The following is a 72089-nucleotide window of genomic DNA, read 5'->3' on the forward strand; positions in this document are numbered from 1 at the left end:
TTAGGTATTCATTTAGTGGTCTAAAAAAATGATATGATAGACGAACTTGAAAAAAATCGAACTTTACAATTATAAAATTCTCCTTACTATATTGTAAATTACAAAATTTTAAAACGACAAATTTGTCACCCTTGCGCATGATTTCCGAGATATTTGTAGAACATTTGGTGACAATTGTTGCCATGTCTCCCTATTGGCCTTAACCCTAGCAATTCGAAATAATATGTATGGATTATTTCGAGTGTTCTTAACTCTTTCACGCAAATAGGACAGCCGTGTTCCTTTTATGTATACTTTTTCTGACTCTCTAAATGCAAACAAAAATATATTTTGGTATTATTAATTATAAAATGCAGTTTCAACTGAAAAATCTATTAGATTATCGGAATTATATTTGTGCTAAAATATAAAATCCGGAAAAAGTAATTTGAATTTTTTATTTATTTATTCATAACCAAAAACTTATCAGTAATTGATTTTGTAAATTAAAAAAAAATTGAATGATGAGCAACTGTTTCTTTTAGATCTAAATAATTGCAAACACGTGCAAATTTGAAAAATTATTACATGGAAGTGAGTCATGTTTGAAAGTTTTTACCTTCGACGCAGAAAAAGATGTTTCATGCTGAATTTCATAACCATAAATTATTAAAATGCTAAATATAATATTTTTCACTTATTTGGACCTAAATGAAAAATGTGTTTAAAAACTCTGAGTCAAAAGGTTAACAAGTGTATATACATATATATACGCAGTCCAGTCACATTAATGTGACCACCACCTATCTTCGACGTCAACGTGAAATAACCAATCACAGAAGGCAGGTGGCAGCATATTATAGTAGAGTGCATGTAAATGATGTCCTAGGGCATCGGAAAGCATTTCAAGCGTTGGTGTAATGCAAAAACGTAGCGATTTATCCGACGTCCAAAAGAGTATGATTATTGGCTTTCGGACCAAGTGTGGAAGCATTTCGGAAACGGCCAATTTTGTGAACTGCTTTCACACCACCGTGTTGAAACTATACCGTGCATGGTAAAATGGCACTATCCAAAATCAGCGGCGTGCCACATGCGGTGCACCACGGGCTATAGATGGCAGAGGCGAAGGAAAGCTGCGGAGATGCGTTCGGGTGAATAGACGTGCAACTGTTCAGCAACTGACCGCCCAGATGAACCAAGGGGCTACCAAGTGTGTATCCTCAACAACGGTTCAGCGAATGTTGCTGCGTATGGGCCTCCGTAGCAGAAGCCTGGTTAATGCATCTATGCTGACTGCTGTTCATCGGCGACGAAGGCTGGAATTTGCATACCAGTACCGCAACTGGACGTCCACAGAGTGGCGACAGGTGGCTTTATTCGATGAATCACTTTTTATGCTCCATCGGACGGATGAACGCTGGCGTATACAGCATGAAACGTCAGAAAGCAAACACCCTGCAACAATTGCCGAAAGGTTCCAGGCTGGAGAAGGGAGCATTATGGTTTGGGGAATGTTTTACTGGCATTCACTGGGTGCACTCATCATTGTGGAAGGAGCGATGGATCAGCACAAGTGCGCATCTGCCCTTGCGGACCATGTCCACCCCTACATGCGAATGATTTTTCCTTAGAATGATGGCGTCTACCAGCGGGATAATGCGAGGTGTCATACAGCTCACAGTGTATGTGCGTGGTACGAAGAGCACAAGGATGAGTTTACCGTACTTCCCTGGCCAGCAAACTCTCCGGATTTAAACCCAATCGAGAATCTGTGGGACCACCTCTATCGGGTTGCTCGCGCCACATATCCTCAACAGCGTAATTTAGCGCAGCTGGCCATGGCACTGAAGTCGGCATGGCTCAACATCCCAGTGAACACCTTCAGAAACCTAGCTGACTCTCTTCCTGCACGTCTCACAGCGGTCCACTCTGCCAAAGGTGTTTATTCTGGCTTTTAACAGGTGGTCACATTAATGTGACTGGACTGTGTATATTAAATCAGATTCGTTGGCTGCCCTTTAAGGGGCACGAACCGTATAAGGTGGACCAGCATTACTCCCGTCTGTGATTCAAACCCAGAACCTTTCTGATGCAAGGCCAGCTCTTTGACCCCAACACTGTCCAGTTGGGTTAACGAGTGTATAAAAGTCAATATAATTTTTTGTTAAGGGTATAGCCATTTTACGATTTACAAACGATTTCTCGCCAGTGTTTTTTTCCTTTTGATGTTGTTTCGAATAAAAAGAAAAGGGAAATATTTTTTTCAAATTATTTATTTTATTTTTTATTTCTTTATTTTTATACTTTAATGTACTTAAATAATGCATGCTTTTCTCTGAATAAAAGTGCTGCAGTCCTGATAAGGATGTTTAAGTTTCTTCATACCTCTGAAATTATTGTACTTTTCCTTAAATCAGAAATTTAGAATTATGTGGTATTAAAAAAACATCAAATAAGGAAATAACAAAAGAAGATCAAAGGAAAAGAATTCAAATAAAAGCAACAAGTCATTGTTACATTTTTGAGGCATTTGATTTTTGCCCTGAAGAACTATTCTTTTAAGTCTGATTTTTTTTCTGTTAATATTTCGATTCCATTATATAAGAATTTTTTTCTTCCCTTACTGCGATAATCTGTTACATCAAGAGTTTTTACATAGAAATGCAAGAGTAATATTATTATTGCGGAGCAGTATATAATCATTTTAAAAATCGCCGTAACCTTTCCATGCAGATCATTTAACTCCTATTGTGTTTATTTACATGCAAATATACTTTATTCTAATTTTGAAGTTTCTGTTTACGGATAACTACAACTTCTCTATTTGACTTTATCTGTTTTACTCATGTGAAAGGTAGTTATAAATCCTCGAGTGTTTGAGTTCTGATGTGAGCTGATGTTCAGTTATTATTTGATGTGATTAAAGTAGTTTTAAATACGTTATTTCTCTAGCAGAATAATTTAGTAGTTTTGTACCGGCTAATGATTTCAGCAGAAATTATGTGTTTTATCAATAAATTTCAGAGATCATATTATCACATAAATTTTTTATAGGATACGACATATTACAATTTCGAGAATAGAACAAATTTGCTGGATATAATAATAGCACGTATATATTGCATATTATTCATATTTAATATCATCTGTCTGTTCTATAATAGAGTGTTATTTTGTGTGATAGAGTGTTATTTAAAAAGAATGTTTCTGCACAGGGCTCGAAAAACCGCAGGTCCGCTCGTCCTCGCCGGTCAAAAATTCCCGCGGACAACAAAATTTCTCGAATTCGACTTCCGAGCGGACAGTGATTTTCCCGTTTTTTTAATGTTCGTGATACATTTTTAATTTTTGTTATCTTAACAAGAGTCTAGCTCCTCACTTCTAAAATGACTCTCTAATCTAGAAATACAGCAACATACTGCGCATGGTGGAATTGATGCTTTCTCTGCCTGGGAGTACTGCAGTGGTTGAAAGAGGCTTTTCAGCAATGAACTGAAACGATGAACTGAAACAAAAAAACACATTACTTACTGGTCTTAAACAAGAAGCGTTAAACGCAATTATGAACATCTACGTAAATGGAAAACCCCTTTTAGATTTCTGTGCAGAAACCTCTGTAAATCATTGGCTTTATTGTGGAACTGGCAAACGTCATATTTGATTCATTTAAAAAACTCAGTACCCTCGGATAAATTGACATTCCAGATAACTTGACCTTTGTCATTTAAATTATCTCATAAAAGAAATAAATTATTTCATAAAAGAAATACTAGGTTTTACTATTAATAACCTAATATTTCTTTTATTACTTTGTAATGTAATCCTAGTAACTACTAATTCATTGTGCAATTTATATAAATGTTAGTAATAAATAAGAGAAAATTATATTTTTATTTATTTAGAAGCTACGGGTTAGTTTCAAAGGAGGACGGGTACATAGTTGGACAAGCCGTCCTCGGGGACGGGTAAAATTTCGGAGTTTTTTCGAGACCTGTTTCTGAACTGTAAAAACTCTTAGTAAATCTCCACTCTGAAAATGGTGACAACTACTTTTTGTTGGATAAAACGATCTCTGAAGCTTTGTTTTATAACCAGGAAGTGTCGTTTTTGAGAACTGCAACTCTCATGTCACGTGACACTCATCGCGTGTATCTTTTCAAGGTCTGAATATTAATGTTTTATTTTATGTTTTATTACTCTTCGTTTTTCAGATTTCACTTTCTCTTTGTGTATCCTCAATTGAGGGAGAAGTCTTTTCCTTCCTCACTGGTTGTAAAAATGTTTTGTCAAAATGCGTCATTAAATTTCTATATTGCTTAAAAGGATGCTTCTTCAACGGTGCTAGTTTAGCTCATTCATAAATTAATCAATTTCAAAGAACTTATTTTTAGATATTCATCGCACTCATCGCCTTGAAAAGGTAAGATTTACTACCTATTTCCTATCAAGATTATGAGACTGAGAGTATAAAATAAATATAGTATGCAAAAATTATAAATATATTTTTTGAAAAAAAAAAAGCTATTTCAAGATATATTAAACTTAAATATAAATAATAAAATAAGGATGCATGCATTTATGTTGCACGTAGTATATATTACATATTAGAATAAATTGATTATAAATTAGCTATATTATTAAATAGCAATATATAAGACTATAATTCTATATATTTGATAAGAAATATAAATATAAAAATACATATTGGACTACATATACATATACAAATACATATTTGACTACATATACATATACAAATACATATACAAATACATATACAAATACATATACAAATACATATACAAATACATATACAAATACATATACAAATACATATACAAATACATATACAAATACATATACATACATATACAAATACAAATACATATACAATTTAATTACAATTTTCCCAATTTTTTTAAAGCATATGAAGCTTTCACACTTTAGATTCAGTTATTTATAAATTATTTGAATAAGACATCGTGAAAAATTTATTTTTAGCGAAAATATTCCCCAAAATTGTTTATAGAATTCTGCTATGACAAAAAATTATTATTTTTTTAGCATATTTTTTATTCCTATTTTCTTTCTTACTTTAAAATACTTCAGGTGTCTGCTTTGATTTTGACAAAAAACATTTCGTTAGAAAAAACTTAGAACTTTCGTAAAAAGAAAATAAAAACACTTTTGCATTATATTTTTAAGATAGAGGTAAATGAAATCGATAAATGGAATCTTGGTTAAAAAATTAAGAAAATAAATTTAGAAGAAAATACATACGCATATATTATTTTATAATTATTATTATCAATTTTTCGTAACTATAAGGGACTTGAAATTTCAGTTAAGTGTTTCATTTAAAATTTTCTTGGCTTTGGATTTTGCTTTTTGATTTAGATTTTGTTTTGGTTTCTTTATTGTTTTGATATCATATTAGTCGTATTACTAGGAGAAAAAAATAATAAATGCAAAGGAGATTCCTCTTACATTGCTAAAATTTTCATTCAAAACATTATGGTAAAATAACAAGCAGCAGCTTGTCCATCCGTAAAGTTTGCAGGAAATAACATATGGTTACGGTTTTTTGACCATTTACAATTAGCATGGTTTCAAATCCCTAAAAAAGAAATTTAACTGAATATTGGAGTTAATTTAGCAGTATATGGCCCTGTCATCTATGCATGAATGAGAGTATTGTATTTCAATAGCCCTGGGTCACAAATTGGAGAGTGCGGGACCTTCTTCATAAGGAAGGGAATTGAAGAAGCATTGTAATGTCAATGTTTTTTTAGAATTAAGCTATTGAGTACTGAAATTCGGAGATCTCTTAGAGAAAACATGGTGGACCTGATTTCTCAATAACTAATGCGCGTAACTTAAACTAGAGATTGAATTTTTGAAAACATTTGCAAAATTCGTTAAAAAATCTCTTTGTTTAAATACAAGTCGTTTCATTTCAAATTTTGAAGATTTCATTAAGAGTGGTGCATATGCTTCTAAAAATTAAATCAATCGACTTAAAGAAGTGCTTTTTCGCTTCTACTCAGTAAAAACCTTCTTTATCAAGGAAGTTTTCTATGACTCTCTGTCCTAAATCTTATTCAAAATGGACTTAGAATTTTTAAAAAAATATCCTTGACATAATATAATAATAAATAAACTTATGTTTAAAAATTGAATTTTTTTAATTTCAAAATTCATTTAATCTTTGAACTAACGTGTAACAAATACTGCTGCATTTTAGTTTTTTTTCTCCATTTAGTCAAGTAATTATCTGTGTATATCAAAAATTCGTAAGGGCCATCGCCGTTGTTTGTAGTGTTTAGCTTAATGTTACATTTTGTTATATTGAGCAAAAACTATGAGATTTATAGATTTGAAAATACTAAGGTGTACAGAAAGATGTACTGGGGGAACAATGGAATAAAAAAATTAACATTCGATAATTAATTCAAGAATTATTAAGTGTTAGTGGTAAACTTGTACTCAAAAAATACCACACAAGCCTCTCTAAAGCCCGTAGTAATGCAATTTAAGAACCGAAATTTAGCGTGCATAATGGGTATTTTTAATTATAAACTTATCGTGTTTTTTTTTCGAAATTCCAATTGGTGGAAAGTTAATGCAATTTTAAGTGCTTTTTTGCGACTTTAGTACATTTGCTTTATGAGTATTTATTCATGGTTATAAAAAAATTTCTCATTCCAATTCGATCTTTCATTAGAACTTAAGGTTGTAGTTATAGATTGTTAACCACAATCTTTCAATCAAGCATAAATTTAAAACATAAAGTAAGAAGTAAAGCGCGAAGTTAAAGTAAAATAAAGCATGAAGTGGAAAGTAAAGTAAAATGTGAAGTTTCAAACTAAAAGGTAAATTCTAGAGTAACTTGCAAAATAAAAGGCTAGGTAAAATAAAGTGAAGCTTAAAGTAAAGCAAAGCGTAATATATATTGTATTGCGTATATTATTGTATATATATATATATATATATATATATATATATATATATATATATATATATATATATATATATATATATATATATATATATATATATATATATATATATATATATATACACACACTCTTGTGCAAATTAATTGAAACAAACTCAATAAATTCAGAAAACTAAGAGAAAATGCTATTTTATTTAAATTTATACAACTCAAAAATTTTTAGTACATAATATGATCTCCACGACACTTTATTAACATTTGGACACGATTCGGCATGGGTTCCACTAATTTTTTACAGTCATTTATAATATTTGTGTCCCTGTACCACACATGAATTAACGCCGTGATTAGCTTCTTCATAGTTTTACAGTCCATATTTAATAGGCGATTCTTGCATATGGCCCAGAGATTCTCAATTGGGTTGATATCCGGAGAGTTCCCTGGCCATTCCGATGTCTCAATTTGATTCTCAGACATGAATTTCTTGACAATTTTGGACGTATGGCAAGGAGCTAAATCCTGTTGAAAAATCCCTGTTCCATCAGGGTATCGTTTCTTCAACTCTGGAACAACTTTTTTACCCAGAATAGTAATGTACTGCTCAGAACGCATCATACTGTCAATAGGCTGCAAAGGTCCAACCCAACCCCATTGTAACCGAAACAACCCCAAAACATCTTCTTTAAAAAACACGAAAAAAAAAGTTTGTTTCAACTAATTTGCACAAGGGTATATATATATATATATATATATATATATATATATATATATATATATATATATATATATATATATATATATATATATATATATATATATATATATATATATATATATATATATATATATATATATATATATATATATATATATATATATATATATATATATATATATATATATATATATATATATATATATATATATATATACATAATTTTGTTCCCAATTAATACCATATTAATCTTTTTAAACAATAAAAAAAGAAACAATGAAACTTTTAAAATTATTGTTAATATAAAAATTCCTTAAGCTTAACAGAGAAAATTCTTTCTCAAGTTCATTGTTAGAATACATTGTTTAAAATGTCGATCGATATAAAATATAATAGGTTTGCTGGTTTAACTTCTTTTGCAATTTGACATCTTAAAGTTTGTGTTCGGTTAGATCTGAGGGAAAAAAAATATCCAACATCGTCCATTAAAATGCTTAAACACTTCCTAAAAATCCCTGCTTTATTTGCAATAGGATATTGATGGCACGGATTTTCACTTGCGATTGCCTCCAGTTTGGTATTAGTCTTGTGGAACGAAACATTTAAAAAAAGCGGAGATGGAGCGAAAATGATTGAGACACGCAGTGAAAATTCCAATAATTTGAGTTGCCAGTCTTCTAAATTCAATGATGAGTCAACTTATGATGCAGGAATTGAGAAAAATTTTACAACATGTAATAGTGAAACAAGTTTGGACGATGATACCAGATACAACCTACCAGAAACTCTGATGCCAATCTGTTGTCAGTGGGTGCAAAATAAAGAACATTTCACACCAGACGCTGAAGAGAATGTCACCGAAAAAATAGATCCGGTCCATGTTGAAGAAAACTTGACACGCCATCTCTTTGTCAAAGACGAGACAGCAAGCATGAGTGAAACTCCCTCAAATGCTGATATCCCTTTAAACTTACAACTATATAAAGGTGTTGCAGAAAGAGGTGAAATAGATGGTCATCTTGAAGAAGTTTCAGTATCGAGCAAGTTCAAGGCTAGCACAAAGATATTGATGCAGGAGAAGAAAATCTCAAAGATGGTAATCGCAAACAACAACCAGATCTATGCTAACCACTATGCTATAACATCAAACATCAGTGAAACTTCATCAAAGTCTGATATCCCTTCACAATTACAACTAGATGAAGGTGTTGCAGACAACTACGAAGTAGGTGATCATTCAGAAGATTTAGTGTTGTGCGAATGGAACAACAGCAGAACGGTTTTATTGCAAAAGCGGAAAAAGTCTCCAAATTATAAGCGTTTAAGACGAGCCTTTCGAGCAATTGGTACATCTCTATTGCGTTCGCTGATATGCTGTGGAAGTTGTCGGAAAGCTTAAATTTTTGTTTTGATCCTTAGACTTGTACATATTTGTTGCTATTTAAAGGAGAAAAAAAACATGAAATAAGCAGGAAATTGAAAATAATTGCAAAATTTATTAAAGAACTGAAATGCGTGTAAACTTTAAAACTGATTTGGTTTGACTTGAAGAAAAGATATGTCTGCGATAAATGGAACTGAAAACGAATGATGATTTGGTTAAAAATCAGCCAAGTGACAGTAAATTGAAAGTAAGAGAAAAGTGCACTTAAGGCAGATAAATATTTAACAAGACAATAGTACTAAAGTGGAAATTCCTTAAAAAATAAAGACTAAAATTGTAATACTAAATTTAATTCCAAATCACTGTTAAATAGCACTCCTGACCACAAATATAATATAATCAACTGCTAAGCTATTGCAATAGTTTAAAATTTCATCAATTTATTTCTTCAAAATTACAAAAAAATATTAAAGAATTTAAATTTAATCTACTATGTAAAAGCGCATAATATATTCACATTTAATTTTTAAGTATGCTTGGATGAAAATACATATAAAATGTATGTAAAAAGTGTAAATGATATTGAAATTGGCATGTAAGGGTACATAAAATTCTATTTATGTAAGTATGAATGGAAGTATGAATGAGAGAATGAATGGTTTAAAATTATAAACAAAATTACAAACCTTAATATCGCTAAATAATTGAAAAAAAAAGACTTCAAAATTCAATTTAGGATTGATGAAATTTTAATTTATTTCTAAAGTTTTGCTATTATAATCTTGAAAATCAACTAATGTAAATGTATGAGGTAAGGGTTGTACATTTGCCTTAAGTCACTTTTCTCTTAGAGTGTTATTAACATCATTGTGTCAAAAGAGAAAGGTTTTAGACTGATCAGATGTTGGTTTTGTTGAAAGATTAAGGAATGATATGATGTTGGTGTTAGAGAAAGAAATGTGATTGGAAAAGATGTTGGAACTGTAGAGACTGGATTAAGACTGTTTTGATCTTGGAATTTTGAAAGTGCTATGATATGGTCAAATATTGCTTTTTTCCTGCTTTTTCTTTCGGTAAAAAATTTTGTATTGAGGGCTGGAGTTTAAGTGCTCAATGATTTATGTATATGTTTGGCAAATAAATCAAAATTTTAAAACAATGCTTTTGTGTTTTGATGTGAACTATTATTTTCTTCTCATAAAATCTCTGATAGCATCTTGTTCATTTTAAACAAAATCACCTCAATTTTTTAAGGCGATTTCTCTCTTTATTGAAAAAAAAAAAACGTTGCCACTATTTTGAGAGTGCAACTTAATATTACATTTTGTTTTGCTACGCAAAAGCTATGACTTAGAAACGTGCAGTTAAAAAGGAGTATGAAAAATGTTTAAAAAATGGAGAAATACAAAATTTTAAATTTTATACTTAGTTAGTGAATTATTTACTGTTAATTCGGAAGTAAAAAAGATGTTAACTTCCCTGTAATTCATAGAAAATCAATTACAGAGTTGAAATTTGACGTGGTGAAAGGGCATTTTCCATTTACAAACTTATCGCAAATTTGTTTTGAAATTTTAATTCAATGTAATTTTTTATAAAAAAATTGCTAAATTTGTACGTAGTTGATAATCTGTATTTTATATATACTGCAGATATACTGAAAAATATTCAGAATTAAACTACGGTTTAAAGTATCAGCACTTTGGGAGCGTCATCCGAGAAATATCTTTAACTGTAAAATCCATTTTAACCCATAAAATATTGTACCCTAATTTTTACAACAATAATTATTTAATTGGAGTGATTTTACTGTAATAAATACTGAAAAATTACGGTATATGAATTTTTTTGTATCGTAATCCATGCCAAGAATTAAAACTCTATTTTACGATAAAAAATGACCAAACGAGATCTGGGTGAGGTCAAGTGTTTAGAATGAAGTAGCCACTCATTGCACATCAAAATGGCAATTATTACCAAATATTTTTTGTTATCCGATTATGTTTCTTTTCTGTTTATTCACATTAGATAATCGTCAAGTTTTAATTTAAAGAACAAAAATATACCTTATGCACTAATTTCAACATTTCTTTTTGAAATTTAAACTTCCCTCAAAAAATCTTATTGTTCTTATCAATGAAAAACAAAGTTTTATGCAAATGTTTGGATCTATTTTTTATCTAGCAGAGTAAAATTTCCTAAAAAATAGTTAACAACGTTAATTAGGGGTTAAAAAAGAATTTAGTTTCTTAGAAGAAAATTTATAAACTTGTCAAGAATAGAAAATTCCAAACATCAATGTTGAAAGCAATGTTTTTTCTTCTTCTTTTAAACTATTTTCAAATAAGACTTAGAAGAAAAATATAAAGCTTATACTCTAATTTCGTTAGAATAAAACTTTTGCTCGTGAATACGATTTGGAATTCAAGAGAAAAGTGACGTTCTATAGTTTTCTCTCTATTGTAAATCTTTCTCTACTTTATGTGATAAGAATAATTGTCAAACATTGTCGTAAGTTTTTTTTTATCATAACAACTAACAAAATAGATGCAACAGTTTTTGAAGTGGGAAAAGACTAAAATAGAAACTTAAAACGAATTTTAATAATTTTCTACATTCAAAAACTTTATATATATATATATATATATATATATATATATATATATATATATATATATATATATATATATATATATATATATATATATATATATATATATAATGAAGTTTTAAATTTTATGCAAATTTCCCCTTTTTGAAACAAATTTTTCTTCTATTTAAGTAAAAAGGGCAGGGAAATCAGTCCATGAATAGTTTCATGAAGAAAAAAAAGTTTATTGCTCATTCTTTCTTGCTATGCAACCCTAAATTTTTCTTTATCTCTGAAAGCAATATTAGTTATGGTATTTTCACGTTGTAAGAGTACGCTATATGTTGTATACTGTATTCTCCGTTTATTTCGTAAAAATTTTTTAATGCGAATTTTTATCATTCATCCTTAATTATTAGTTCTAAAGCTATTTTACCACTTGTTACCTTAATTTCAAAAAATATTTTGGCATGATACATAATAGCACTGAAATGTCGAATTAAGGAGAGAGTGCATTGCTAAAAAGTAATTCACAAAACAAGATCGGCTACAGTAATAATGTATACAGAAAACCTGAAATTCTCTACGAAAATGGGAATGAGTGTGAGTGCGCTGTGATTTTAAAAAAAATGACTCTCTAACTCTATTTTAATTAGGTTTCTTTTTAAAAAAAATTATAGAATCCAATTTATTTTTTATACGCAAAATAACTGTATCAACTCACCCTTCGATTGTTTTAGAGCTAACTATCAACAGCATTTTTTACATTTTGGATGCGTATCATGAGTCAAAACAAAGCACTTCTTTTAATTCTTTCAACGCTGATATTTCTTTTAATAGTTTTCACAAGATTTTTTGTTCACACATGAATTCTTTTCATAATTAAAAAGAAATATCAATAGTTTATAGATATTATTGGGAGTACAAATTAGTTCGGTCCGTTTTTAAAAGATGGCTCTGCAGGGATCTGTCCAGGCCGAATTTACTACCGTTTAGCGGTACCTTCACAAATTCAATTTTAGGTAAAGCGGTAGTTTCACAAATTCAACTTTGGAAATTTTCTTAAAATTTTATTTTTGTATCCCTTAAGAAACGATAAATCTATATTTTTACCATGTTTTTGTGTTGACTTTTTAATATAATTTTTAATTTTTCACAAATTATGTCAAAATTTTCACAAAATAGGTACCTTTCAGAAAAACCTAGACAGACCCCTGCTCTGGCTGTTATGAATGTTTCATAGTGACAGCTGGTTTCGGTGGTTTCAGAGAGGTTAGACATATGTCAATAATATTCAGTTTATATCGCTTTGAGTTTCATTAAAAACCGCTTTTCACTCTGTTGAATAGGTCAAATTTTGAGGTAACTAAGCAGCATTTGCGGGAGATTTTATTTTTCTGCTTTATTTGGAAGAAAAAGTACAGCTGAAGGGCATCGAATGTTTGCAGAAGTTTGTGGTGACAATTCTCCAGCTGATAAATCATGTAGGGAATGGTTTCGACATTTCAAGATCAGTGAATGGTGTCACTATGTGAATGGTGAATGAGGAATGGTGTCACTATGTGAATGGTGAATGGTATACTATGAGCTGCTACAACCTGACGATTCCATTACGAGAGGATGGTATCGGCTACAATTGATTTGTTTGAGCCGTGCATTACGAGAAAAACGGCCGGAATACGAGCAAAGGCATGATAAAGTTATTCTTCTGCATGATAATGGTCGACCTCAAGTCGCAAAAATCGCAAAAAATTATTTAGAAACGCTTAAGAGGGGTATTTTACCGCACCCGCCGTATTCGCCGGACAATGCTCCTTCTGATTATTGGTTGTTCCGACTGATGCAGCATGAGTTGGCAGGTCATCGGCTCACTTACTTCGCGGAAATCGAGAATTGGCTCCTAACTTGGATCGCCTCAAAAGACGAGACATTTTTTCTGCACGGAATTCGAAAATTTGCCTCAGAGGTGGAAAAAAGTAGTAGCCAGCGATGGACAATACATTGATTAATCTGTTCATTCATTTTGTTTTGAAATAAATGCATTTTTTGCCGCAAAAATAACGGACCGAACTGATTTGTACTCCCAATATATTGATATTTATCTCTCTAAGAAACACAACTCACTCTTCTTGTTTATCTATTTAAAAAAAAACACTTATCACATTTGTTCTTTTCCTTTTAGAATTCATAATGGCTGTCGAACCAACCGAGGAAGGAACAGACATTTTTATGCTCAGAGGCTTTCCATTTGCCAGACATTTCAAAAAAGAGATCATAGAAGGTATTATGGATTTCATGCCAGAGGATGACGACATCATCATAGCCACTTATCCCAAGACAGGCACGACGTGGATGCAGTACATCGTCCTGCAAATATTGACCAGATCGGAAAGCTTTCCGTCTTTCAATGACATGCTGGAGAAAGTCATCCCATTCCTGGAACAGTCCGGTGTGTCTGCCGTCGAAGCAATGACTACAAAACCTCGCGTTTACAAGCACCACTTGCCATACAACGCTGTCAAGAAAAATCCAAGGACTAAAATAATTTATGTTTATCGTAAACCCGATGATACGCTGGCATCTTTTTACCACATGAGGAAAATTATGAACGAAAAGCTTGATTTTGACGAACATTTCAATAGTTTCGTGAAGGGCACCATCTCGTACGGGAGATATTTCGAACACATTTTGTCCTATTTGGAACACAAGGAAGACGGGAACATTTTGTTTGTTTCGTACGAGGAGTTGCAAATTCACAGGAAAGAAGAAATACTACGTATCGCTAAGTTTTTGGGTGAAGAACATCACGATGCGTTAATCAATCACGCAAATGAGTCCATTTTGAATAAAATAATTGAAAAAACTAGTTTTGATTACATGAAGAAAAATTTGAAATTTTCTGTGCCCAAAGATCCGAAAGAAGATTTATTTTCCAAGAAAGACATTCCTAAAAAGGACGTGAATTTCTTCAGGAAAGGCATCATTGGGGATGGAAAGAACCTTTTGACAAAAGAACAGCTTGATCAACTCAAATCTGTTGCTGAAGAAGTAATGCAAGGAACTGCAATACTAGCAGAATGGTATAACCACTAAATTTAAAATGTATAACCACTAAATTTAAAATAAATTGTTTTTAAAAAATAATGTACACGATGTTGTGTCATAATGTTGGATTGCATTTAATATTGATAAAACTAGAGATATTATTTGTAAATTGCACTGTTTTGAGAATAAGTGACGGAATTTAAAACATTTTTGCATATTGTGACTACAAAGTGGTATAAATATGTATCGAATAAATAGTTTTCCAAGAATGGAAAACTTCTTTATTTAAAAAATATTGTTGTCTGGTTTCTGAAAAGTTTTGTTCAATTTGAAGATTTAAGGATACATTTCATCTAGTTCGCATAATTCAACACAACAATGTGCTCAGCTATGACCATGACCGCTATCAATATATATATATTTAAATTCTTGTATGAAAAAAAATAGGAAAGTGAGTCAGAACATTTTCCCGATAGGGAGAACACAAATTATTATTTAAGTGAGTATAAACAACGCCGTTTATAAGCTCTGGTGAATTATTACAGGAGTCAATATGGCAAATCAAAACTAAATAAAATTTAAAATTGTCTAATAGCACTTAATTTCTAGCGAAAAGGAACATACATTTCAATCTGTCATTTAAATAAATGAAATTGTTTTTGATAATTTTAATAATTCCTTTTTAACAAGAGCTTCATGTACTTTAAAACCTTTTTTTCTTCTGATTCAAACATCAGATAAACTGAATATAGTATATTATAAGGAGTATTCGTTAGGGCGTTCACATACATCAGAGAATGTCAATTAGTTTTTTTTAAATTTTGTATCCTTTACCAACTATTAATGTAAAATTATGATACGCAAGACATTGGTCCCGCTGCGATCAGTGTGCGGATGGGTGACCACTTGGATCAGTCTGCGTAGGGACCGAGGGTGTGCGGTATTGGTCCTCGTTAAACTGTGCTACCGTAAAGTGCTTGACTTCGCGTGTAGGTCGTCGGGCTACCGAAGCGGGGGTGCCATACCCTCCGCAGAGGATCAAAATTGTGATGGCATGTCTTCGGATCATCCTCCGGGATGTTTCCCAGACCGTCGCCAATAGCCCATTGTGCAGCTCTAGTGCGACGTAAATTAACAACAACAACAACAACGCAAGACATTGTAAACGAATAATAACAATTTGAGAAACAATTCTGTGCGTTTGAGTGCCGAAATGATTGTGATAATCAGAGGCATTATATGATTAAAACAAGCAAAACATTTTATTTTATGACAACTTTTATTGTTTTAGTCTACTTCTGGCATCCTTACAAGTCCTGACACCTTTAAACCTTACGTTCATAAAAACCGACATTTTTATCTCTCTCTGTAAGATTGTAAATACTGGAAATGGATGGACATTTTGAAATTGTTTGGTTGGAATTTAGGAAAAGTGTTAGCACTACGTTTAACTATTTTAAATAATGTTTTGAAAGGGGAGTTTAAAAATGCTGAGAAAAACGGTTAAACTGTAAGATATTTACCTACAACAGTTTTTATTTGCAGAAAATATATTAGTGAGTCAAGAATATTGAACACAGGTAGGTTGTTATACATTCATTAGCAATATATGAACATTTCATTTTTGAAAACCATTATTCAGCTGATTTCATTTCCAATCCATGCATACACTTAGAAAAATAATGGTTAGAAGCAAAAATAGACAAACCGCAGTAGCTGAAAGAAATACAGTTTTTCTCTCTCGGCTGCTGTGCTAGTTTTGTTTCTTACCTTTATTTTTCATTGGCATTTTTCAATTTTATATTTCAAATCACTTTTGTTTGATCTCAGTCACGTCTGACACGTCTTGATAGTAGCCGCCTGTTTTTGTGAGCTCGAAACATGGTCAGTTATTTTCAATGTTATTTCTAATTAGCATATTTTTGGAGCAAATGAAGTTTTTAATCAAGTATTATCTAACCACTTCAGTTAATTGGAATTATCTGTTCAATAAATGAGTATTACTCGGCACATATATGTTGGGTTCGACTAATCGGCAACAACTGATGAGAATAGATAACCACGTTCAAGTACATGGTATAAAAATTCAATAGCCGGGCAACCAGTACATCCCTAGTTTACGTTGTCAGTTTATGTAATTATTTACAAATACATTTTTGGACTTAATTTTCAACGAAAAAGATTTTATAAGCGGGAATGTGATTGCTTTGAATATTTAATTGTTGACAGTTGCTGTAGTTCATTTACGTCGCACTAGAGCTGCACAATGGGCTATTGGCGACGGTCTGGGAAACATTCCTGAGGATGATCCGAAGACTTGCTATCACAATTTTGATCCTCTGCAGAGGGGATGGCACCCCCACTTCGGTAGCCCAACGACCTGCACGCGAAGTCGAGCACTCGTCGGTAGAACAGTTTAACGAGGACCAATATCGCATTCCCTCGGTCCTTACGCAGACTGATCGAAGTTGTCACCCACCCGCTCACTGACCGTAGCCAGGCATGCTTGACTTCGGTGATCTGCTGGGAACCGTGTCTTTACGATCAGTCCACTGCGGGACTTTAATTGCTGGCAGAGTTCAGTGCGTAGTGGAAAATGCTAAGCAAGCATAATGAAAAAGTCCTCGCTGAACTTACAAGAATTTTCATTAAGCAAGAAAAATAATGACTGAACTTAGACATCGCATAACATTATAAAAGAAAACAATCCTCGAGAGTATTCTATTTTCCATAACATGAGGTAACTTAAATTCACTCCTTACAGTCATGAAAATCTCACCAAATCTAATCTCGATTTGTCATATATATATACAAGCATATTTATCAATCAATCAAAAAATAACATTTGCATAATGAGGGTAGAAAACGTAATGCACTTAAAATTAATAATATGTAAATTTTGTCTTTAAATTATTTTTAAATGTTCTAACTCCCTCTTTCAGTGGTTTTTCGAACTTAAGATTTCTGACTCGCCGTCTGACTGTGATTTCTAACTTGTGACTTCTTCTTACTCGAACCTTGTTCTTTGAAATTACTAGTCTGACAGTTTTCAAATCAAACGGAAATGTACTTTTGTAGGCGATTCATTTTGACCCTGAAATTATATCATCGGATATTTTTATCTGATAATAATAAAGAATGCACGACAGGATGGAAGTCAAGATGAAATTGATTATGCAATTCAAAAGGCAACTTCGTTATCATTTTTTTTGTGTGTGTGGTCTTTTCTTTTGAGTTTACCAGTTTGATCTGATAGCTGATATCACCGATTGCAGTGAAAATTATTTATCAGAAACGATTTGCGTTTTTATCTGATTTTAAAGCATAATACCGTCTAACTTCAAAAACAATTCTATTTTCACTTTTCAGAGATAATTCACACTAGTCTAATTCATAAATGTAAGTACACAATTTACGCTCTAGTTAAGATTTTATTTATCTTCTTTTAAAATCACGATTTGAATAATACGTATTTTTGATTGTGTTTTGTCAATTTTAAGATAGTTTTCAACTAATTAAAACTATCTGCACGCAGACTAACTTGCTCAGGTATGTTATATACGAGTGTACATACATATATTCATACTATATATCATAGTATTTAAAAGTATAATTTTTCTTTTTAAAATTACTATCAAATATGATTCATTTCAAAAATTTGTTATCATAAACTGTATAAGCTTTAATTTCACATAGAAAATTGTTTGCCTTGTTACACTGAATAAGAGAACGGGCAAAAAAAAATGTTTTTTAAAAAGCTTATTTCCGTCAATAATTGGAAAACACCAGGAATTTTATTCTTAAAACCATTTTAGATACTTAATATTTTTTTTAAAAATAAATATTACAGGTGAATAATTATCTTTTTTTAAAAAACGTATTATTCAAATTCACGCGATTATGACTATAAAAAATATGCTAAAAAAATAATAATTTTTTATTATAATGGAATTCTAGAAATGCTTATAAACAATTTTGGGGAATATTTTTGTAAAAACTAAATTTTTCACGATGTCTTAGTCAAATAATTTATAAGTAACTTAATCTGAAATGTGAAACGCTTTTAAAAATTAGGAAAATGGTAATTAAAGTCGCGCTATTCAAATGCTATGTCTCGCTATTTAAATATAAAGTCGACCAGATATGGTCGCTCATGCGCAATAGATACATCAGATCTATCATTTGAAAAGCTTAACTAATTGTAGCTTCTGCTGCCATCTATACATAAAAATAAGTATTATATATATATATATATATAATGTTGCATTTTCTTTTCCATGTTAGAAAATTTCTAAATGAATTTAGAATGCTTCACATTAGCAAATGCATAGTGAATCCTATTATGATATATAATTGCTGTCGTATTTTTAAGTAAATTATCTTGCTCTTAGAAAAATAATAAATGACCTAAAATCATTTATACAGTGTAAAATATCTTATTCTCTTTCTTAGTTTAAAATACTTTAGGCGTCTGCTTAGATTTTGGCAAAAACATTTCGTTAGAAAAAACACAAAGCTTTTGCAAAAATAAAAAAAAACACTTTTGCATTATATTTTTAAGATAGAAGTAAAGGAAATCTATAAATGAAATTTTGGTTAAAAAATTAAAAAATAAATTTAAAAGAAAATACATGCGCATATGATATTATTTCATAATTATTATTATCAATTTTTTAATAACTATAAATGACTTGAAATTTCAGTTAAGTATTTCATTTTAAATTGTCTTGGTTTTGGATTTTGCTTTTTGCTTTAGATTTTGTTTTGGCTTCTTTATTGTTTGGATATCATATTAATCCTATTACTAGGAGAAAAAAAAATAAATGCAAGGGAGATTCCTCGTACACTGTTAAAACTTTCGTTCGAAAAATTATGGTAAAATAACAGGCAGCAGCTTGTCCATCCTATTAACCGTAAACTTTACAGTGAAGAACATTTTTTACCTTTATGGTTTTTTGTCCATTTACCACTAACATGGTTTCAGAACCCTAAAAAAGAAATTTAACTGGATATTGGAGTTAATTTAGAAGTATACGGTCCTGGCATCTATGCATGAATGAGAGTATCGTATTTCAATAGCCCAGGGTCACAAATTTGAGAGTGCGGGACCCTCTTCATAAGGAAGGGAGTCGAAGAAACATGGTAATGTCAACGTTTTTTTTAAAATTAGGCTATTGAGTACTGGCTTTCGGAGATCTCTTAGAGAAAGCATGGTGGACCTGATTTTTCAATAACTAATGCAGAGAACTTAAACTAGAGATTGAATTTTTGGAAAAATTTGCAAAATTCGTTAAAAAATATCTTTGTTTAAATATAGGTCGTTTCACTCTAAATTTTAAAAATTTCAATAAGAGTGGAGCATAAGCTTCTAAAATTTATATCAATCGACTTAAAGAAGTGCTTTTTTGCTCCTTCTCAGTAAAAGCCTTCCTTATCAATGAAGCTTTCTATGGCTCTCTGTCCTAAATCTTTCCTCAAAATGAACTTACTTATTTACTCAACATGGACAAATGGAAAAAAATATTTTTGACATAATATAATAATAAATAAACTTATGTTTAAAAATTGAATTTTTTAAATTTCAAAATACATTTAATCCTTTGATTAACGCATGACAAATACTGCTGTATATTTATTTTTTTCATTTAGTCAAGTAATTATCTCCGTATACCAAAAATTCGTAAGTGCCACCGCCGCTGTTTGTAGTGTTTAGCTTAATGTTATATTTTATTTTATTGAACAGAAACTATGAGATTTATATATTTGAAATTACTAAGGTGTGCAGAAAGATGTAATGAGAGAACAATGGAATAAAAAAATAACATTTGATAATTATTTTGAGAATTATTAAGTGTTTGTGGTAAACTTGTACTCAAAAAATACCATACAAGTCGCTCTAAAGCCGGCTTGTTCAGACGTTGTAATTATAAAAGTATTATGGACTGGTCAAATATTGTTTTTATCCTGCTTTTTCTTTCGGTGAAAAATTTTGTATTGAGAGCTGGAGTTTCAGTACTCAATGATTTATATATATGTTTGGCAAATAAATCAAAATTTCAAAAACAACGCCTTTGTGTTTTGATATATACTATTATTTACCTCTCATAAAATCTCTGATAACATCTTGCTAATTTTAAACAAAATCACATCACTTATTTAGGGCGATTTCTCTCTATATTGAAAAACTCAAGGGCTAACGTCGCCGCTATTTTCATTTTGTTTTGTTCGCAAAAGCTATGACTTAGAAACGTGTAGTTAAAAAGATGTATAAAAATGTTTAAAAAGTGTAGAAATACAAAATTTTAAATTTTACACTTAGTGAATTATTTACTGTTAAATCGGAAGTAAAAAATATCACGTGAACTTTTCTGTGATTCATAGAAATGCATTTGCAGAGTTGGAATTTGACGTAATGAAAGGTCATTTTCCATTTGCGCAAATTTGTTTCGAAATTCTAATCTAATGTAATTTTTAATGAAAAATACTAAGTTTGTACGATATAGTTGATAATCTGTATCGTACATATAATGCATATATACTGTAAAAAATAATTCAGGATTAAATTATGGTTTAAAGTATCAGCACTTTGGGCGCATGATCCGAGAAATATCTTTAACTGTAAAATCATTTTAACCCATAAAATATTGTACCCTAATTTTTACAACAATCTCTATATATATTTCTCTTACACGGCGCAAAAAAAAGCCTCATTACAACTCTCCGAATGGCAACGCTAGGAAATCGACCAATGATAGTCGTTAAAAATGTCACATGCCAAATCTAGCTAAGGTGGCTCAACATATAGCGCCCTTAAAAACTGAAACTGAAATAACCAGAGAGAGCATTCTCACCAAATGCCAGCTATCACACTATCAGCTGCAGCAATCTCATACTATTAAGCTAGGCAGTAGTGAGTAGTCTTTGTCGATAGATCTCTATTTTAGTATTTTGTTGAAAGCGCATTTTTTAACGAATTTATATATTACAAATTTATTTAAGATTAATTACAGACAAAATTTTAACTTTTTAAAAGAGATATCAGTTTTAGAAATTTTATCTTAAGATTTTATACTATAGCACATTTCTAATAGGTTTAACGAATTACACGTCATTTATTTGAATTCAAATTTATTTTAATGACTTAGTATTTACTAAAAAGATGTAATTTTTTTTAAAAAAAAAGTTGTTTTATGGATTTGAATGATTGTTTTGAATTCTTAGAATCTTGTGCATTTGCAATGTAACTAAGTTAGTAGCGAGCTTGGTTTGCGAAGCAATTTTCGGGGATTGGCGAGTGTTATCAAGCAGCGGGCGCAGTCCACTAGTAATTATTTAATTAGAGTGATTTTACTGTAATTACTGAAAAATTACGGTATATGAATTTTTCTGTTTCTAAACATAGAATCTATGCCAAGAATTAAAACTCTATTTTAAGATAAGAAATGACCAAACGAGGTATGGGATGAAGTCAAGTGGTTAGAATAAAGAGGCCACTCATTGTACATTAAAATGGCAATTATTACCAATTACCTATTATTATCTGATTATGTTTCATTTCTGATTATTCATATTAGATAATCATTAAGTTTCATTTTAAAGAACAAAAATATACCTCAGACACTAATTTCAATGTTTCTTTTCGAAATTTAAACCTCCCTGAAAAAATCTTATTGTTCTTATCAAAGGAAAACAAAGTTTTATGCAAATGTTTGGATCGATTTTTAGTCCAGCAGCGTAAAATTTCTTAAAATTTACTTAATAACGCTAATTAGGGGTTAAAAAGGAATTTAATTTCTTAGAGGAAAATTAATAAACTTGTCAAGAATAGGAAATTCCAAACATCAATGTTAAAAGCAATGTTTTTTTTCTTCTTCTTTTAAACTATTTTCAAATAAGACTCAGAAGAAAAATATGATGCTTACACTCTAATTTCTATTAGAATAAAATTTCTTGTTCGTGAATACGATTTGAAATTCAAGAGAAGTTCCATAGTTTTCTCTCTTTTGTAAATCTTTCTCTATTTTATGTGATAAGAATAATTGTCAATTATTATCGAAAGTTTTTTCTATCATAACAACTAACAAAATAGATGTAACAGTTTTAGAAGTGGGAAAAGACTGAAATAGAATCTTAAAACGAATTTCAAAAACTTTCAACACTCTAAATTTTGTATAATTATAACAATACCTATTTCTTTTCTTTTTTTTAAATAATAATTTAAAAATATTTCAAATAATTTTTTTATAACTTTAAATAATTTTTTAACAACTTTCAATTTTAAATAATTTATCTTGACAACTAGCAAAATAGATGTAACAGTTTTAGAAGTAGGAAAAGACTGAAATAGAAACCTAAAACTAATTTCAATAACCTTCCACAATCTAAATTTTGTATAATTATAATAATACCTATTTCTTTTTTTTTCTTTTTTTAAATATTAATTTTTTATCAATTTTATCTAACTTTTTTGTTAAATTCCAATTCTTTAAATTTATATTTCTTTATTTAATTAAAGTTTATTTAAAGAAAGAAAGAAATTGTAAAAAAAGGCGCCAAATATGATAGAAATAATGATGAACAAACATTTGTTTAATCAATGCTGCAGTTCTTTCTTTTTCACATTTTCATTAAAATGGTTTTCATTGAATGGATATATATGTATTATAATGTAAATTTTTCCTGAAAGGAATGTTAGTTATCGTATTTTTACATTGTAAGAGTACGCTGTATATTGTATTTTATTCTCCGTTTATTTTGTAAAAGCATTTTTACACTAATTTTTATCACTCATCCTTAATTATTAGTTAGTAAACTATTTTACCACTCGTTACCTTAATTTCAAAAATGATTTGGAATGATACATGATAGCACTAAAATATAGATTTAAGGAGAGTGTATGACTAAAAATTAATTCAAGAAATGAAATCGGCTACAGTAATAATGTATACAGAAAACCTAAAATTCTCTATGAAAATGGGAATGAGTGTGAGTGAGCTGTGATTTAAAAAAGATTCTATTTTATTCGTTAACTCTATTTTAATAAGATTTCTTGTAAAAAAAAAATTAAAGCATTAAATTTATTTTTTTATACACGAAATAACTACCAACTCACCCTTCGATTTTTTTAGAGCTAACTATCAACAGCATTTTTTCCATTTCGGATGCATATCATGAGTCGAAACAAAGCACTTCTTTTTAATTTTTTTCCACTGCTAATAGTTTTTTCACAGATTTCATTAGTTTTTTTTTGTTCACACATCTTTTTTATCCATTAAAAAAAAAACTTATCACATTTGTTCTTTTCCTTTTAGAATTCACAATGGCTGTCGAACCAACCGAGGAATCTTTTGAAAGAACTGACATTTTTATGGTCAGAGGCGTTCCATTTGCCATGCATTTTAAAAAAGAGATCATAGAAGGTATTTTTGATTTCATGCCAGCGGATGACGATATCATCATAGCCACTTATCCCAAGACAGGCACGACGTGGATGCAGTACATCGTCCTGCAAATAATGACCAGATCGGAAAGCTTTCCGTCTTTCAATGACATGCTGGAGAAAGTCGTTCCATTCCTCGAAATGTCCGGCGTCTCTGCCGTCGAAGCAATGACTACAAAACCTCGCATTTACAAGCACCACTTGCCATACAGCGCTGTCAAGAAAAATCCAAAGACTAAAATAATTTATGTTTATCGGAAACCCGATGATGCGCTGGTATCTTTTTACCACATGATGAAAAGTTTGAACGAAAAGCTTGATTTTGACGAACATTTCAACAATTTCGTGACTGGCACCATCTCGTACGGGCGATATTTCGAGCACATTTTGTCCTATTTGGAACACATGGAAGATGGGAACATTTTGTTTGTTTCGTACGAGGAGTTGCAAATTCACAGGAAAGAAGAAATATTACGAATCGCTAAGTTTTTGGGTGAAGAACATCACGATGCGTTAATCAATGATGAGTCCATTTTGAATAAAATAATTGAAAAAACTAGTTTTGATTACATGAAGAAAAATTTGAAATTTACTGTCCCCAAAGATCCGAAAGAAGATTTACTTTCCAAGAAAGACGTTCCTAAAAAGGACATGAATTTCTTCAGGAAAGGCATCATTGGGGATGGAAAGAACACCTTGACAAAAGAACAGCTTGATCAACTCAAATCTGTTGCTGAAGAAGTAATGAAAGGAACGGCAATACTAGCAGAATGGTATAACCACTAAATTTAAAATCAATTGTTTTTAGAAAATAATGTACTTTACATTTTTTCGCGATTTTTGTGTCATAATGTTGGATTTCATTTAATATTGATAAAACTAGAGGTATTATTTGTAAATTGGAAGCACTGTTTTGAGAATAAGTGATGGAATTTATAACATTTTTGCATATTGTGACTACAAAGTGTATCGAATAAATAGTTTGCAAAGAATGGAAAGATTCTTTAATTGATAAATATTATTATCTAGTTTCTGAAAAGTTTTGTTGAATTTGAAAATTTAATGATTCTTTTCCTTTTTTAAACATAATTCAACGCAACAAAATGCTCAGTTTTGACCATGGCCATGAATATATATTTTTAAATCCTTGAAAGAAAAAAATAAGAAAGAAAGTCATAACACTTGCTAGCTAGGGAGGACACAAATTATTATTTAAGTGAGAATAAACAGCACCATTTTCAAACTCTGGCGAATTATTACTGAAGTCAATAAATCGAATCAAAACAAAGGAGGTTTTAAAGTCATCTAATAGCACTTAATTTAAAGGTTCGTAGCGAAAAGGAACATACATTTAATCTTTCCAAACAATCTATACGATACAATAAATACAATCTATCATTTAAATAAATGAAGTTATTTTTGATAATTTTCATAATTATTTTTTAACACGAGCTTCGTGTTTACTTTAAAACCTTTTTTTTTCTTTTTTTCTCATTCAAACAACACCTAAAATTTATATAGTGTATTATAAGGAGTATTCGTTAGGGCGTTCACATACATCAGAGAACTTCAATTAGTTTTTTTTAAATTTTGTGTCCTTTTCCAACTATTAATGTAAAATTATATTACTCAAAAAAGCTCCTTCTGAATAGTATCAAACGAATAATAACAATTTGAGAAACAATTCTGTGCATTTGAGTGCTTGAATGTATATGATAATCGGAAGCATTGTGTGATTAAAACAAACCAACAAAATTTACTTCATGATAACTTTAATTATTTTAGTCTACTTCTAGCATCCTTGTAAGTCCTGTCACCTTTAAACCTTACTTTCATGAAAACCGACTTTTTTAACCCACTTTACTAGATTATAAGTACTGGAAATGGATAGACATTTTGAAATTTTTTAGTGAAAAATAGTTTTAAACTATTAAATATGTGGAAAAAGTCGATTGAAAAATTAAAAAATAAAATAAAAAAGTAAGAAAAAAGGGGAATTTTTTGCAGCGCGTGGGTACGATTAAAGAAAACATTTGTATTTATCTTTAAACAGTTTTTTTTGTTGCTAAAAATATTCATGTTTTCATGCATGTTTTTTGCTACTTTTTACAGTGTTTTTTTAAACCTAATTTATTGCGAAAACAATATGCACATAAAAAAACTTTTGTTTTAGATTAATTCTTATCTAATCTTTGTAAAATTCTTATCTAACCTTTTTTATAAAAATTTTATTCAAGCATTTTTCTTTTCTTTTAAATGTTTACTAATTCTGCAGGATAAACTTATTATTGGGAAACTTTTTCTCTTAGTTTAGTCAAATTTACGTCTTAAGAATTAATTTACAAGTTAACTTACATAATCGCATAAGTTACTAGATAACTTATTTATGCAGAAAGTTCCAAGATCGAATTTTTATATGGAAGGTTGCCTTACTTTATTAAATGTTCTGCAATGTCCGCGCAAACTCGCATTTGTAACGTATTTATTATCTCATAAGTATAAATTTTTGTAACACATCTGTTGAAGTCTTTGACTAGTTTTTATTTTTTATTTTTATGATTTTATTGATGATATGATCACTGATGTTATGATTATGATTTTAACTGAAATCAAAAGAGAAATACAAAATTTAAAAAGAATAGAAAAAGCAGTTTTTTCCCCCATACATTTTAAAATAAAATACATACGAATATCAACTTAAAAATCGGAAATCTTTGTAAAATTTCTAGAAATTAAACACATTTTATTAGCTTTTGACGTTTACAAAATTAATGAAAAATGTGTCCAATGAAAATTGCTTGAAATCATCAAAAATACACTATAAGAATTTCAGATTCTTCGGTTGCAGGAAATAATACCAATTCGTAGGGTTCACACCAGCATTGGAAATTTAGTGGTTCAATAGGACCACCTAGATATCCATTTAGTGGTCCAAAAAATTAATATGATCAACAAACTGGAGAAAAATCGAACTTTATAATTATATAATTCATGTTATGGTACACATCAAAAATTATTTATCGCCATACCCTAAAACTAATTAGACCCTATAACTAATACTATACACCCTAAAATTAATTAGGTTCATTAGCCCATAATAATCGAAGATTGGTAGTTATTAAAATCAAGTATGAAAAAGCTAAAATAATATTATTAAATAGATTCAACATAGAAGATTAAAATGCTGAGTCCAAATAAATAAATAAATGAAGAAAACGGAGAAAGTATAAGAACAGACAAAATATTATACTAAAAATTAATTATCAAAAAATTATAAAATTTTAAATAAAGTCAATTCTAAGAAAACAAAAAATATTATTTTATTAATGAACAATTTCATTGTCAGAACATGAAGGCAAAATCCTGCAAAATATGTAAATTTGAAACTTAAATTAATTTTATTTTTAAATAGACACTTTCTATTCCATTCCACGCATAGAGTATTAAAATTTTTCAACAAATATCTTTTAAGTGCATGGAATTTGAAAAAAAAATATTTCTCGTTACTATTTTGTGAACTGCAAAATTTTAAAACGACAAATTTGTCATCCTTGCGCATGATTTCAGAGATATTTGTAGAACATTTGGCGACAATTGTTGCCATGTCGCCCTATTGGCCTTAATCCTAGGAATTCGAAATAATATGTATGGATTATTTCGAGTGCTCTTAACCCTTTCAAGCAAATGGGACAGCGGTTTTTCTTTTATGTATACTTTATCTGACGCTCTAAATACAAGCAAAAATATATTTTGGCATTTTTAATTATAAAAAGCAGTCTCAATTTAAAAATCTATAAGATTATCGAAATTATGCTTGTGCTAAAACATAAACTCCAAAAAAAGTAATTTGAAAACTTTTTTTTTTATTCATAACCAAATCTTATCAATAATTGATTTTGTAAATTAAAAAAAATTGAATGATGAATAACTGTTTCCTTTAGATCTAAATAATTGCAAACAAGTGCAAATTTGAAAAATTATTGTATGAAGTGGATGTTTGAAAGTTTTTACTTTTAACGCAGAAAAAGCTGTATTTCCTAACATTAAATTAATATATATATATATATATATATATATATATATATATATATATATATATATATATATATATATATATATATATATATATATATATATATATATATATATATATATATATATATATATATATATATATATATATATATATATATATATATATATATATATATATATATATATTGATGTGATCTGATGCCCAGTTATAATCTAATGTGATTAAAATAGCTTTAAATGCAGCAGGTTATTTCTCTGGCATAATAATTTCAGTACTTTTCTACCGGCTAACAATTTCAGCCGAAATAATATGTTTTATTCATAAATTTCAGAGGTCATATTATGACATATATTTATAGAATACGACATATTACAATTTCGAGAATACAACATATTTGCCGCATATAATAATAGCACTTATATATTGCATATTATTCATATTTGATATCATTATCCTGTTCGGTGATAGAGTGTTATTTTAAGAGAAGATTTCTGCTTTGTGAAGAAGTTTAGTGAATCTTCACGCCAAAGATGGTAGCAATTACTTTGCACTAAAGTATAATGTAGGAAAACTCCATACATAACTCTTAGATCTATTTCATTTTACCCTCAACACAATATACAAATCCAATGGATTCCTTTCCACGTTAATTTACATGGAAATGACTTGGTAAATAGTCTTAAAAAAGAAGGCTTCATTCTCTCGCCTGCTTCGTCTATAAATCTAACGTATCTCAAAGAAACAATCTCAAATTAAGAAGGATTGGCTGAGACCTCCAACTCACTCCAGCTTAAATGGTTTAAAAAGTGGAATATTTCAAAATCATTTATTGTTTTATGGATAGTTTTAAGTTTTCAATCAGTCTTAATATGTTTGTGCTACACATAAATGAGTGTTACTTGATTTAAAATTTCAATTACTTCAAACATATGCAAATTGAAAACAACAGTCGACATGTTTCAAACTCTCTAAAACAAGGGTCTATTTTCAAGACTTGCTAGACGTGAATGAGATGAAACAAAAGTGATATGAAATTGTAAAGTTGCCAACGAAAAATGGAAAAATAATAATGAGAAGCAAAAATAGACAAACCACAGTAGCTAAGAGAGATACAAGTTTTCTCTCTCGGCTACTGTGTTATTTCTAGTTTTGTTTTTTATTTTTATTATTCCATTTTCCATCGGCCACTATGAATTTTATATTTCAAATCACTTTTGTTTGTTCCCAGTCACGTCTGACAAGTCTTGAAAATAGCCGCCTGTTTTTGTGCGCTCGAAACATGACGAATGTTGTTTCCAGATTGCAAATTTTTGAAGCGAGTGAAGTTTTTAATATTACCGCTTCAGTTACTTGGAATTATTTATTCATTAAATAAGTGTTACCCGTCTTATATTGTATGAGTTCGACTAATCGGCAACAAGTGATGAGAATGGATAACCAGGTCCAAGTACATAGTATAAAAATTCATTAGCCGGGCAACCAGTACATCCCTAGTTTACAATGTCAGTTTATGTAATTTATTTACGAATACATTTTTGGACTTAATTATCAACGAAAGAAGTTTTATAAGCGGGAATGTGATTGCTTTAAATATTTGATTGCTGGCAGAGTTTAGTGAGTAGTGGAAAATGCTAAGCAAGCATAATGAAAAAGTCATCTCTGAACTTACAAGAATTTTTATAAAGCAAGAAAAATTATGACTAAACTTGGACATCACATAACGTTTTAAAAGAAAACAATCCTTGAGAGTATTCTATTCTCCATAACTTGAGGTAACTAAATTCACTCCATACAGCCATGAAAATCTCTCCAAATCTAATCTAGATTTGTCGTATATATATACAGTCCCGCGGGGGACTGATCCCAGCAGATCACCAAAGTCAAGTGTCACTGGCTGCGGTCAGTATGCCAGTGAGTGACCACTTGGATCAGTCTGCGTAGGGACCGAGGGTGTGCAGTATTGGTCCGCGTTAAACTGTTCTACCGTAAAGTGCTCGACTTCGCATGCAGGTCGTCGGGTTACTGAAGCGGGAGTGCCATTCCCTCTGCAGAGGATTAAAATTGTGCTGGCATGCCTTCGGATCATCCTCAGGGATGTTTCCCAGACCGTCATATATATGCAAGCATATTTATCATCCTATCAAAAAATAACATTTGCATAATGAGGGTAGAAAACGCAATACACTTAAAATCAATAATATGTAAATTTTGTCTTTAAATTATTTTTAAATGTTCGAACTCCCTCTTTCAGTGGTTTTTCGAATTTCTGATTTCTGACTCTCCATTTTTCTTACTCGAACCTTGTTCTTTGAAATTACTAGTCTAACAGTTTTCAAATCAAACGGAAAAGTACTTTTGTAGGCGATTCATTTTGACCCTGAAATTATATCATCTGATATTTTTATCTGATAATAATAAAGAATGCACGACAGGATGGAAGTCAAGATGAAATTGATTATGAAAACACTGCAATTCAAAAGACAACGTTGTTATCATTTATTTATTTTTCTTTGTCTGGTCTTTTCTTTTAAGTTTAGCAGTTTGATCTGATCGCTGATATCACCTATTGCAGTAAAAATCATTTATCGGAACTATTTTGCGTTTTTATCTCATTTTCAAGTCTAACTTCAAAAACAATTCCATTCGACTTCTGCTTCTAAACATTTTCACATTACAGAGATAATTCACTCTAGTCTAATTCATAAATGTAAGTACTCAATTTATATTCTCGTTAACTTTTTATTCATCTTTTAAAATCACGATTTGAATGATAAAGACTTTTGATTGTGTTTTGTCATTTTTAAGAGAGATTTCAACTAAAAGTAAAAACAATCTGCCAACAGACTAACTTGCTCAGACATGTCATGTACGAGTGTATAAACATATATTAATACCTTATATCATAGTATTTAAAAGTAAAAATTTTCTTTTTTCAACTAAAATCGAATATGATTCATCTAATTAGTTGCTTCATTTTGATACTAACCAATAGACAAGGAATTCTCGCCCCAATCGAATGCATAAATAGCCCGTCCAAAAAGTTTATTTGTCATCATTAACTGTATAAGCTTTAATTATACATCGAAAATTGTTGCCTTGTTATACTGAATAAGAGGCCGGGCAAGAAAGAAATGTTCCTTAAAAAGCTTATTTCCATCAATAATTGGAAAACACTGTGATTGTTCTGGAATTTTATTCTTATAACCATTTTAGAACCATTTAAACCATGACCATTAAACTATAACCATTTGAACCTTGAAACCATTTAATATTTTTTTTAAATAAATATTACGCAGGTAAATAATTATCTATTTTTTAAAAATGTATTATGTATTCGAATTCATGCGACTATGATTATAAAAAATTATTATAATTATGACTAAAAAAAATAATTTTTTATTATAATAGAATTCTAGAAATGCTTATGAGCAATTTTGGGGAATATGTTTGTCAAAAATAAATTTTTCACGATGTCTTACAAGGGAAACTAGAGAAGTGTGACTCGCCAATTTTAAAATAAACTAGTGGGATGTATGCCTTATGAGGAATAATTTTAGGGGGCAACATTCGTTTCGGCCCATAGAAGGTCCTGTGAGAGATAAAAAATAATTCAATATATAGAAAAATCGGTATTTTATTACTTCTATGCAGACTATTAGTTATTGTAATTGTCTCATACTCCAATTAATTTTGTGGTACTTACTTTCACGTACTATATAATGCATGTTTATTCCCAAAATTGATTTTGAAAATTTCATATATCTGTAGTTTTTCAGAAAAACCTGTTAGGTTAATTTAAAAAAAAAAATTGACATCAATTTTTTTAACTTTTTTTTCTAAGAATTTTCCAAATTAATTGGAGTATGTAATTGCAAATCAATCAATTAATTAATAATTAATTAGTTAATAATTAATTAATTAATTTGCTAATTGATTTATTAATTAAAAAATTAATTAATTAGCCAATTAATTACAAATTAATTGGAGTATGAGACAATTACAATAACTAATAGTCTGCATTGAAGAAATAAAATATCGATTTTTCTATATATTGAATTATTTTTTATCTCTCACAGGACCTTCCATGGGCCGAAACGAATGTTGCCCCTTAAAATTATTTCTCGTAAGGCATGCATCCCACTAGTTTATTTTAAAATTGGCGAGTCACACTTCCCTAGTTTCCCTTGTTAGTCAAATAATTTATAAGTAACTGAATCTGAAGTGTGAAAACTTCATATGCTTTAAAAAATTCGGAAAATGGTAATTAAAGTCGACATGTCTCGCTATTCGACTGTAAAGTCGACTATACTTAAAAATAAGTTTATATATATATATATATATATATATATATATATATATATATATATATATATATATATATATATATATATATATATATATATATATATATATATATATATATATATATATATATATATATATATATATATATATATTCAAAATGAAGAATAAAACAAAGAAAAATTATAGACATATGAAAAAAAGGGGGTAGGAAATAATAAGTAAAAAAAAAAAAAAAAAAAACAACAAACAATATTTTATTTAAAAAAAAAAAAAAAAAAAAAAAGTGAAATGTTAATTAAAAAAACCGGAAAAAAAGCCGGAAAAAAAAAGATATAATCTTTTCTTCAGCCCACACGATTATATCCGCAAAACAGAGTGCTTTCTGATATTGTATCAATAAAGCCAAAGCAAAATATATTAATACAATAGTGTGAGGAGCACTCAAAAAAATTTTTTTTTATAAAATAACTACGTAAAAATAGATCATAAAAAGTAAATATAACATGTAAAAACAGATAATAAAATAAAATAAAAAGAAAAAATAAAAATAAAAAACATAAAAAGGGGGGACTATAAAGCGAGTAGCAAAATCATAACAACTTACATGGACAGTTATTTTTCAAGAATGATTTAAAAATGTTTTCGCAGAAAGATTGCCAGATTACAAAATATGAAAACAAAAGATGAAAACAAAAGCGCAAATTGAGTGTAACAAAAGGGTTCTAAAGTGTCGTTCTTACTGCACTGCTGAAGTGATTTGTTATTCTGAGTTTTGATTTGTTAGTTACCAAGGATGGGCCCGAAATGGATGTGCACAAGGTAATATTATACTGGATAATTTTAAAAATTGATCATAAATAGTTTTAGAAGATAGATGTTTATTTAAGAAAAATATAAAATAGAAAAGAGAAACATAAATTGCCTGCTTTGTAAATAATTTTAGCCGCGGATTTGCACGATATGGATTAGTACATAGAAAAATTATTTAAATTATCAAAGAAAAAATTTTAATAGATAATTTTTAACACGGATTTGCCCGAAATGGATTTGCACATGGAAAAATTAACAAAGAAAAAATTTTAGCAGATAATTTTAACCACGGATTTGCCCGAAATGGATTTGCACATGGAATTGTATAAATTAATAAAGAAATTTTTAGCAAACAATTTATCCACGGATTTGCCCGAAATGGATTTGCACATGGAAAAACTGTATAGATTAACAAGGGAAATTATTTAGTAAAGGAATAGTACATAGAAAAATTATTTAAATTATCAAAGAAAAAATTTTAATAGATAATTTTTAACACGGATTTGCCCGAAATGGATTTGCACATGGAAAAAATTCATCATCTTGGAAAAAATTATCATCATGATTACTTCGTAATCATGATGATAATATTAATTTCAATTTTTTGGATTTGGGTATTATGAAAGTTGAAAATATCTGCTTTGTTGATTTATACGATAAAAGAAATGATTTTAATTTTAATATTAATAAACTAGTTACTTGGAATTCTAATGTTTCTAGGAGCATCTATTTAAATACCACTTTTAATGAAATGAACAGAATTAAAAGAATATGTAGTAATATTTATTTATCCAAAATACAAATCGATAAACTCTTTCAAAATCTGATAAAAAACAATGGATACCCAACTAATGTAATAAAATTTTATATAAAATCATTGAATTAATCGTATATTTTGGTGGATATATTTTCTAAACATTTTTTTTTGTTAATTTTTATGATTTTCCCATGTGCAAATCCATTTCAGGCCAAAATTCATTGCCAAAATTATTTACTAAATAATTTCTTTGTTAATTTATGTAATTTTTCCATATGCAAATCCATTTCGGGCAAATCCGTGGCTATAATTATGTACTAAAATTTTTTCTTTGTTAATCTTTCCATGTGCAAATCCATTTCGGGCAAATCCGTGGTTAGAATTATTTACTAAAAATTAATCCATATCGTGCAAATCCGCGGCTAAAATTATTTACAAAGCAGGCAATTTATGTTTCTCTTTTCTATTTTATATTTTTCTTAAATAAACATCTATCTTCTAAAACTATTTATGATCAATTTTTAAAATTATCCAGTATAATATTACCTTGTGCACATCCATTTCGGGCCCATCCTTGGTAACTAACAAATCAAAACTCAGAATAACAAATCACTTCAGCAGTGCAGTAAGAACGACACTTTAGAACCCTTTTGTTACACTCAATTTGCGCTTTTGTTTTCATCTTTTGTTTTCATATTTTGTAATCTGGCAATCTTTCTGCGAAAACATTTTTAAATCATTCTTGAAAAATAACTGTCCATGTAAGTTGTTATGATTTTGCTACTCGCTTTATAGTCCCCCCTTTTTATGTTTTTTATTTTTATTTTTTCTTTTTATTTTATTTTATTATCTGTTTTTACATGTTATATTTACTTTTTATGATCTATTTTTACGTAGTTATTTTATAAAAAAAATTTTTTTGAGTGCTCCTCACACTATTGTATTAATATATTTTGCTTTGGCTTTATTGATACAATATCAGAAAGCACTCTGTTTTGCGGATATAATCGTGTGGGCTGAAGAAAAGATTATATCTTTTTTTTTCCGGCTTTTTTTCCGGTTTTTTAATTAACATTTCACTTTTTTTTTTTTTTTTTTTTTTAAATAAAATATTGTTTGTTGTTTTTTTTTTTTTTTTTTTACTTATTATTTCCCACCCCCTTTTTTTCATATGTCTATAATTTTTCTTTGTTTTATTCTTCATTTTGAACTTATCTAATGAGTGCTGTTTACTTGCAGCTTAAGCGCAATAAATGTTACTTATTGTTTTTCTTAACTTTCTTAGTGTTTTCTTGTATTTATTTATTTATTATATATATATATATATATATATATATATATATATATATATATATATTGTCGTATTTTTAAGTAAATCATCTTGCTCTTAGAGAAATAATAAATGACCTAAAATCATTTATATCAGTGTAAAATATCTTATTTTCTTTCTTAGTTTAAAATACTTAAGGTGTCTGCTTAGATTTTAAACAAAAAAACAATTCGTTAGAAAAAACCTAAAACTATTGCAAAAAGAAAATAAAAACACTTTTGCATTATATTTTTAAAGATAGAAGTAAATGAAATCAATGAATGAAATATTGGTTAAAAAATTAAGAAATAAATTTAACAGAAAATACTTTCGCATATGGTATTATTTTATAATTATTATTTTCAATTTTTTCCTAACTACAAATGACGTGAAATTTCAGCTAAGTGTTTCATTTTAAATTTTCTTGGTTTTGAATTTTACTTTATTTTGTAATTTTTGATTAATTATTTAGATTTTATTTTGGTTTCTTTATTGTTTGGATATCATATTAGTCATATTACTAGGAGAAAAAAAATAAATACTAGGGTGATTCCTCTTATATTGTTAAAATTTTCAGTCGAAAAATTATGGTAAAATAACAGGCAGCAGCTTATTATATACTAAAAACTAAACTCAGCGGCACGACCCAGTGTTTAGTTCCAAAGCCAGCTTGATACTCATTTTTCGATGAAGGCTGAGATTAATCGATGAAGGCGATTATGAAAAGCTGAGTCAACCTTGCCCGGTCCGAGGATCGACCCAGGGACCTGTGGCACAACAGCGCGAAGCGCTACCGTTCAGCCACCGGGCGTTGCTTATTATATGCATTCAGAATATATATATAGAAATGTTTTTGAATATTAAAGAGTTTAAATTTAATCTACTATATATAAGTACAGAGTATATTTACATTTAATTTTAAGTACGCTTGGAAGAAAATACATATAAAATGTATGTAAAAAGTGTAAATGATCTTATAAGTGGCATGTAAGGGTACATAAAATTCTATTTGTGCATGCATGAATGGAAGTATGAATGAGAGAATGAATGAGTTAAAATAATAATCAAAATTACGAACCAAAATTGCAACATCGCTAAATAATTTTTCAAAAAAGGCTTCAAAATTCCTTTTAGGATTGATGAAATTTTAACTTATTGCTAAAGCATTAACTTATTGCACTAATTTCAACATTTCTTTTTGAAATTTAAACCTCCCTAAAAAAATCTCATTGTCCTTATCAATGGAAAACAAAAGTTTTATGCAAATGTTTGGATCGATTTTCAGTCTAGCAACGTAAAATTTCCTAAAAGTTAGTTAACGTTAATTAGGGGTTAAAAAAGAATTTAGTTTCTTAGACGAAAATTAATAAACTTATCAAGAATGTGAAATTCCAAACATCAATGTTGAAGCAGTGTTATTTTTCTTCTTTTAAACTATCTTCAAATAAGATTTAGGAGAAAAGTATAATGCTTATACTCTAATTTCATTAGAATAAAACTTTTGTTCGGGAATACGATTTGGAATTCAAGAGAAAAGTGATGTTCGATAGTTTTCTCTCCATTGTAAATCGTTCTCTATTTTATGTGATAAGAATAATTGTCAAACATTGTCGAAAGTTTTTTTTTTTTTTATCATAACAACTAACAAAATAGATGAAAAGATAGAAATAGAAACTTAAGGCGAATTTCAATAATTTTCTACACTCTAAATTCTGTATAATTATAATAATACCTATTTCTTTTTTTTTCTTTAATAAATTTTTTTTTATCCATTTCGTCTAACTTTCGGTTAAATTTTGATTGTATAATTTTTTTTAACATTTCTTTATTTCATGAAAGTTTATTTAAAGAAAAAAATGAAACTGTAAAAAAAAAGCGCTAAATATGATAAAAATAATGATAAACAAATATTTGTTTAATCAATGTTGCATTTGCTTTCTTTTACTCACTTTCACTAAAAGGGTTTTCATAGAATTATCCATATATATATATATATATATATATATATATATATATATATTATATATATATATATATATATATATATATATATATATATATATATATATATATATATATATATATATATATATATATATATATATATATATATATATATATATATATATATATATATATATATATATATATATATATACACCGAAGAGCCATTACATTATGACCACCCTGCTAATAACATGTAGGGCCACCTTTAGCCCTCAAAACTGCTAGCACCCGCCGTGGCATTGATTCCACAAGGTGTTGATAGGTAGTCTGCATCTGGTACCAAGCGCTCACCAACTGGTCCTCCAATTCCCTCACATTGCGAGGGGGTAGCGTGGCAGTATGAATTTGGTTTTCCAAGTAGGACCACAAATGCTCTATTGGATTAAGGTCAGGTGAATTTGGGGGCCAAGACATGACTTGAAAGTCATTGGAATGTTCCTCGACAATTCGACCCTTATGATATGTTGCATTATCCTGTTGGTAAACACCATCCCCCTCAGGAAAAACTGTTGCCATGAATGGGTGAACCTGGTTTGCTATGTTCAAGTAGCTTACAGACGTCAGGGATTGTTCTATGAGGATTATGGCTCCTAATGTGCCCCATGAAATGCTCCTGGGCGAGAAAACACGAAAATCTGGGCGAGACCATTGTTATACATGGAGGGTGGTCATAATGTAATGGCTCTTCGGTATACATATATATGTATATATTAATGTAATTTTAAATTTTATTCAAATTTACCCTTTTTGAAAAAAATTTTCGTTCTGTTTAAGTAAAAGGGGCAAGGAAATCAGCGCATGAATAGTTTCATGAAGAAAAAAAAATTATTGCTCATTCTTTCTTGCTATGCAACCCTAAATTTTTCATTATCTCTGAAAGGAATGTTAGTTATCGTATTTTCACATTGTACGAGTCCGCTATATATTGTATTTTATTCTCTGTTTATTTCGAAAAAGAATTTTTACGCGAATTTGTATCACTCATCCTTAATTATTAGTTCTATAACTCTTTTACCACTTGTTACCTTAATTTTAAAAATATTTTGGCATATTACATAATAGCACTAAAATATATAATTAAGGAGAGACTGCATTGCTAAAAAGTAATTCACAAAACAAGATCGGCTACAGTAATAATGAATGCAGAAAACCTAAAATTATCCTTGAAAATCGGAATGAGTGTGAGTGTGCTGTGATTTAAAAAATGGATCCTTTTTTATTCCCAAACTCTATTTTGGTTAGGTTTCTTTTTAAAAAAAATATAGCATCCAATTTATTTTTGATACCCTAAATAACTGCATCAACACCCTTCGATTTTTTTAGAGCTAACTTTCAACACCATTTTTTTTTCATTTCGGATGCATATCATGAGTTAAAACAAAGCACTTCCTTTAAATTCTTTCACCGCTAATAGTTTTTTTAATGGTTTTCACTAGTTCTTTTGTTCACACATGAATTCTTTTCATAATGAAGAAGAAATATCAATAGTTTATAGATATTATGCTGATATTTATCTCTCTAAGAAACATAACTCACTTCTCTTTTTTATCTATTTAAAAAAAATACTTATCACACTTGTTCTTTTTCTTTTAGAATTCAAAATGGCCGTCGAACCAACCGAGGAATCTTTTGAAAGAACAGACATTTTTATGGTCAGAGGCATTCCATTTGGTAGACATTTTAAAAAAGAGACCATAGAAGGTATTTTTGATTTCATGCCAGAGGATGACGACATCATCATAGCCACTTATCCCAAGACAGGCACGACTTGGATGCAGTACATCGTCCTGCAAATACTGACTCGATCGGAGAGCTTTCCGTCTTTCAATGACATGCTGGAAAAAGTCATCCCCTTCCTCGAAATATCTGGAGTCGCTGCCGTTGAAGCAATGACTACAAAACCTCGCGTTTACAAGCACCACTTGCCATACAGCGCTGTCAAGAAAAATCCAAAGACTAAAATAATTTATGTTTATCGCAAACCCGATGATACGCTGGTATCTTTTTACCACATGTTAAAAAGTATGAACGATAAGCTTGATTTTGATGAAAATTTCAACAATTTCATGACTGGCACCATCTCGTACGGGCGATATTTCGAACACATTTTGTCCTACTTGGAACACAAGGAAGATGGGAACATTTTGCTTGTTTCGTACGAGGAGTTGCAAATTCACAGGAAAGAACAAATACTACGCATCGCTAAGTTTTTGGGTGAAGAACATCACGATGCGTTAATCAATGATGAGTCCATTTTGAATAAAATAATTGAAAAAACTAGTTTTGATTACATGAAGAAAAATTTGAAACTTTCTGTTCCCCAAGATCCGAAGGAAGATTTATTTTCCAAGAAAGACATTCCTAAAAAAGACGTGAATTTCTTCAGGAAAGGCATCGTTGGAGATGGAAAGAACACTTTGACGAAAGAACAGCTTGATCAACTCAAATCTGTTGCTGAAGAAGTAATGAAAGGAACTGCAATACTAGCAGAATGGTATAACCACTAAATTTAAAGTGAATTGTTTAAAAAAAATTATGTACTTTACATTTTTCCTCGATTTTTGTGTTATGATGTTGGATTTAATTTAATATTGATAAAACTAGAGGTATTATTTGTAAATTGGACGCACTGTTTTGAAAATAAGCGACGGAATTTAAAACATTTTCGCATATTGTGACTACAAAGTGTGTCGAATAAATAGTTTGCAAAGAATGGAAAATTTCTTCAATTGGTAAATATTGTTGTCTAGTTTCTGAAAAGTTTTGTTCAATTTGAAAATTTAAGGATTCTTTTCCTCTATTTCGCATAATTCAACACAACAATGTGCTCGGTTATGACCATGGCCGTCATCAATGTATATATATTTAAATTCTTGTATGAAAAAAAATAGGAAAGAGAGTTATAACATTTTCTTGATAGGATGGACACAAATTGTTATTTAAGTGAGAATAAACAACACCATTTTCAAACTGTGGTGAATTATTACAAAAGTCAATAAGGCAAATCAAAACAAAGGAAAGTTTAAAATCATCTAATAGCACTTAATTCCTAGCAAAAAGGAACATACATTTCAATCTATCATTTAAATTAATGAAGTTGTTTTTGATAATTTTAATAATTACTTTTTAACACGAGCTTCGTGTTTACTTTAAAACCCCTTTTCTTGTTCTCATTCAAACAACACATAAAATTAATATAGTGTATTTATCGCAAAGGGTATTCGTTAGGGCCCTCACATACATCAGAGAACTTCATTTAGTTTTTTAAAATTTTGTATCCTTTACCAACTATTAACGTAAAATTATGTTACTCAAGAAAGCGCCTTCTTTATAGTATAAAACGAATAATAACAATTTGAGAAACAATTTTGTGCATTTGAGTGCCTGAATGGTTAAGATAATCAGAAGCATTGTGTGATTAAAACAAACCAAAAAAATTTACTTCATGATAATTTTAATTGTTTTAGTCTACTTCTGGCATCCTTGCAAGTCCTGTCACATTTAAACCTTACGTTCATAAAAACCAACTTTTTTTAACTCTCCTTGTTAGAATATAAATACTGGAAATGGATAGACATTTTGAAATCGTTTGGGTGGAATTTAGGAAAAAATGTTACCATTGATTTTTAGCTATTTTAAACATTTTTTTAAAATGGGGGTTGAAGAGTGCTGAGAAAAACGGTTAAACTGTAACATATTAACCTACAAAAGTTTTTATTTGTAGAAAATGCATTAGTGAATCAAGAATATTCAACACACTGAGACTGTTTGATATTCATTAGCAATATATAACCAATTCATTTTTGAAAACCATAAGTCATCTGATTTTATTTCCAACCCATGCATGCACTTAGAAAAAATTCATAATATCAATTATTTCATTCTTCGATTTCAATTTTTTCAAGATAATTAGCAGTTTTTTTTAATTTTTTTTTTAAAGTTAGTTATTTTTTTTAATACTGCCCGAGTTCGGCCATCAATAGCGTTAATTTAGGTTTCCACAGTAGAACCATTGATAGTGATTATGATTCGACGATGGAAAACGAATAGACGAATCAGCGAATCAGGAAATAAGTGAATCAACAAATCAGTGAAGTGGTATTACTATCAATAGCAACAATAACAAAAGTAAATATTATTTCGCAACAATTGTGCATTGAGGGAAAATATCACAAATTTAAATCAACAAAATTTGAAACAATGAATTATTTTTGAAGCAAACTGGAACTCAGGCCATTTTTTCCTCATTAATTTTGATTAAATGGAAGCAATCAGAGAAAAAACATTTATTCAGGAAATAAAAATGCTTCCCAACATCCATTGAATGAAGAAGCGAAGATCTTTCCTCTCTCCGTTGAAGCGGCGTAAAACTCATTCTGCATTTTTTCTTCCATGGATATTCTTACATATGCATCATAAAATATGGCTTAACTCTTGAGTGGTTAATCAAAAACTTTTTTTTTCTTCCTCAGAGACATCTGTTATTTTCACGATTGCGTCAACAACTTTTGGCGAAAATTCAGAATTTGCACAACTGTTGTGGTAGTTTGTAATAAAGCTGTTTTTATTTTCGTGTTTTAAAAAAAATTACTTTTCCTGAAAAAACATAGTCCTTAAAGCATGATATCCACACAAAAAATTATTCTCTAATCAACCCTTTTATTAGTATATTTCATATTAAATTATGTATCTTGATTAATTATAATCTTATTAATACATTTTATGTTTATTATATATTTTGGAATTCTGATAATTAGGAATAAGAATCTATACATAGTAGTAATTAGAATCGTATTTAAATGAGAAAACTATCTTTTGGAGAAATCTGATAAATAATTATTGATCTCAATCGGGACGAATACAGAAATAATAGTTGAAATGATTTTGATTCCTAAAATGTATGAAATCCATTGAACTATATTAATACCATTACATTAACATTTAAAAATATGACATATTATTGTCGTATAAAATTACGAGAATAATTCTTTAAGATGAAAATAAATTTCACTAAACACAACATTTAGAAACACAAATGGTAAAAGTTTGTTAAGAATCTGTAATAAGTTTTTACCATTTGTGGTTTTAAACGTTGTTTCTATTGAACACAACAGCGTTTTAAAAATATTTGAGGTCCCGTGTGAACTCCCATTTTGAATTTTGTCATAAAGAAGACATTTTATATCGTATAAGTTTTTTTACAATTAATTTATGTTGTTCTTGGGAAATCAAATAACAAAAAAATAAATAAACATAATTGCTGCAGTTTATTCTTTGAATGAACAAATTTTATAATTGTGTTTGAAAATTTACGAATAAAAGATTTTTGTATCACGCTATTGTAGTAATAAAGTTAAAAGTACGTTAAAGTTAAAAAACAAACTTTTCTTATATCTCAAAAACAGAAACCCAAATCAAATGAAATTTTGCATAAAAGTACATTAAGTTAAACAAAAACGATAGCAAGGCAATAGCACTAAGACAAGACAATAAATAAAAAAATCATCAGTCAGATCCCTGTCAGATCGTCAGAAAATAATGGAAAAAATGGCATTTCAGGAGGATTTAATATTGTTTATGAACTCAGTGATGACAATATAGGCCTCACAGAAAATTGTCATGCTATTTACGATGTCACAAATGATTTAAATAATAATTCTTTTAATATCTTAGGACAATAAAACCCACTACTACATTAAAGTAGTTCTTAAGCTTCCTAGGTTTTCTGAGAGGGAGTGGCTAACTGCAACTGTTCGGCCAAGAGTACCCTTGTCATGCGCTATGCGATGCGAGTCTGAAGATCAAGATGACCACTCCCTCTCTAAAATATCCTTGGCTTCAAGGTATTCCTAGATCAGCCCAGGCGTTGTTCTTCATAAAAATGAAATGGTGACCGACAGCGCCTTCGAACAACCTTACACCTACCTCTGAGATCTCAGCCTGACATTCCAAATAATTTATACATTTATACATTCCAAAGAATTTATGCAGTGCATTCCTGATGCTCCTCGTCCTTAAGATGACAAATGATTTTCGAAGTTTTCATAAAGGATATCAGGAATCTTGTACCCTCCCTCTTACATAATTAAATAAAATATAAATACCACTATGGAGATCGAATTGCTGTGATCTTAGCAGACGTTTTGTTGGACGAAAGCTCGGAACAGCATGTCCTTCAGAGATGCATCTTGACTTGTCTGAGGTACAGAGAGAAATCTTAAAAGCCCTATGTAAGACTTTCCAAAGGCGCCGGTGAGGCCGAGTTAATTTTTAAGAATCGCAACGTACGTTTGCAAATGTTTGATACAATTGAGGAATACATTGAAGCATAAAATATTGAGAGGAGGAAAAGATCAGCCAGATATCAAAGCAGTGAATTACCCTTTTTTCAAAAACCATCGATTTCTAAGAACATACTTAATAACGGAGTATTGTTATCCCAAGATATTAGATTCATTGTCCCAAAACATTAGTCAAAGGAGTTCATTTTAAAATCTGCATTTCTGTCGGAGGACGTATACCGCATATATAACCCTCAACCAGTACCATTTCGCTATATCATTTTTGGACATTTTTGCTGCGAAGCCCATTAATTCACGATCCTAAGTTCAAGTAATTACTTATTTACTTTTCATCGTAATATTTTGATGTAATGTTTTGATGTAATGTTTTGATGTAATGACATGTAATATTTTGATGCATTTATAAACAAGTAATTTTGTCCCCTGTTTCTTGAGTATTTTTTTTTACTTTTTAAACTAAGTATCATTCTATAAATATTGCGAAAAGCGCAAATAGTAATTGAACATCCTAAAGCTTCGAATCGCTTGAGCCACATTCTGATGTTTCCAGGTAAAGCAGACTGAGACTTTTGGGGGATAGCTGAATGCATTATGAGAGTCAAGAATTTAAATCAATCCTTGAGAAAACGCTATATTCATGCAGAAAAAGTTTGCTTTTGTGCTTGATTTGCTAGCTGTACTAATTGAATAGCATACCTTACAAGGATTCCACAAACAATAATAATTGTTGCCTAATAAGTGAAAATCCTACCGTTAGGTCAAGAGTTGTTTCAAGTATCTCTCTTTTTGCTTGTTTAACGATCTTACTGAGTTAGGTAAATTTATTTTCATTACAAGCACAATATAAAAAAAATCCAGATAAAATTACGATAAAATGTACCGGAATTCAGGATGGCTGTACTTTTTACCATAAGATCTATTTCTAACGCTACATGTAACGGAACAAGAAGCATGATATATTGAAATTTTTGCAGTAATTATTACAGTAAAATCACTGATTCACTCTAATTAATTATATATTACTGTGAAAAAAATGGTACAATATTTTACGGTAAAAATGAATTTTACGGTTAAATAGATTTTACGGATGACGCACTCAAAGTGACTGTACTTTATACCGTAATTTGATTTGAAATTTTTAACAGTGCATAGCTAGTTTATCACCGAGTTCGTTTACACATAAAGGCAGTTGATCCACATAAATATCAAATAGGTTTGCAAAGACGCACCCGTATTGACATAATGAAGTAAAATTGAAGGCAACTAAAATTAAAAATACTCACCTTTACATAACCATCTCATCAAGTTTTTGAAAATTTAACTTATTTATCCATCGCTCTGGACAGGTAAAAATGTAAAATGAACGGGGCAGCAAACAGCATCAAATTCAATCCATTTATGTCATTTGATTCGCCATTATTAAGCTTGAAGTAAAGGATCAATATACCTAACTGCTTCTTCTTATTAATGATGCTAACATCTGAAATCTGTTTATGCCATCATTTATATTCCATCTTGTGGATTCTGCTATATGATGTATTTCACGTTGTCTAAAAATTGAAGTTCCATGTCTTCCAAGCTTTCATGAAGAAAGTAGGTATCATTATTTAGTTTCACCTGAAATGTTGATGCCGGAGATGATGTTTTTGCCCGAAATTAGTCCACAGCTTTTCAACTAAGAAAGAGAAAAAAATTAAATGAATTATATTAATAACACTAAAGAGTTAAAAAGTGCCAAATAACAGAAAATAATTCCTTCAGAACAATATTTGTCACAAAACAGTAAATGCTGAAAAGTAGCTACAATATTTATTTGAAGTATTTTACAATCATTTTGTTCTTTTACTAGGTGTTCTGTAATGACCGCTCTTTACATACATTTTAGAATCTTTCTCAAAAATGAGTTCAAAAATGTATAGACGTTAAGGTTCAGAATTCATTATTTGAGCGTGGAACAAACAAATATTTAATCAAAATCTGTTGATAAAATAAGGAGATATGCGAGTTGAACATTTTCAAAACCAGTCTAACTGCTTGATGAAACTTGAAAATGTTTCTATTACTTAACTTTATATTTGTTTCCTTTATATCTGCTTTATTTCTGCTTCATCCGGGAATGAAACAGGTTTTGAGTTTTTAGTCCCATTTTCTTTAGAAATATTTTACTTGTCCTAAAACAAGGGTTCTTCGTATTTGCATTAAGCCTTTGGGGCAGATGGGGCCCTGTTGTCCCATTTATATATTTTTTCAGGCGCTTCAATTACAAAGAAGAATATATTTTGGTATTTTTTAATTACAAAAAACAGTATCATAAAAACTAAGAAAAAATTATTAGACTCTCGGAATTACGTTTGTTCTAAAATATTCAATCTAAAAAAATGTAGGTTGAAAAAAATGTTCATTTACATTAAAAAATTTATCAATAACTAATTTTTTAAATTAGAAATTTCAATGATGAACAACTGTTTCTCTTTTATCTAAATAACTGCAAATTCGAGTGAGCCATGAAAATTTTACCTTTAACGCAAAAAAAAGGACACCGGTGTCCGATGCTGTATTTCATAACTAAAAATCAATAAAATGCTAAAGATAATATTTTCACTTAATTCGATTTAATTTATCTATTATAGTGAAAAAAAATCGAAAATATGTTTTTAATTCTGCTTCAACGTGTTAAAAGAATTATTACGAAACAACCTATATAAGTCTTACATTGATTCATTACTATGTTATAATATAAAAACAACTGATAAAATGACAATGAAATAAAATTACACCCTGTTTTAAAATTCTAACGTGATATTAAAAAATGAAACGAAAAATTACTTCTGTGTAGAATAGCTTAATCTGTAAAAACTACGTAAGATGTTTCCTAGACGGAAGTTTTTAAATAAGTGATTCTTCTTTGTAATAAAACATTTAAAACCTAACTGGCACAAACTAAGTTCAAAACAGTTTTTAACACAATCGTCATAAGTTTATGCTTAGAAAATTCGTTTTAAAATTATGCTTCATAAGATGCACTGCTTAAGTTAAAAATATAAATGAGAAAAGAGTAAAGTGACGACTTTTTTCCCCGCAAAAAACTGTTTAATTGCTATTTGAAGAAACTAATTTCTGAAATGGTAATGGAATAATGAAAATGTTACAGAAGCAAATCTTCAGTCTCACAAAGCATTAAGACTCTAGAAATAGAACCAGAGGAAGCATTCAAGTTGGTACTTCAGAATTTATTCAAAATCTAGGTTTTAAGGGCCTTGTTGCCAGCATTCATACAGATAAATTTAAGACTTAAGTGTTTCTTTTTTGGAAAGAACATATCATTAATACGCAAAGAAAGCGCTTTTTTCCAACATTTTTTAAAAAAGAATACAAACAAATTCCTAAGTTTCACAATAAGGTGAATTATTATTGAATTTCATGACACATAACGATATATTAGAATGTCACGTATGCGATATTCTAAAAAAAGTTTAAAAAAATTATTTTAATTAAAGAATTATAAAATAGTAAATAAATAATTAAATACAGCATTATTAAGTGCCTACACTCTGATGTAAACCAATTAAACGTTTAACCAAATGTAAACAAATTTATATGAACCTTAATTATAATAGTATTATTTATAATTAAGTATAATTTAAAACATGAATAATAGTTTTATAACATTTATTATAAAACGCAACATTAATTTTAGCATTAATTATGTTATTTCTCAATATTAATTATAAAACTATGTCGAAATTATATTGGTTATTAAATAATTAACGTTACAATAATTATTATGTTAATTAAAATTATATTAATTATTAAATTAATTTAAATTATATTAATTATTAAATAAGTAATGTAAATTTTTTTTTTCAATTTTAGTTAAATTCGACCATATTATCATTTAGTCAAGTTTAGGAAGTACGATAATAGGGCTCAACTTGTCACCATATTTAGGTTGCAACACATTTAAACGATATAATACGGTTCAACAACGTTTTAAATTTTCTAAGCAATGTATGTTGATTTTAAAATTCGAAATTAAACAAAATGAAATTTAAAGTGATTAAAATCCTGATAGTTCTGATTCAAAAAATGGCGATTTCATTTAAACATTTTAGCGCTTTTTCAATTATCTTGAAGTTTAAATTGAAAGGCGGAAAAACTATTTTAATAATTAACTAATATATTTAATCAAGTTTAAGCAGTACGGCAATATGGTTCAATTTACTGCCATATTTAGGTTGCCACAAATTTGAGCGGTAGTATGGTTCAACACGTTTTAAATTTTTTAAATAGCGTATGCTGATTTTAAAATTGAACAAAACGAAACTAAATTTTATTAAAATTCTGATAGTTAAGGTTCCAAAAATGGTCGATTTTAATTAGTCATTATAGCCTTTTTTTAATTATATGTGTCTTAAATGTAGATTAAATGACAAAGAAACTGTTTAAATATTTAAATAATGTACTTAATTAAGCTTATTAAGTACGATAAAGTTGCAGAAAAATTTAAATGATAGTATGGTTCAACATGTTTCGAAATTTCTAACAGTGTATACCGATTTTAAAATCTATAATAAAACTGAAGGACATTTATTATAATTAAAATCTTGATGGTTTTCCAAAATCGATTGATTTCGATTTCATTTAGACATTTTAGTGTTTTTTTAAAATTATATATATCTTGAAGTTAAGATTAGACAGAAGAAACAATTTTCATGTGTTTAAAAGTTTAGGAATTACAATAACATGGTTCAATATATCGTCATGTTTAGGTTGTAACAAATTCGAACGATAGTATAGTTCAACACGTTATCAAAATTGCTGATTGTGTATACGGATTTTAAAATTTAAAATTATTATGAATTAAATTTAAAATAATTTAAAATATTTATTAATAATATTATTATATATATTTAATTAATAAATTATTATAATTAATTAATTATTTAATAAATATTACATATTAATAATATTTATTAATAATATTAATAATATATTATATTATTTATTAAAAGTAAATTATAATAATTTAAATTATTATAATTTAAAATAATTAAATTCTGACAGTTAGGAGGCCGCAAAAAGTACACGAATTCAGCTTCCTTAGAATTGCATATGTCTTGAAGTTTACCTTTAACGACAAAAAATATTTTAATATTTAAATTAAGTGCTTAGTTTTTACATTGTATTGGCACTTTAGATGAATTTAATTTTTTATGTCTCTTGAAAGCACAAAACACTTTCAATAATCGAAGAAAATTTAAAATTATAGAAAAAAATGAAGGAAGTTAAACATAATTATAAAAAAAAACTGACAGTTATAAGACTTAAGAAACTACTAATTTTTATATATAATTTTAGCTTTCTATATAATTGTATATGAATTTAAATTACCTATTAAAAACTATTATTAAACACTGAAGAAAAGATGCTGAAAATGGTTGAGACTACCAGAATATGATAAAGTTTACCGTATATCTAAGTCTCCGCACCAAAAAACGATAATTTTCACCGCAGCTCTTTGGTAATGCTTTTGGTATAATTAACAATTAAATATTATTTGATGATATTGGTTAAAGTTTAGTAAATGTGGTAAGATTATGAAATTTTAGCCTGATACCTTAGAGCATGGCATAAAAACTATTTATACAGTTCAATTCAATTTTCTCTTGATACTAAATGTGTAATAATAAGAACTATAAAATTGAAAACCAAACTTTTCGTTAAACCGTTACCATATGAACCGAAAATTTCAAAAGCAATGACTTAAACATTGTATATTTTTGTTTTATCACTAGAACTTTGATTTTTTTTATCACAAATGTCTTTACCATACTTTACCAGAGTTTTATTCCCTTTACTATTTGGAAGATTATTATTACATTGCATAATTTTCGTTATTAAAATTTTTTTAAAAAGTGCTTATTTTTTGATATTGTTTACACTTTTGCAATAAACTTTTTTTCTCTGTTTCTTATGATTCACGATACATCATCAAAACTTTAAAATGCAAAAATAAAATGAATGAAATTTGCCAATTTTTGTTCTATGTACTTCTCAATACACATTCAAAAATCAAATTAAGTTTTAAAATGTAAAAGTTATAAACAAAATTTACCATATCTATCAAAGAATTAATAGCAAGATACTGGAGAAAATAATACTTAATTTCTTATCGGAATTTCAGAGGTCTGTTCAATTCTACATGAATTAACCTAAAGAGGCTAGAAAAATATTTTACTTTTAAAAACATATTTAGTTTCTAATGTGTATAATCCTGCCCGATAAGTTTTAATTTTTTGATTTCTTTACAAATATATAGCCATAAATAAAGGGAAAATGAACTAAATTTAGCAAAAGCTTAAAGAGGAATCTCATACGACATTATTCATCATTTTAAAGTTAAAAAATAAAGCAACTTTTGAAATGATAACAAATATTTATGATTAAAAGTATTTTTATTTTTATTGCGAATGAGATAAAAATGCTTTGAAAAATAAAATCTATTTCAGAAATTACAAAATCTATGATGTACCACGAAAATTTAATACTCAGTTATGACTATAATTTTCTTATATATATAAAAAAAAAGAACTCCAATTCCATGATCAATATTATTTTGATAAAACCTCAATCTTTGGTTTTGGAAAGTTTTTTTTCCTACCAAATGAAAAATTTTTATATTAGATTAAGGTACAGTACCTCAGATTAAAGGGAAAAAAATCATTGTTTCTTTTGGCGCAAGTAGTAAAACTATAACGGTTATTTTTATAACTGAAATTCACTTGTAAGAATCATACAGACTGCTGCATACTCACTAATCAAATTTGTCCCGCATAGACTCTGGTAAAAAGGTCCCTACGGGCCCAGTAAAAGTCCAGCTTTACACATACTAATTTAAAAAATATACATTTCATTTCTAAAATAATGTGTATTAAATATATACTAATTATTTTAAATGAAACATTACAAAATATATATATACTAGAGGGCTCCGCCCCCTACTCACTACCGCTCGCCAACCTCCAGTATTCTAAAATAAATAACTGCGTTCTATCAAAACAAACATTTTATTATAAAACTTTAGAACAACTATCTTTTTACATTGCCACTCAAAATTATTAATAAACACTGGATAATATTGCGTTAATGACACTTTTATCTAATGACGTCTTAAACAATCGTTTGCATAAAGTTTAGTTCATAATAATCATATATAATCGTTAGCATAAATAATGGTTCGGTCTTTTTATAGCTTTACGTAACAAGTGAGAGATTTTTTTTTGTGGAATGGCGATGTTATAATTTTGTTGTTGAGTTAATAAATCTTCATTTTTATAAACGTAATAGAAGAGTTTTCTTAATTATTTGATTCGAAGTCCTCTGAGTTTTATTTGAGGTCAGTTTGCATTTTGTATTTTTTGACAGCATTATTAAAAATTATTACCTATTCACATACTTGCGTTCTCAATTTTGATTGGCTGTTTTGTGCGTTACTAACCAGAAGTCTTCTGTGATTGGCTATGTGTTATCATTCCACTCTCTTCTTATACATAAAGATATATAAATAAATTTTTTTTAAATAGAATTTACATGAAGTTATGGAAAAGAAAATTAAATGCTGGATGATCTGTAATGGCCATCTTTAAACTATACTTAGAATTCTTGAGAAAAACGAAGCAGCAAAGAAAAAAAAAGCATACGCGGTTACTGCTAATATTTTCTAATAAGAAAATATCAAACTCTATTCGGATGTCAGTGTACTCAAGCAATCATGGCTTAAGTCCCACCTTTTTCAACTGTGATTCTCTAGGACTTTAAAAAATATATACTCAGGGTGATAGTTACGAAACTCCTGTTATCTATAGTATTAGGGGGCATTTAATGAAATGAATGAATCAATCAATTTAGCTAATGTAAAAAGAAAAAAGAATCAAAATTACCCTGATGAAAAATGCTTGAAAAGTTAAAAACTTCTTATTAAGTTACTCTAAAATTTTGTGATAAAAATTCTGATAAAATCATGAAGCGATAAGAATTCTGATAAAATTATGAAGTGATAAAAAAAACCACCTTTTTAAGTTCATCTTCGGATGTGAAATTTTAAAATATCGAAGAAAACAGAATATAGGCCCTTTTTTGAGCTTTGAAAAAAATGGATGGAAATTATAAAATCTTCTGGATAGATGTATACTTTATTAGTTATGAACGTAAGAAGGAATTGATTTTATAATTGTTACTAATAAGTTTTTAAAGCTGCTAATTTGGTTTAGAAAAGTATTTGAATAATGTTACACATATTCTTCTAAACCATCTTATTTCGTGTATTTAAAAAGTTAAAAGCCAGTGTCTTTCATCTTGTTAATAGTTAAAAATACAAAAATGCGTGCTAGTTGTGCTAAGTTGAAAATAATAAAATTAAACATAACAAAGTACACAGAGAAAACAATAATGGTAAATTACTAGAATATGGTAAAATTTATTGCGTCTGTAAAAGAGACGCAAAAATCACTAAAAGCTCAGTAATTTTTACCGAAGAATTCAGGTAATGATTTTCGAAAAATTACAGTAAAATATGGCTTTATAATGTGTGATAAAATTTCGCAAATGTGGTAAAATTTGGTAATTTTGTCATAATACCTTAGAACTATTTCATAAAAGTATATTCGGGTAAATATTCGGGTAATATTCGGGTAAATTTACTTTTCTGTTTTGTATATTTTATTAAATGTGAGGTAATAAGTACTAAAATTTGCAAATATTTTGGTTTTATTAACTAGAATTATGTTGTTGTTTTTTGCCAAAAACGTCCTTACAATGTAGTAACTTCGCCAGAACTTTTTTCTTGCAATGAAAAATCAGATTTAAAAAAATTTCTAATAATATATTTCATTTAATTAACTAGTTTAAGTCATTTACAGAATCTGTTCACTGTTTTTCGCTATTTTCACATTATACAAATAAAGTTAAAGCTTAAAAGATATTCAAATTTCGGTAAATATATTCTACCTCAACTATTTACTAATAGCTTGCAAAAGAATTTTTCCTTTTTTTTTTCTTATTTGAAGTAGCATTCAAAATTTCGAATATGATTTTATCTACACCTTCATTACAGTATAAAAAAAAATTTCAGTTATTTTTAAGAACTACATAAAATATGAAATTTTTATAAAAAATTTATTGCAAAAATATCTGAAATTTTTTATTTATTTCGGGGGTTTATGATCACCCCTTCTCTTTCTCATCCTTCTTCTTTAGAGAGATAAATTACCTTGCGGAACGAATTTGAAACAATTCTCGATCATATTCAACACATCTTGTGTTAAATGAAGATTTTCTATTTAATAACTTATCTTTCTGTCATCAGGGAACAGAGAAAGATTAACAAAAGTAAGCAAGGAGAGGTAAGTGCCATTTTGTGACTACATGTTAAATCAATACTAATTTCGTGAAGTGTGCTATTTTGAGAATTCTAGGTGTAACTTCGGATTCTGTTTTCTTAATTCTTTAAGAAGTGCTGGCCTGTCAAACCTCTTCTGTTCAGTTCTGCATTTTAATAAAAATAGCATATAATCAGATATATTAAAATGATTTTCCCGAGAGTATGACAAACAATTACTGGAGTACAACAGAACATAAAAAGAATATTAAATATAGACAGAATCCTATTTCAAAAATAAATAAATCTATAAATTCTTAAAAATTCCAATGATAAAATGAAAAAAATAATTAGCATGAAATATAATCGACTTTTAAAAGGATAAATCACTGTCCGGCCTGTGTAGGGGGCAGGGAACTGTCCTTGCATCCGAAAGGTCCTGGTTTCGAATCCCGGGCAAAGCATGGATGTTTCTTTCTCTCCCTGTGTGTTCTATGTCCTTTCTCCTTTGTGTGTGAATGTGACCTTGTCTATAAACGGGTTGTGGTTGTGTGAATGGCGTGGCAGAAGTCAATTCCTGGCCGTAGATGGCGCCACTGAAAAACAGGAACAATCGCACCCCCACTGCTTAAACAGGCATACGACAAATAAAAAAAAAGGATAAATCTGTGCAATATTCTGATTCGTAAATAAACAACATTATTATACATCAATGGGATACTTGCAAGTGACGCAGTGTGAGTATCTTGGTTGTTGAAACGTGGAATTTGTTTACGTTATTAACTGTTCTATCCATTATATTTTGAGTAAACCAAGTCCGTCCAGTATCAATTCTCTTAAGTGACAGATTCTATTTTCTTTCACAAAAATTTAAATTCTTCCACTATATATTTCGTACTTAACATAAAGACAGACACTAAGCCATGTAAAACAGAAACACGCAATAGCTCGTTTATCAGGAGTTGGCACTTGGCTCCGCCTTTATCACGTGGCATGCAACGATACTATTTCACCATTTTTGATGGAAAGTTGTGAGTAATCCTGAACAAGGTTGTAATTTGGTAAGTGTATGACAAAAATATTTATTTCGCAAACTTTATCCGCATTTTTTTAAAATTAAATATTTCCTAAATTTGATGATATTTTGCTCCATTTTTTATGATGTTTTTCTCTTTTGAGTAAATAGTTTGTCCTTTTTGAGACATTTTGCTGGGAAAACAGCAGTTTTTAAGTTTAAAATATATTTAATTAGGTAGAGAAACGAAAGGTATAATAGCAGATGATAAAATGAAGTAAGTTACACAAAAAGAAGTCACTGTTTGTATTTGGGAAGCATTAAGGGTTGTCTCAATTTCAAGCGCGGACATGTTTCTCTTCTTAGTCCCGAGCTAAAATGAGCTCTGCGTCCGATGAGGTGGAGCCAAGTGCCAACTCCTGGTGAGCGAACTATAATTGTGCATCGAAGTTGCCAGATACACAAATATATATCACGGTTACAATAAAAATACGTAAAATACGTAAAAATAATAAACCTTAGTTAAGTAAAAGACGTAGAAGAGAAATAATTATATTTTAACAAATTCGATGGCTGCATTTAATTAACTTCACCTTAATTAGCATTCTAACTTATGTGGCGGGACTTAGCTCGACTTTAATATGCCATCTTGCTTATGAACGATCAGCTGGCAGTGAGGTCATGTGTCAGTGTATCAGTGAACGTCTTCTTCTCGAGTTGCAAGTACCCGATTGCATTTCAATACTGAAATAAATTTTTTCATAAGAATCCTGTACTTAAAATTGCAAAAAAAAAATGATGAAATAGTTATTTAAATACATCCCAATACTAATTGCACCGAGTACATATATTAAATATATAAGATATACATACAATACATTGAATTCCTTCCTATTCTAAAGTTTGAAATGAAATATAAAAAGTTTCAATGCTAAGCTTATAAATTTTATTTTATTTTATAACCGTCGTTGAACAGTCGACTCAATTTTATGGGTTCACGGCTACTAATGTTCAACTCCGTAGCCTTGTAAATTTGAACCCAATCCAGAAGACAAGGGAACTCCTGGATCGAGTATTGGGAGTGGAGGACTTTTTGAAGGAGCTAACCCGCATTTGCGTTACATGGTGAGGAAGACCACGAGAACCTCCCACGGTTAGCCTGACGGCAAGGGTACTCTAACCCATGATCCGTCAACCACTGAGGATATTTCACATCAGCACTGTGGTCGGTGCAAGCCGGATGCGGAACTTGTATCGACTGGGATTTGAACCCGGTTCGTCTCATTGGAAGGCGAAAGCTCTATCCCGTATTTGATCCAAATTTTTTTCCAGTATAGTTAGACTGAACATAGCTAAGCTACATTATTTATAGAGTAACAGATTTATGTGACTTAGCGGTATAAATATAATTTAAAACTCGTTGTTGTAAAATAATTTGCTTTTCAAAACGGCACTAAGTCTTATAGAGTAAAAAAAATACGTTTAAAAGAAGAAATAAGAAGGAAAAGTATTTTGAGCAAATGAAATATTAAAATGGAATCGTTTCAGAAATCGTTTTCCAATTATCATACTGGAGGTAATGAAAATCATTGTCTGAATTCCCTTTTAAAAAAATAAAAGAAAAAAAATTATTTTTTAATTATATTTGATTTTAAAATTTATTTATTTAATATCATTTATTTTCTAAAATCCAATTAAATCTAAAAATTTTGGAAAAAAAATCATAACTTGAAAGCTCGAAAAAGAAGCAAAAGTGCTTTGAGTAAATGAATTGATAAATTGTTATTTTTCCTAATCGTCTGAGCATTTTATATTTTCAAAAGATTTTTTTAATGAGAAATAACGTTAAAACAATGTTCAGTGAATCAAGCTCAATAGTAGTTGAAGCACTAGAGATTTAAATAAAATAATTACATCTTAAAAGTCTTATTATAGAACACGGAACTTAAAATTTTCTCGATACTTAAACATGAGAAGAGCAACAGTATTAAAATATATTTCAAATCAAAATGTTTGAAATCACTAAATCCAGTTTAATGATCTTTCTGAACTTATTAAAGTATTTCACATGAGAACTGTATACAAATTTAATTATAATCCTTTGTTAAGCAGGTTGTTTAATAAATCATTTCAAAAATATGTAAAATTCCGAATAAAATAGTTTTGGACTCGGCCAATCTCTCAAACTGTGTAATGATTAATGGTTTTATTCTAAAGTTGTCAACTTTATTTGAAATATTAGTTTTCCATTTATAATGGTAGCTATTTTGCGTAGAAATTCTACAGAGTTTGAAAATACCATACTTTTAAAAGACAAAAGCTCCAATTTAGTATTGCTGCTTTGTACATTGATGGATTTAAATCGGATGCATGAATGTTAAAGAATGGTTTTATAATAATTTCCCGCCATTTTTGTTCCAGTCATAGAGAATTCTTAAAGTGACCGTAAGTCTCCTTAATTATAGGTGACTTTTATCTCTTAATTTAATATATGAAGCAATTTATTCTTTTAATGATAAAAAAATTTATGCATCTCTTTAGGTTAGATGATGAAAATTTCAAAATAAGAAATCTTTCTCTCTCTTAGACCTTTAACGGTTTTAAAGCATAACTTATAATATTAACTTTTTATATGTACTTAATTTTATTTAAGAAATTAAGTTCTTTAGCTGCCAACCCGTATTTTTCCCCCGGAGAATTTCATTTTTTTTTTTTTTAGTTTTGAAGTTGCATCAAAATTTATTACTCAGGCATAATTTATTGACTTTGATTTAAAACTGTTGTGACCACCATCATATAAGATTAGTTAAAACACACATATCGAGATCTTGATAATTATTTGATGTGGTTTTTCAGTGCTGATGAAATTTAACTAAATTTCTAATACAATTATTGATGTATTTCACTACCATAAGATGCTATTTCACTACCATAAGATGCTATTTCACTACCATAAGATAAACTTAGAAAGTGCTAATTTTGAAAGATTTGTTTAGATACATGTGTGCATTAATAAGCTCAAATATCGAATCAATATACTAGTGTTGGAAAGTAAATTAAAGAAAACTAGTTTAAAAAAATAATACGCTATATATTCTAAAAATAAATAATACTGTAATAAACAAATTTTTTTGTTTTTTATCGCATGCGATTCCTTAACATGTTTATTTAACATATCTTAGATAATTTCGTATCGTATCTGCAATCGGTTTCTTTCTCCAAGCTACAGTTTTGTGTAAATGACACTTTTAGTTTATTGTTTTGTTGAAATGTATTTATATAAAAACGTCGTGCATAATCACATAATCAATCACATAACGTAAGTCGCATAAATGTTGCGACAAACTCATAAGGCAATTACGTTATATCAGCAGGTTTAAAATTGTGCAGGAACCCATGACCAGAAATGTCATCATACGCCGCTAGGAGTCAAGCTGTTTAATTTGATTTTAAAGAATTAAGTTGTTCAGTTTGATTTTAAACAGAAATGTAGCTTTTAATGTAAAAATAGCATTTTAAAATTAATATCACTTCTTTATAATTGGTTTTGCGTTAATTTATTGAATATGCTCGCAAAATATCATATAAGTATTAAAAATAGAAATTATAAACTATGTATTTCTGACCTTAAATGAAAAAAAAACTAGTTTTAGATTCTTGTTGGCTTTTTAGAATTGATTTTGCTTTGAGTGGAGGAAAGCTTAGAATTTGTTATTTTCACATTAGTATCGGATGCATTAGTTAGTTCATTACTGGACAAACTATTTCTAAACGTTTTCTCAAAATATAAATAAACTGTCAAGGAAAAATGTGATTTAAAGTAGTTGTTTTTACAAGAAACAGAATCTTAGTTTGGAAATGGAAAAAAATGCTCTTCTTGAGTCTTGATAATACATTGGAACTTGATGCTCAAGAAATTAATAAATATCCAATGTTCTACTATATTTTTGTTGTTCTTGATATGTATTTTTTGAAAATTTTAAAAACTAACTTAAGAAACTATTTAATTATAAAAATCAAATAAAGTCAAATAAATTTCAACTAAAAAATGACATAAATGTTTATTTTATTGACTTTGCACAGTTAACTGCGTTTCTATATCTTTAAAATTTCAAAAATTTTGTAAACCTTGCTTTGAATAAAATTATTTTTAAAAAAATAATGGACTAGTTGTTTCAATTAACTTTAAGGGCAGTAAAGGATTCCTTAAAGAAGTACCACATCTTTATCGAGAAAAAAAGGTAGCCACTAATGAAATTAAAAGACATGCAAACTCAAAGTACAATAATGCCTAATTTACTTATATCTATAGAAAAAACAAATACTGTAAGTTTCTGATGCATATTTAAAATCATCTCTGAAAAAGGCGTCATTTTAGGTATGTTTTTTTACAAGGTTCCTTATGCACAAGGTTTCTTTTTCTTCAACTTAAATAAGATCCAGTTTTTAAGTAAACAGAGAAGAGTCTTAGGTCATAGAACATACATTGAACTTCTTGCTTGCCATGCATTAGAAAGTTCGAATTCGCCCACACATTTGTGTTATTTTTACTGAATTTGAAGTAAATATCTTTACTTTTTTTCAAGATATAAAAAAATGGCACAAGAGTTAAATTCAAAAATGCATTATCGAAAATTACGCAATATGCTGTGCAAAGAGTCAATTTAAATGATTTAACGAATACATATTTTATAAAAGTGTTAAATAATTAGTGCAAATCAATCCTCTTAAATTACAAAAACTGTAGTTTAATATCCGTTAGACGAGTTGCGAATTAATCCCATAAATAAAAAAAAATCTAAATTAACCACGTTCTTTTTCTTGAATTATAGTTTTTTAAACATATTTTACACAAAGCTATCATGACCACATTCTAGATAATAGCTAAAATAGCTTAATTTGAAGATTTGTCAAAATTTGAGTCAAAATGTTTGGAACTTATTTCAGGTAGTGAAAAAAATGTTCCATGTTAGCAAAATAAGAGAAAATATAAACATTTTGTTGTTGTTCAGCAAATTAAATCTATAAATTTTCATAATTAATCAAACGTTTGTCAAACGTTGAAAAGTCAATAAAATCAATTCAGCTCAAAACACACAAAACTGAGAACATAGTAGTCACTAGCATCGTAATTTAATAAATATAAATGAAATCAGATGTTACGTATTAATAGTCACAATATTGTTTGTAATAGTTTTCCAGAGTTATTACGCTTAATTATTATTATTTATTTCATTTACTGTTAATTTTTGATTAAGTTTTCACTATTTACCAGCCTTTATATTCTTCCTAATTTTTTGTTATGTCATGAGAAATGCTTGTAAGCTTTAACGTAGAATAGATGTTTCTGCATCGCTATTCTTTTACAATTAACTTTCTTCTTAAAGGGTGAAAAAGAAACAGAAATCAATAAATCAGTTCTGAACGACCCTACAAAATCCTACATAAAACTAAAAGATGCATACCAACATAATTAGCTTCAATTATTCAATTTTTTTAAATCAAATATTATATTTTGTCCTTCCTAGTGGCTTACTACTGAAAACATGGTTTAAGAAGTTCATTCCATCAAAATAAAGATTTAAAGTATTCTGTATAATTCAACACATGCTGTTACTTGAGGCGAATTCATGATATTCAGATTTTAAAACAATCAGGCGATTTTTTTTTTGTTGCACTTATACCTTTCGAGGGACCGTAAAAAATCTCTTTCCACAGTATCTGTTATAGAACACAGTATTGATGCAGGTACCAAAAATATAATAATGTATTACATCTCACCCTATGCCCGCGGACACCATCGCACCCGTCGATCGGTCTAGGTGCCCCCGCTGCTTGTGCCTAACGATAAAATACTTCAGTTTTCCATTTTCCCATAAAATGCTATGCAGATTTTTGTTGCTTTTTTAATATTCATGATAAACACAACCAAAATAGAAATCGCCAGAAAAATGACCTGCATCCCCACAGATATATTGATAAATATATACATTTAATTGAAGAAATAAAGAATTATCTTGCTGCCAAAAATCAAATATTTTTAGAACTTAGAGATCCTCTTTGGCTAGCAGATTCGCCTTTCGTAACAGACATAATGGAAAAACTCAATAATTTAAACTTGGAGCTGCACGGAAGGACAAACATATAGCAAGAATGATAGGGGCTATAAACTCTTTCAGAGCTAAGCTGGTTTTGTGGATATCACATTTGAAAATGAAATCTCTTGTGCATTTTCCAAACACGAAAAAAATGATAGACGACAGTTAAATTCACTTATCAGCATTTGTCATCAACCTAAAATAGCTCCAAGATCAATTTGAAAAGCGCTTTCAACAATTTAATATCGTCGAGCCCCTTTTTTTTGTAAATCCTTTTACCAACCAAATAAACGTAACCGAAATAGCAACATACATTTCAGAATTTCTTCAAGTAAGGCGAGAAGAAGTGGAGATGGAAATTTTGGATCTTCAGAATGACATTGTCCTCAAAACTATTATATCTGAATCTGAAAAACGAGAAATTCTGGAATACAGAAATAAATTTCCATTCTTAAAAAGAAAAGCATATAAAATAAAGTTGTTTTTGGTTCCACATATACTAGTGTGAATTATGGCTTTCGACAATGAATATCATAAAATCAAAATATAGATCACGACTTACAGATTAACACCTTGGCGATTGCTTGAGAGCAGAAATTTCATTATATTCTTCCAATTCTGAAGCGCTGGCCAGTGAAATGTAATGCCAAAGATCACATTGATTTTATTTAATAAATAATTTTTATACTTCGTATGTTTTGAAAGCATATTAGTAATAATTTATTTTGCACAATAATATTAATATTCATTATTCATAAACTAAATTAATTTCTTCAGTTAAATTTTTTGTGCATTATATGTAGTGTGAATTATTATCTATGTCTACCAACTATAAATTGATCTTAAAAAAATAAATGGTGCCCGTCATTCAACCGATATTCTGGTATTTGCTCTTAAGTATAAAAAGGTTGAGGACCCCTGGTATATTTGGTACCAATTAAAACTCCACAAATCACCATAATAACAGTAGTGCCTACTACCAAATTTAATTCAGCATCATTGGTTTCAATAATATTATGACAATTTTTTACTTTTCTCTTAAACGAATTGGTACTATTTCTCCCTTAATTTTGTTTTTTAGTACATTAATCATTTTTTAAAATTTATATTAACTCAGTATCTATCACTAAACTAATGGTTAATTATTGGCGTCGATATTATTTTGGCCATTTTTTTAGCTTCCCTTAAACGAATTTAGGGGTGATTATTATTGATTGATTATCGTACTTAAGGTTTGATTAGGCGAAACAATTTAACCATCACCAACAGCCTCATTTAAAAAAAGAGTGGCCGATTTAGTACCATTTCCTCAATTATTTAGCTTTTTAGTACATAGCTTTTTTCTTGCTTCAATTAGTAACCAGTGGCAATTTTTATTGAACATAAGGCGATATTTTATGACCTCCTTAAACGAATAAATACCTTTTTTCATTAACTTTGCTTTTTCGTTGCACATATATACTTTTTATTTCAATTAGAATCAATTTTCTTTATTTGAATTAGAATTAGAATCCCATTACATCAAAATTAATAAAGCATCAATGGCGTAAATAACGGCGATATTTAACGCTCCTCCTAAATAACCTTGTTCTATTTCTCCATTAATTTTGATTTTTAATGAAATAGATTATTTTTTTACCAAAAACAATTGATCTCAAATTATTTAGTTTTATTGAAAGATCTTTTTTTAAAGGCATAACTATAAACAAAAGAGACATGTGATTTCATATAACTTTAGAAATACTACTTTTGAGACGTACTCAACCTATACTTTTACTTGAGTTTATCTGACATAAGAAATGAAATGAAATTAAATATATAGGAACGTGAATTAACTAAATTTTTTTAATGAGATCAATAGGCTAGCAAACAGCACTGATGCTATCTTTAAAATATTTAAATAATCGTCAACATTTTTATCAATGGCAAGCACTAAACCAATCAGAAAATTTTATTTTTCCAGCTTCTCTATCAAAAGAACTTGAAATATTTTTGAACGACCTTATGGGATCGGAGACTAAAATTGTCCATTTCATCAACTGACCCAATTTTAGGACACTTACAAAAAATGATCTGGAGTCATAAGAGAGGGACGCACACACAGACAAACTCTTCATTTCATTAATATATATTCATGAATTTTCTGTACAGGGTGCAATGCGTGTCGTATAACGTAATTCATGTAGAATATGGTTACTTTACTTTAGAGAAGTAAAACGCATTAATGTATTTTGTGTTCGAAAATAGATTTGAACTGAACATTAGTTCTAGAAAACCTCAGTGTGTTTTCTTTCAATTTCATTGAGACCTGTTTAAAATCAGTTTCAGTTGTCATTCCCCTCTTTCCTTCTTAGAGAAAAAAATATATATCGCCTTTTCTCCTATGCTAAGAAACATTTCCAGTCAATAATAAAAATAGATGGCGGCCTTTGATTTTTATCACAAAAAACACACTCTTTATAGTGAGATGAGACTAGAATTTATTAACAATTAATCGAACTCTTTTTGTACCACAGGCTAACAACTAAACGGCTCAAATGAAATGCATTAGCGTTGAAAAAAGGAGCAAAATACAACAAGTTCTTAGAAGAATAAAAATCGCGTTCTTCTTACAAACTAAATCTTTTATTTCCGAAGTTACTTTTCAGAGAGTAAAAAAGAACTTTTTAACACAGATAAGTAAATCCAAAGATTTACACATTACTTAGTCAGAAACTTGTTATTTATTCAATTCTCTTCATTTGCTACAGAGGCCGTATTAACTTCGAACTTCTAAAAGTATCATTAAATAAGCATTCCCAAAGTGATTAAAATCACATTCAAGTCAATTATTCGATAATTAAATGCATACGGATGTGATTTCGCGTAAAAGTCTCTTAGGAAATGCATCTATTATGCAATTTTAAAACATTCAATCAGTTGAAAACGTTTCATTAGCGCAAAACAATTGCGTTTCCCGTACATGAGCGCCGTCTAGGGAAGTGCAAGATTTATTTTACTGGAAGAACGGGAGAGTTTTTTTTTTTTACTAATTTTACTAACGAGAATGCATTTTTCTTCCACGAAAAGTATCTAAATTTATCCGATTCCAAGAAATGAATTCCTAGTCTGGAAAACACATGCACACCGTATAAGGCAACATGATAGCTCGAAAAGTAGCTTTTGATTTTTTCCCCGTTTATACCAATTTCTATGTAGTTGAATACGGAAATAAATAGGGGTAAGTTGCAAATCGGTCTTGTTTGGGCCTAATACTTGTGTTGGGGTACAATAATCTCGAGGCCTTAACCCTCCCCCGAGGCGAGCTTTAACCGCCATTTTGAGTTTACTGAAGGAGATGAAAATTGAATATTTGTATGCAGAGTGTCCTAGGATTATTGGAACAAACATTAAGAAGACCAACCAAGGATTCAAATTTGCATAGCAACCCATAGTCGGGAACGGCTTCGTTCACCAGTAGGTGCTGTTACTCCCAAGATGGATTAAGCTTGGTGGATCGGTTCCCAGGCCACCATGTTTTCCTGATTTAAGCAGCATGGACTTCTTTCTTTGGGGTGTGCTGAAAACTGCTGTGTACGCAATACCTGTGGATTCCGAAATGGATCTAGTTGCAAGTATCGTCTGCGCTGCTGTGGATATCTAACAAAATCTAAGTGTATTTCGCCAATCCATGGCCCGATGGTGTAACGCATGCATCGTTAGCAATGGTGGAAATTTTGAACATCTTTTGTCATATCATTTTCACATATCATCTGCCACAGCACATAGAATATCTCTGTCCAATAAATATTTCAGAGGATGTCAGTCTTGTGTCTTTTTGTTTCCTGTACCTGCCATACTGCTTTTCCATGACATTTCCGACATGAAATGCTACGCAATTCTGAATCTTTGCGATATGGTCTACCTCCCCTTAAAGTCTGTCATAATAATTCTGGGACACCCTGTTACGATAAAATCCAAAGTTTCTTAAATCTTAGGCTTTGTCGGTAAAACTTAGCTTTTAACAAAGTGGCTTGGTAAAATCCAAAGTATAATTTAATATGACTCCAATCCTAGGTTTTACCAGTAAAACATAGTATTCAACAGACTTTAGATTTTTACAGTTACATAAACAAAAGTGAGATTCAGTTTCCTATTTATTCTTTTACACTGTATCTGGTGAAACCAAACAAAATTCAATTGAACTAATATCTTAAAAGTCATTAACGTTTCTTGCTAAAATGGTGTAATTTTGACTCAAATTTATATAGGCATGTTACACCAAGACAGATAATAAAATTTATCTTTTTTTTTTTTTTTTTTTTTTTTTTAAATTTAAAGAAATTGAAATGCAATCACCAAAATTGAGTTTCAAAGTTGAAAGTGCTTCTTTGAACAAAAGTAAAATTTACAAGTTTTATATATAAAATACTTCTGATTTTGAAAGCGTTACTTAATTATTGTCTCATTCGAAAAAAGAAAACATAAGAAACCGTACTTCACTTATTTTGATGGCAATTCCAGATAAGTGAAAGATGTAAGTTAAAAATCGAACTTAGTGAAAGTCTATTGCTTCGAGGTTTATTTTATTCAGTTCAGAGAAAAAATCTAGAATTATTAGTTTTATCTACTAGGACTGCATTTTATTCGTTTAATCTTAAAAACAGGCATTAAAATTAATAAGTTCCTCCCTTATTTGAGCTCTTCCTGCTCGATAAATTGAAGATGGCGGCTTAAGCTCGCTTTGGAGGAAGAGACAAAAATTCAGATATCCCAACAAGGAGTAAAGCTTTTAAAATTATTTCCAGCTTCACCCTAAATATTGCCACAGGCTAAAATATGTAGTCAAGATAATTAAGATGAGATTTTATAAATTTAATAAAGGTACAAAATATATCAGAAAGTCAGACAGGATTTATACTTCCAGTTGAACGTTTTATCACTGGGTGTTGCTTCAAGCAACACAATTTTTTAAAATTTTCCTAAATTCCATGTTCGATTTTCTTCACCATTTCTCTGATAACTATTTAGTATTTTATCAAGACTTTCATGCGCGTTTTTTATTAAATATAAATTTATTTTGTGAAACTGTTGCTTAGAGATTGACTAGTTATTTATATTATAAAAGAAAGGCCTTTTTTTGTTTATTATTTTAGCTCGTATTTTTTCTTGTTCTGCAACGAGAAAATTATTTTAAATGAACGTGTATTTTACTCTAAAGAATGAATGGGATTATCGGGCGATATGGATAATAGAATGGTACAGAAAACAATAGAACAAAAGTTCAAAAGAAAAAAAAATAAAACTAAGAAATTTCTAGCTTTTTTTTTTTTTACTTAAAAAAAGCTGTGAAAAATGAATTATTTCAAAAAGTACAAAGAGTTAAGAAGTCGTGTCCTAAGAGAAGGTTCAGTTTATATTTTGCTTCTGAGTAACATATTAGTAAAGTAAATAAATTTTAAAAACTAATAATTAAACAGTAATTTATAGATCTGTTACATTTCTGAATCACCATTCAAGTACATCGTGTTTTATTTCACTTTAAGACCAGCGTTGAACAGCGTACACAATTCTGAGTTCACGACCCTCAATGTTCAACTCCCTTAGGTTTGTAATTTTGAACACAATCAGGAGACAAGTCCTGAATCGAGAATCGGGACAGACTACATTTTGATGAAATTGATCCGCATCTACGTTACACAGATATTAAAACCACGAAAACCTCTCAAGGTTAGCCCGACGGTAAGAGGATTCTTACCCCTGATCTGTCTACAACTGAGGATATTTAACGACAGCACGGTGGTCGGTGCAACCCTGGGGGCAGAATTCGTATCAACCAGTCACCACTGAGATTCGAACATGGGGCACCTAATTGAGAGGTGAATGCTATATCTCCTGAACCCCCGCGGCTTTCTCTCTATTTTTTTCTAACCATCGTTGAACAGCCGACAAAATTTTATGGGTTTACGATTACTTATATTCAACTCCATAGCCTTGTAATATTGAACCCAGTCCAGAAGACAAGGGAACTCCTTGATCGAGTATTGGAAGAAATTTGCGCTCGTGGAATACTTTTTGAAGGAACTAACCCGTTACATAGAGAAGAAAACCACAAAACCTCCCACGGTTAGCCTGACGGCAAGGGGGCCATGATCCGTCTAGCACTGAGGATATTTCACGTCGGCAATGTGGTCGGTGCAAGCCGGATGAGAAATTCGTATCGACTGGGATTTGAACCCGGTTCGCCTCATTGGAAGGCAAACGCTTTATATATTTAATTTGGTGAAGACTGTGAATAACGATATAAAAGGTCAACAACGAAATCGATGGAGTAATGCAAATATTTGTATTAATAAAGGGAAAGCAGTCAATGAGTTTATTAAAGAACCAAGTTTTTTAAAAGTAATTGCTCTAAGATTAACAACCCACGTATGCCATCAGGTTCTCTTAACAATTCTCTGAACAAATAAAGTATTTTTTCTTTTCAATTTAAAATTCAATCAGAATGCATTTTTTGTTCTCATTCTTATCATGAGTTGCTTTAACCCCTTCCTTCTCGCTCCCGTGAAAATGACGGGGTGAGGTTTCGCCCTCGCTCCCGTGATATTGACGGGCTGGAGTGTTCAGTAGTAACGCACCAATAAGAATAAAACTAATTTTTTTCTTCTGCCCGGAAACCATTTTATTTCTAATTTTACACACCAGATGGCAGTATCAGGATATTTTTAAGGTAATTGTAGATAGTCAGTTTATTTAAAACTAGATGTCAGCACGAATCAAATACATAATACAAATACAAAAGCCAAAAAAAATCGGCACTTTCATGACCGTTTTCTTGAAAATTAACCGATAGTTAAGGGGTTAAATTCAAATTGACGTATATATGACGTATATAAATTGACCTTTTTTTTAACTGCTTTAAACCTACTATCGTAGTTTATTTATGTCTATTGAAAAAAAGTTTATGTGCAATCGGACAGCCAAGTGGTATTTAGTAAATTAAAACTTTCGCTTAGAAATTATGATCTTTGAGCCGGATGAGAATGCAACCATACCTAATTCGGTGAATTTTGTCCTGCCGAAGAAGAAGAAGAAAAACATGTGAACATCTTTGACATAAAAACGTGTACCTGAGAAATTCGCTAGATATCGAAAGAGATAAACTGGATTAATTCATGTATTTGAAAGTGGGCCTTATCAATAGATAAAAATGACACTGAAGAGTTTTTTTTAACTTTCTTCCCAGTTGTCAAGTTGCTTTTAAGAGGGTAGAAGAGATACCTGAAACACTCAATTTCGTAATCTTTATTAATTCGGACCAAAAAGAAATGCAGTTAACATATTTTTTTCTCTTAGAATTATATATATCTTTTTTACAGGTAAATCTGTCTGATTTTGAAAATTGAAAAAACCGGAATACGCGTTAAGTGCTGTAGTGCATAAATATTAATTGATATACAATGTAATTAATATTGTCATAAGAAATGTGATTGGAAATTTGCTAACTACAATTCTAGCTATTATTACAAACTGTACCCCCCCCATCCCCGTGGCATTTATTTAAAACATTTAAAACATTACATTTGATGGTCAACATTTATACCTATATAATTAGACAGAATATATTTAAAAGGTTAAAACAAATTCAAGCTTGTGAGTTACGTTTTTAAGGTCTAAGGACCCTTACAAATTTTACTACCCATATCACTTTTACTAATAGAGTTAACAACTAGTTTTCGAGATTCAATTTCATCTGTGTAACATTAGGCTCATAATTTAAATGAGATGATTCTAAAGTTAAAAAAGTTGATAGTTTGAAATTAATAAAAGTAGAAAAAGCCCACAATTATAAAACCGGAATAGGAGTCAAAAGTTAAAACAGTTGAAAGTTTAAAAGTAAAGTGGAAAAAGTCCACAATGAAAAAACCTAAACAAGAATTAATTTAAAAGTTTGGAAAAGCCCTGTAATACAAATTATTAACACATGGAGGATTTTTAGAATGGATAGACCAAGTCGAAAGGCAAGAAATAAAATTGGAGCAGGGTAAAGCAGTTAAATCGCATTGTAAATAACATTAAAATATGTAATAAGTTAAAAACATTAAATAAGTATGTGAAAAAGTTATAAAATAACATAAGTTAAAACGAGTTTGCTAAAATGAAATAGATGATGGTTCACTGGTAAAAATTTATAATTAAAATCAGTGGAGAAATAGTCAGTGTTAACGACTCGGTGAAGGGCAGAGTTGGATAAAAATGTAAGAAAACTTAATTTTGATTACGACTGTAATCGTGATTACAACAAACAATTACAGTATTCAATTAATTGTAATCGTGATTACAGCTGTAATCGTGATTACAATAGTCGATTACAGTAATCAATTACTTGTAATCAATTTATATCAATTACTTGTAATCGTGATTACAACTTTCAAAAATTTTGATTACAGTTATAATCAGGATTGCAATATTGATTACAGTAATCAATTACTTGTAATCTTGATTACAGCTGTAATCAGGATAACAATATTGATTACAGTAATCAATTAATTGTAATCTTGATTACAGCTCTAATCAAAATTTTGATTACAACTGTAATCATGATTCCAAGTAATTGCGATTACAAGCAATCACAACAAAAACCATTAAGGGTAATCACGATTGCAAGTAATCTAAATATATATGATTACATGTATTCTTGATTACAAGTAATTGATTACATAGGTAATTATCTGTAATCAATTACAGTTGTAATCGATTACTGTAATCGACGGCCAATTCTGGTGGAGGGACGGTTACTGTTCAGAGTTTATTTGGTGCTGTTTTATGTTAAGTGTTATTTAGCATGCCCTCTAGGGCAAGGGTGGCGAACCTTTATGCACCAGCGTGCCATTTTTTCTAAAAAATTGTTTAATTTGGTCATAGACGTGCCGTCAAACAATTTTGACTTCGTGATTATTGGGAAAGAATAACACTATCTGCTATCAACTCAAAACTCTTTATTTACTATGAAAAAGAATACATTTCGCAATGTCTCAGTTATACGCGTAATTCAACTTAAAGTAACATCAGTGAGACTTCTGTTGTTGCAGATTAGATGACAAATAACTTATATTAGGTTGTAAGACGTTATTTTAAGCAGGTCTGTAAATTTTTTTTTGCTAGTTATTTATTGTTAGCTTGTTTTTTATGGTAATTAATTGTTTTTTGGCATTAATTGTAATTTTTTTGTTAATAATTGTTTATTTTTTTATGTTTGTTTCTGTGAATTTTAATTTAATTGGTAAATTGCTTTACAGTGAACTTCGTGATCGGTGACGTGCCCAAAATACTATGTGGTGTGCCATAAATGGCACGCGTGCCATTGGTTCGCCATCCCTGCTCTAGGGTGTCCTCCAGGATGATCATGTGAGCTGATTTTTATTCGTACACAAATAAAATACATTTTTCATACATTATTTTTGATAAAGTATTGTAGAAGTTAAAATTGCATTTTAAGATATCAAAAATTTAAAAAAAAAAAAGAAAATAAACTTGTCCTTAAATATATATTTAGTTCTAAATATCAAATTTATAGTAAGTTTCAAATTGAATATATGGAGAATTAACGAAAATTTGCACTGTTTCTTGTTCGTACACTAATGCTAACAATTTCTCATTCATTATTTTGTTAAAGTATTTCAGAAGTTAAAATCTTATTTTGGGATATCAGAAATTATTTTTTTAAAACAAAATGCTTTTCTTAAAATGTAGCTAGCTGTAAAATAAAATTTATAGCGAGTTTCAAATTGAATATATAGAGAGTTTCAATTCGAATTAATAAATCGAAAGAATAAATAAATCGAAATAGTTGGGAGTAAACACGAGGAGTTGATAGGAAATGAACAAAACGAATTATTATGGAGTTTCAAATAAAGGAAATGGAAATTGAATAAAACCAATTAATATAGAGTTATAAAAAAAAGGATCAGAGTTTCTGAACTGCTTTAGCGTCCTCAGCTTCGTACAATTGCAAAATGAAAAAATAAATTATATCAAAAACTTTTAATTTAATTGGGGATTTTTGCATATTTATATGCGATTTTAAAACTATCAAGGGATTCCCTTTATATTATTCGTGATAAATAGTTAAAAATCCAAAAACTACAGTTAGATGCTTAGTTTTTTTAAAAAACTGATTCGTATTCTTGAATCTCGATAAATGTAAAAAGTAATCACGTGAGAATTGAAAACATTATGCGCCGCCGAATCGTAAAAATTGTTTTTACGAAAATATCAATCGCGCGCAGGAACATAGTTTCTAAGCGAAATATTTTAAAAATATTTCATGTAATAAATATTTTAACTTTATTAAACTCTTTGTTTTAAGAGAAATGCAAGATTATATATTTTAGCACTATGTTAAATGAAAAACTTGAAATAAATCTGGGTCGGGGTTGACAATTTTTGTAAAAGGAAGCTCTTAAATACTTTTGTAATCTGCAGCAAAAAAATTTTATTTTTAAAAAATTATTCAAGTGCTATTTATTTCACATTTTGTATATGAATTTTTAACACTGTTATAAATATTTTAATTATTAAAATTTTTGTTTAACGAAACCGATTAAGATTAACATTACGATTTTAATCACACAAAATTCTCTCAATTCTACAGTATTTTCCGAATTTTAGCAATGCATCGTAGTTTATCTCGATCTTCTAAAATAAATATAATAAAATTTATTCGATTAGTAAATACTTCAGTTTAATAAAAGAATTTTATTTAAAATGTTATTGTGAGTTTTCAAATAATTTTAAAAAAATTTAAAAACTTTCAAGCTATCTACAAAATCTTTTTCTTTAAAATATTTCTAGTTCGTTTGAAGTTTTAAGAAATTTCCGGGAAACACGGTTGTAGTTACTTCTTTGTTAAATATCATTACCTAATTTATCTTTTCACAAAAGAAAAAAAAAGACAGCTGGATGATTGAAAAAAACATTTCGGTGAGGGCGCGCCAATCATCACCACTCTTTCGTTAGGGCAAGACCGGCTGAAACGTCAGATAAATTGTTTGCCACGAAAGATCGTCTGCTCTCATGGACGTTCCAAAGTTATCGTCTGCCGTTCGGAATAACTTATTCTAAAAGTGATTTTCAGAGAGTGGTAGGAGGAGTTATGCGACCGGGTTGTAACCGAACATGAGTGCTGAAGTGCCAAAAGATGGAAATATAATACAAACTGAAAATGATTGCCTGGACAAATATGAAAATCACATAATAATAGGTAAATAACAGTATTTTTCCATTATCAGTGATAGCTCCTCAAAAATTATAGTGATAAAACTTTTTGATCTCTTTTTTTTTTACACCTGTTGAATTCGGAACATTTCTTTTCGCTTTTAGAAATTATTATAGTAGAAGAATTTCATCGTTTTTTGTTAAAAATATAACTTTACATACCAGCTTATTGATAGAATTAACTTTCCCCGTATTCTTCTTATTAAACATTTTAATAAAATTGGTAAAGCGTTTTGAAATTAATATACTATTTCATTTAAATTCTGATGATTTACAAAATTTTTAGGTATTTGTGTATAGGTATTTGTGTACTGGTATTTACATTGGATATTAAATAGAACTTTGTATTGGACTCAGAGGAGGAAAATTCGTTAAATTGTTTATTAAGGTTAATATTGATTACAAATATGATTCATTTAAGAATTTAATTATTTTTCTTTATAACATGATTTTCTAGTTTGTTCATGAAACTATTTTTCCTCTTATTTTTCTCTTTAAAAATTAAAAACTAATAGGTGAAGCGTTTTGAAATTAATATACTAATTTTCCTCAAATTGTGGCAATCGATAAAATTTTTCATTGAGTATTTGTCTTGGACATAGAGTTGTAATGGATAAAAAGGCAAATTTATAACTTTGCTTTTCAGTTTGTTCATGGAACAAACTTTTTCGTATTTTTCTTACGAACGTTTTAAAAAAACTTTAA

The 72089-nt window shown here is 29.3% G+C and overlaps 4 protein-coding genes across 6 annotated transcripts in view; all 4 read left to right on the top strand.

Annotated features, from left to right (window-relative positions):
* Positions 1 to 4177: 4177 nt before the first annotated feature.
* On the top strand, positions 4178 to 14849 carry LOC139425013 (sulfotransferase 1B1-like). The gene is made up of 2 exons (XM_087157583.1): positions 4178 to 4402; positions 13812 to 14849. The coding sequence occupies exon 2, from the start codon at positions 13820 to 13822 to the stop codon at positions 14720 to 14722; it is 903 nt and encodes a 300-aa protein (XP_087013709.1). The 5' UTR covers positions 4178 to 4402; positions 13812 to 13819; the 3' UTR covers positions 14723 to 14849.
* A 2359-nt stretch (positions 14850 to 17208) lies between these two features.
* LOC107446368 (sulfotransferase 1B1) lies at positions 17209 to 25105 on the top strand. Of its 2 annotated transcripts, none has more exons than XM_043055996.3 (2): positions 17209 to 18223; positions 23986 to 25105. In XM_043055996.3, exon 2 carries the CDS (start codon positions 23994 to 23996, stop codon positions 24897 to 24899), a length of 906 nt encoding a protein of 301 aa, XP_042911930.2. In that variant the 5' UTR covers positions 17209 to 18223; positions 23986 to 23993; the 3' UTR covers positions 24900 to 25105. The 2 variants fall into 2 exon arrangements, with proteins under 2 accessions (XP_042911930.2, XP_042911929.2); XM_043055995.3 differs by having other exon boundaries at positions 17214 to 18073.
* A 4912-nt stretch (positions 25106 to 30017) lies between these two features.
* Positions 30018 to 40050, top strand: LOC107454463 (sulfotransferase 1B1). The gene is made up of 2 exons (XM_087157584.1): positions 30018 to 30856; positions 38931 to 40050. Exon 2 carries the CDS (start codon positions 38939 to 38941, stop codon positions 39842 to 39844), a length of 906 nt encoding a protein of 301 aa, XP_087013710.1. The 5' UTR covers positions 30018 to 30856; positions 38931 to 38938; the 3' UTR covers positions 39845 to 40050.
* Positions 40051 to 71142: 31092 nt separating this feature from the next.
* LOC107454469 (corticotropin-releasing hormone receptor 2) overlaps positions 71143 to 72089 on the top strand; it is a 152473-nt gene continuing 151526 nt past the window's right edge. For both annotated transcript variants that reach the window (XM_016071676.4, XM_016071677.4), the window contains exon 1: positions 71143 to 71370. In XM_016071676.4, coding sequence (XP_015927162.1) covers positions 71286 to 71370 — 85 coding nt within the window. In that variant the 5' untranslated portion in view covers positions 71143 to 71285. The remainder of the gene's footprint in view (positions 71371 to 72089) is intronic.

This window comes from Parasteatoda tepidariorum, chromosome 2 (assembly GCF_982258835.1).
Source record: "Parasteatoda tepidariorum strain Cologne lab strain chromosome 2, Ptep-v5.0, whole genome shotgun sequence".
Taxonomy (NCBI): Eukaryota; Metazoa; Arthropoda; class Arachnida; order Araneae; family Theridiidae; genus Parasteatoda; species Parasteatoda tepidariorum.

Coding starts and splice junctions, on each gene's coding strand:
- LOC139425013 (XM_087157583.1), top strand. CDS start 13,820: ATGGCTGTCGAACCAACCGAGGAAGGAACAGACATTTTTATGCTCAGA.
- LOC107446368 (XM_043055996.3), top strand. CDS start 23,994: ATGGCTGTCGAACCAACCGAGGAATCTTTTGAAAGAACTGACATTTTT.
- LOC107454463 (XM_087157584.1), top strand. CDS start 38,939: ATGGCCGTCGAACCAACCGAGGAATCTTTTGAAAGAACAGACATTTTT.